General features: G+C 33.8%; 3 protein-coding genes and 2 long non-coding RNA genes across 13 annotated transcripts; 1 reads left to right on the top strand and 4 right to left on the bottom strand.

Moving 5' to 3' along the window:
* Positions 1-4,131: 4,131 nt before the first annotated feature.
* Positions 4,132-6,307, bottom strand: LOC146908976 (uncharacterized). 2 transcript variants are annotated; one of them, XR_015020058.1, is made up of 2 exons: positions 6,077-6,307; positions 4,132-5,883 (listed from the first exon to the last, which is right to left on the bottom strand). It is a non-coding gene; the product is annotated as an uncharacterized LOC146908976 (long non-coding RNA). The 2 variants fall into 2 exon arrangements; XR_015020057.1 differs by having other exon boundaries at positions 6,081-6,307.
* A 16,418-nt stretch (positions 6,308-22,725) lies between these two features.
* Positions 22,726-23,910, bottom strand: LOC146908975 (uncharacterized). The gene is made up of 2 exons (XR_015018588.1): positions 23,716-23,910; positions 22,726-23,374 (listed from the first exon to the last, which is right to left on the bottom strand). It is a non-coding gene; the product is annotated as an uncharacterized LOC146908975 (long non-coding RNA).
* A 4,841-nt stretch (positions 23,911-28,751) lies between these two features.
* LOC146908974 (transmembrane protein, putative (DUF1279)) lies at positions 28,752-29,490 on the top strand. The gene has a single exon (XM_085724682.1). It carries the CDS (start codon positions 28,918-28,920, stop codon positions 29,299-29,301), a length of 384 nt encoding a protein of 127 aa, XP_085580808.1. The 5' UTR covers positions 28,752-28,917; the 3' UTR covers positions 29,302-29,490.
* A 3,757-nt stretch (positions 29,491-33,247) lies between these two features.
* On the bottom strand, positions 33,248-38,174 carry LOC146908973 (triacylglycerol lipase 2-like). Of its 4 annotated transcripts, none has more exons than XM_085724679.1 (9): positions 37,924-38,174; positions 37,580-37,687; positions 36,756-36,893; positions 36,363-36,473; positions 34,693-34,836; positions 34,568-34,608; positions 34,384-34,463; positions 34,102-34,197; positions 33,248-33,780 (listed from the first exon to the last, which is right to left on the bottom strand). In XM_085724679.1, the coding sequence occupies exons 1-9, from the start codon at positions 38,101-38,103 to the stop codon at positions 33,461-33,463; spliced, it is 1,218 nt and encodes a 405-aa protein (XP_085580805.1). In that variant the 5' UTR covers positions 38,104-38,174; the 3' UTR covers positions 33,248-33,460. The 4 variants fall into 4 exon arrangements, with proteins under 4 accessions (XP_085580805.1, XP_085580804.1, XP_085580807.1 ...); XM_085724678.1 differs by having other exon boundaries at positions 33,248-33,768; positions 37,924-38,150; XM_085724681.1 differs by lacking the exon at positions 36,756-36,893 and having other exon boundaries at positions 37,924-38,151.
* An 11,775-nt stretch (positions 38,175-49,949) lies between these two features.
* On the bottom strand, positions 49,950-53,976 carry LOC146908972 (triacylglycerol lipase 2-like). Of its 5 annotated transcripts, none has more exons than XM_085727127.1 (9): positions 53,727-53,976; positions 53,335-53,442; positions 52,652-52,789; positions 52,265-52,375; positions 52,022-52,165; positions 51,897-51,937; positions 51,722-51,801; positions 51,413-51,508; positions 49,950-50,467 (listed from the first exon to the last, which is right to left on the bottom strand). In XM_085727127.1, exons 1-9 carry the CDS (start codon positions 53,904-53,906, stop codon positions 50,148-50,150), a joined length of 1,218 nt encoding a protein of 405 aa, XP_085583253.1. In that variant the 5' UTR covers positions 53,907-53,976; the 3' UTR covers positions 49,950-50,147. The 5 variants fall into 5 exon arrangements, with proteins under 5 accessions (XP_085583253.1, XP_085583254.1, XP_085583251.1 ...); XM_085727128.1 differs by having other exon boundaries at positions 49,950-50,455; positions 51,722-51,804; positions 53,727-53,948; XM_085727125.1 differs by having other exon boundaries at positions 51,722-51,804; positions 53,727-53,946.
* Positions 53,977-60,162: the final 6,186 nt, after the last annotated feature.

Raw genomic sequence — 60,162 nt, 5'->3', positions numbered from 1 at the left:
AAGAATGGTATTTGGTATTTAATTAAGGGCAAATAATCAATTTCGGTCATATGTAACGAATAGTTAAGATAATATTCAATGTAGGAAAAATACAAACATGATTATGTAGAAAAAACCATGATTATGCACTTTGATCAAATAGTCCATGACGAGAACAAGTGCTCGTATTTATTTTATCAAGAAACACGTACATCTTTTATGTCTACTCCTCATTTTCCCCCTCCGCGTGTTAACCCATCACGCCTCAAACCTTCAAGAGCTCCAAGGTCATGGCATTAAAGGAAACTTTTAACATCATGAACTATTTTGACCAACGGAGAGACAATTGTGACTACTCGTCACACAATCACATAAGAAAATGACTATCTATCCTTTAATTAAACTAACAACATACGTGATAAGCACAGGCCGGGGGTCGAAACGTTGGTTGTGTGTCAAAGCATATTTTCAATGTTATTACTATTGAGAAAAAAAATTAATGGTAAATAAGACATTAATGATTTTTTTTTTGGAAAAATATGACGTTATTGATAAAAATTATTGAAATGGTTGCTATCAAATATTATAAAGTGGTATTGTCAAACATTCACTTAGTTTTGGTGTTTTTTAGTTTTTTTTTTTTTTTATGGTTAAAATTTTCTTATCCCAATTCCCAACAAACCACTAAAAATGTTAAATTTACCTTTGTTATTATTTAACTTTTTACACCTGCATTCTTCACTCTACCTTCGGCTTCAGTGAAGAAAACTGACATGATGGTAATTTGGTAAATATAATTATTAAACATGGAAAAATTCACCCAGTACCCCTGCACCTTTATCTCCATCCCAATTCCCAACAAACCACTAAAAATGTTAAATTTACCTTTGTTTTTTTTTGAGCAAAGTTAAATTTACCTTTGTTATTATTTAACTTTTTACACCTGCATTCTTCACTCTACCTTCGGCTTCAGTGTTTAAAAAACATTATCTGCAAGGTAGAAGGTGAACGATAGACTCAACAAACAAATTCAAGATTGAGATAAAATCATTGAGTGATAGTAAGCTACTATTAAGAATTAATGCAAATATATAAATAATGGTTCAATACTTTATTGTGAAGAGTCGAGGACAAGAAGATACTGATATAAAAAAATAAAAAAAAAAAACTCAAAGCAATTAGCGATAAGACTCAAAGCAATTAGTGATAAGACTCAAATCAAGAACATTTGTATACTCGTCAAATGAATGATAACATTTGAGCTGAAATGATTACCAAAACAACTTCATCTCATTTTAGTAGCGCACTATAACGAGACTAAGTTGTTTTGGTAATTATTGAAGTTTTTCGGAATTAACTTTATACTTAAAATCTTAAACGCAGGTTCCTAATTTTTTTTTTTTAAAGAAGCGGTTTTCCAGAAATATTATATAACAGCAGAAAGGTATAAAGGAGTTTTTTTGGAAAAAATTGTGTAACGGCATTTGTATTTCAAAAATACTCTCTCCGTCTCTCTCTAGGGCAAAAGTTATGGTGCATAAGTCCTTTCTTTATGCACCATGCATAAACATATCACAACCGTCAAATCAGGGACACGTGTTATAATCTTGTGCTTCAGCTCTTTCCCATTGTTTTGCATCACAATCAGTTCTCTTTCTCTTCACCACCACTATTCTTCTCCGATTCTGTTTCTTCTCTTCTCTGATTTCTGTTTCTTCTCCGATTCTGTTTCTTCTCCGATTCTGTTTCTTCTCTTCTCTGATTTCTGTTTCATAAGATACCACTATTCTTCTCTTCACCGGAGAAAATTAACGTTGTCGTCACCGGAGATAACTTCTGCGATGAGTTCGGAGGGGAGATTTCCCGGAGATGCATTAGGACACCACCGCCTCCGCCGCCGAGATGAATGGAGGTGATCCACGTTCGGAAGGGAGGATTTCGCTCCTTGTTTCAACGCCATTCACAATTCTCGACAAACCTACAAAAAATTGAAGGAAAAAGAAAAAATCAAAATAATTGAATGCGATTTCACCGAATTCAACGATTATCGCATGCGTTACAGAAATTGACCTGAAAATGAAGATGAAGAATCAGAGAAGCATTGTAGAAGATCGCGTTGAAATGGAAGAAAGAAACAGATCCGGATGTGGAAAGTGTGAGAGAGTTGAAGTTGAAGTTAGTTAGAGTTGAGTGAGAAAAGAAGAAACCAGAGCTTAGTATAGTATCAATTTAGTGATTCAGTTGTAGCAATAAGCTTCATTTTTCGATTTGTATAAGAATCAATTTTGCTTCAGTTGTATTTTCAAATCAACACTCTGAAACCATTTCCCGTGCAAAATGGTTTCAGAGTAAAACTTGAAAAAACCATTTACACAGTATATTGGTTTTGGCATATTAGCTTCAATTTTGCTTCAGTTGTAGTTTCAATTTATGATATCTAATGGTTGTTTGTTCTTAATAGTGTTCGTTGCTGTTTTCAATGGATTTGATATCAACTTCATCTGAGAGTGGACAACTGAGTGTTCAGAGTAAAACTTGCTAAAACCATTTACACAGCATATTGGTTTCAGAGTAAAACTTGCTAAAACCATTTACACAGCATATTGGTTTCAGAGTAAAACTTGCTAAAACCATTTTAGTGGTTTGAACTTTGAAGTAGCTGAACCATGATAGGAGTTTTGTCGATTTGATGTCTGGTTTGATTTTCAAAATGCTGATGTGAAGATATAACGTTTTATAATATTTATGCACAACTTTGATTTTCAATGAAAATTGTGTCAATGTGTTGCTTCTTGTCGGTGATATCATTTCAAGACAGGTCATAAAGATTCTGAAACTTGGTTGCAACAAGTGCTTGTGGGCTCTTTCTTTCTGTAAAAAATGGCCTAACTAGTAGTGCTCAATTTGCTGTGAAACTTTAACTGAAATGGATGCTTGGTTTCTCGACATATTTCAAAAAATAAAAGGATACTGTGAAGAAAGTATTCTCAAACTTTCAGTAAGTTTTGATATTCTCTTTGATGTCTATTTCAAGGATAGTAACTTTGGAATAGTTTTGTGGACTTGAATAGTTTCCTTCGAGCTCAATGTTCGTTGCATTGAAACCAAATTGCTCATTCTCACACTTCTGTTTACTTCCTGGAGGTGGATAAGTACGGTACGGTGAGTTCAGTTGAGTTCTGTGTGTTTTGGGAGAATGGATAAAGAGTTGAATGTGAGGATGAAGAAAGCAAATTTGGTTTTTTCTGAGGTGTAGAAAGCAATTTTGTTGGGCTAGGTGTTAATGGGCTGGACTTATGCATGGTGCATAAGTTTTGGCTTATGCATGATAACCACACCCTCTCTCTAGTTCTCTTGTGTATCATAATGCTTTGTAAAATTCTTAAGAAAAAAAATATGAAAGGTTTTATACTTTATATATGTGGGTAAAATGGGAAGTTCATACAAAATATAGGAGTGACGTATAACTCTTACGGTACGGTAAATTTTCCGGTAGTTTAGTGACTTAGAATTGATCCTCCAATGAATTAAAATAATGGAGGAAAGAGGATACTTCTTTACTTTTAACTAACTTCTTTACTCTCTTAAATCAATCAAGTGAGCAACTATTATACTTCTTTACGCAAAATGAAGGAAAGATATCCTTTTGTGTATCTCACTAAGCTTAATGCATATGAGTGTTATTTTTTTTTTGAGAGAAATGCATATGAGTGTTGTTATGCTTTATTATTTCATTTGGCTTTCATTCATACATAGTTTTTGTCTAAAAATAACAAAAATGAATGCTTCATTGATATGCTTGATTATCATAACATGATTTATATCAATCAACCAGAGATAAGTTCAATTGTACATCACACGAGTAGAAAACAAGTAATTATAAGATAAGATGTCGGAAAATTGAGTAATAGCTCTTTTTAACAACATGAATTGGTACTTTTACAAAACAAACAAAGAAACATGATTTGGTGCTTAACGATTAGTAAACAACACTACTTAGAGCAAACCATAAACAAAATAACTCAAAACAATGAGAAACTACATAATTGATAAAGCATAAGGGAAAGGAGATGTGATTTTTAGAAGGCAAGGAAGATAAAGCAAGGGAAAGAGAGAGGGGGAATGGTCTTACTTGTTTAGGTCAATTAATTGGGTCTGGTCTTTGTTTATGCATACTAAACTAATGTTGTCATAATTTTATTATTTTCAGTTTGGACTTCTTAAGTTCATATTGTAATTAAAAGGGAAAACAAAGTTGTAAGGGAATGGAACCGTGTGTTCACGATTCAATCAAAGGATCCTAGACAAAGCATCCTAATGACGTAACACCCGATCCTAGATGAAAATCGACAATTGTTACACTTAAGCCAAACTAGACTAGGCCGTTAGGAGCAGTTCTGGCATGTTTCAATCTATAGTTATACACCTCATGCCAATCCCTCCATCAGCAACTCACCCATTGACTAAAACTGAGGAAGCAGTGTTTGCACAACGATTCAGGCCTGCCACGCACGATCCAACACTATCTTCTCACACTCAATGAACCTGCATCTCATCCTCGACACACGAATCACACAACGAGTACCTAGAAGAACATTGCACATGTTTCTGTATCAATTTCTGCCTAGTCAGAATGCAGCCCCTGAACACCCTCAAAAGCAGGTGTCTCGCTCTTGGTGGTGCGCCACGACTCTCCACATTTCATTCCAGTGACCATCTACATGGAATCTATCACTATGCATTGCTTCCTTCATTATGAGATTATAACCGGATTTAACCGAATAACAACTGTCATGGTCCTCCACCCAAAAATCAGCTAGAAGCGACACAGAGAATGCGTAGAAACAGAACAGAAGTATAAGGCTCTTTTAAAGAATTCATATTAATTAAAATAGTGATACCATAACCGATAGAGTTTATATATTATTGGGATTTGTTGCGGTCATCAACAAAATGCATTCACGCTTCAGTTCGTAGATGATGGTTAAATTCGGGATCAGATGATCTAAATTTTAAGTGCCTTGTAAATAAATTTCAGAAAAACCAAATATAATTTTTGGGGAATCAATCACTATATTCTCTGTGTCACCTCTTTTGCAAATTCTATTTGTTCTGTTTTTAATGTCTATCACCATGCATTATTAGATTTATAAATTTAATAAGTCCTTAAAATGCACTTTTTGAACATTTTTTAATGGCAAAAAGATATATAAATCATGAGTAAAACCACTCTAATCCATTACAAGAAATCCACAAGATATAATAAAGGAACGAAAGGAGGGCACACCAGCCAACAAACTCGAAACAGAAAATACTACTACCAAAGAACAACAAATGGAACAACAAAATCTAAGCAGCAGCAACACCACACCTAAGATAACTAAAAATGACAGAAAATAACAATAAAGGTTCAAGAGAAATAAGCAACCATCAACGGAAAATCCTGGCCTTTTTCAACAGTAATCGCCAGATGAATGCGTAGATGCAAACCGGCTCAACAGAAACCAAGATTGCGATAAGCAATGCTACACTCACTTGAAATTGACCGATTGAAACTTGGGCTTTCATAGCTGGAACAATAAGTGCCAATGATCCAAATATGTAAGCAGAACATAAAATAGTCATGAAAGAACGCCTAACATCGGTCGTCTCCAACCATACTATCCATAGGGAGAAAAATGCACCAATGGTGAACAGGTACGTCCAACAAACTATGGGTAAAGCCACTAAAAGCACTTCCCAAAAGTTAAGTTCTATAGCTTTTGAATTCAGCACCTTACCATACATCAAAGTTGGATTTCCCAGCGGTAGTAATAGTAACGAACAAATTAGTGTTGTCATGATAAAAGCATCCGTAACACTCATCAACCGAGCCATGTTTTGAGTTCCTTCTTGTCTTTCTTCCTTGTTAACCATAAAAACAATAAAAATTTGTTAGTATTAGTGCAACAATATACAAGTAATAACAATACAATGTTAGAAAATCCCAAAACCTACAGCTTTCTAAATCACACATCATGTGACATATGACACAAAATACATTAATTTCAGTTAAAGGGAAGAATAGAAAGACATGAGAAGAAAAAAAAATACTCACTCACTCTGTTATCAAGAAGGAAATTTTTTCTCTTCAAATGTGTTGTTGTGTTATGTGTACTGTGTACCTATTTATAGAGTGTTAGGGAAATAGGGTTGTATACTGATGCAAAAATTGTAATGCTATATGGCCAATGTGAGAAGAGGGTAGTACCTAAAATGGTAAGTGTGAAAAGCAAATGAGAGAGTTTTGATTTGGATGAAGCTTAAGATAGAAACGGCCGTTGAGTATTGTACTTGATGAACACTATTTTGTGAACATTGTTCATATTTGACTTTTAGCTATAAATTGATAAAAGTTGCTTGCTGAAAGATTAAATATAGACAAAGAAACACAAGAAATAGACTGAAAATATTGTGAATGAAAAGATGTGCAAAAGGAATACGAAAATTATGTAATTGGGGTTAATTTTGACAAGTGTTTGAATTGAAAACGTGAATTTTGGGTTTCAATTGGTGTTTAGGCAGATTTGTGGATTCAAACAAGAAATGGAATGGAGAGTTTAGGGACGCCACACTTTCTAATCCTAGAAAATGATAAGTCTATGGAAATGATAATCACCACAAGAAAGGATTCTTGATATGATCAATACAAGGTCCAATCCAGAACCTAAAGAGCAATTACTCACTTTTTTTAACAAAATTCAACTTGTTTTTTTATTCAATTTTCGTGTCCTATATATAGGTAGGAGGGACACTTGCTGAATTACAAAGGAAAAGGCAAATAACTCTTAAGATTCCTTCAGCCAAATTAATCTATCATTATTTCCTATGGCTGAAGTAAATTAACATGAATACAGGAAAGGTTACAAGACAAATCAATGAATGATGGTGGCTGGTCTTGATGATCATGATGATGGAGATGTTAGGACGTGATTTTGATGATGGTGGTGGTTTCATATGCTGAAATGAAGTGCATTCATTGTCTCATTGAAGTCTTGTCTCTTTCTTTTTCAATTCTGCCTTCTTTCCTCCATCAGTTAAATGCTCTTCAATGCTTTGTTTTTCTTTTGTCTTCAGCACTCCTTTGCACAAAATAAACACACAAAACATTCCATTTAAAGCTTTGGAAGCTTTAAAATGGATTAAACACACAAAATAACCATACTTAGTGTTTTTGGGCCAAAATTGGTCCCTTACACTTTTATTACAACATAACAAAAACAACTAAATAAAATGGGCAGCAAGAGATGCGCCCCAGCCCTCCTCCAATGGTTTGATGCACATGACCATTTTACCCTCCATGCTTCCTAGTGTAGGTTTGAACTCCAAGACTTTTGCCACCAATTGATTCAGCGCCTCCTTAGCTTTCTTGGCCCTTGCCCTTGTCATAGGTCCTCCTAGCCCTTGAATTGAAGCGCTTGTGTCATGGACAATTATGCCCTCATCAGTACTCATTATCTGTATTTGAAAACGCAACATAGCATGCCTTCTCCCCTCTTTTTTTTTTTTTTAATTATATTTTGCATTTTTAGTTTTATCTATGGTTTTGCCTCGAAAAAATTGATTTCGAGTGAATCGATTATATAAGATTTATTCCGATGAAAATTGAGCTGAAAATAAAGTGATTTATGTTTGGATCGTAGAAATGAGTTGAACAGTAAATTTAAGTGTAAAAATCAATTTACAAGATGTAGCCAGTCAGGGTGGTGGTGCGACGAGTGACACCAGTCCTCCGCACCACCTCTAAACGCCAGATATGTCGGTGCCGGCGTTAAGGTTCCTGTTCTCCGATGGTCTTGTGTGTTTTGGTCGTTTTTGTTTCTTTTCAAAACGACGGTGTTTTGGTTGTTTTTGTTTCTTTTCGAAACGACGGTGTCTTTTTTCGTTTTGAATTGTTGCATGTTTTATTTTCTGTTGGTGTTGTGGTGGAGTAAGGCACGGTTTTGGCAGTGATATGAGGTGAAGGTGGTGATGACGTGGTGGTTTTGCAGTGGTGGCGACGATGCTGTTTTGGTGGATCGGTGGAGAGAAGAGTCTGCCTTGTGGTGTTGTTGTGGGGGGTCTAGGATTTGTGGTTACGGATCTGCGGTGTGGTGGTGGTGATGAAGTGGTGATAGAGAGCATCGAAAACGTCGCAAAAATTTTCGCTGTTGTTTTTGTGGTGGTTGTGTGGTGGCTAAGGGTGTGTGGTGGTGGCTGATGGGAGGGTCAGTGGGGTTTATTGTTTTTCGTGGTGGCTGGTGCTGGTTTTTGGTGAGCATTAATGGTGGTTTTTTGATGGTTAATGATAGTTTTGGTGGTGGTGGTGATGCTTGTGGTGGTTATGCTTTTTGTGGGTTTTCTTATGAGTTTGTTGTTGATGGGGTTTTCAAACACACACATGTTAGGTGGTGTGGCTTGTTTAAGGTGCGGTTACATGGGTTTTTTGGGAGGTTTGATGGTAGGTTTGGCGAGGTTTGATGGTTGTTTATGCTATTGCGCATGCGTTTAGACTTTAGTTTTTGGAGATGACTTCTTGGTTTGGTGTTTGGTTTTTATTGGTTTCGAGGACCTTTGTGGAGGGTGTTTTTGGTTTGCTTGTAGAAGTTTGTATTTGATACATGGTGTTTTTTTGGGTGTTCCGCATATATACGGACACTTTTCCTTTGTATGTTGCTTTTAAGTCTCATAGCTTAGCATTCCTTGTACTTGCTATGATTCTGTGTTTTAAATAAATTTCATTTTAGCTTCTTCAAAAAAAAAATTCTAGGTTCAAGTAGAATAAACTCTTGAGGCAAAATTTCCTCAAAAATAAAATAAAACTCTTGAGGTAAAATCAATTATAATCTAGATAAAACAAGGGTTAAATATGTTTTTAGTCCCTACATTTTATCCCCCTTTGAAAAATAGTCCCTAAATTTCATTAAATATTTTTAAAATCCTCACATTTTTTTATCAGTTACCATAATTAGTCCTCGCCGTCAATTTCTTAACGGAATACTGACGTGGCATCAAATGGGCCCCAATTAATGCTTGATTTTAATATTTATTTGATTTATTAAATAAAACAATTAAAAATTAATAAAATTCATCTTCTTTCTCCTTCCTTCAACATCAACCACCCCCTCCATCTTCATCTTCTCCCACCCACCGCCATCACTTCCACCTTCAAAATCTGAAGGAAAAGAAGCCCTGGTAATGTAGAGAGAGAAAACCATAACCCCCCTTTAACCCCTTCCTTTCTCTCACGTTCAACCATCGTATTTTCCCCTTTGTTCTTGCTATTTCATTAACCCATAAAACTCCCAATGCATGGGACTTAAACTCACTTCTCCTCCTTCTACCTCCTCTGTTTTTTTTTTAATTTATGTTTTCAACATTCACAATCAAAACCGACACTCTCACTAATTTAAAATTGGGAATTAGGTTTTGCTCATTTGACATTTTCCCTTCTTGTTTTTGCTGGGATTTTTTCAACTTCAACAATCAAATTCCATAACTGAAAATTGTAAAAGAACTATAACGGGGTGTTTAGGGGTGCGAGGAAAGAGTTGTGTGGTGGTGGCATTCGAATTAAACAAGAAGGAGGACTAGGTGGACGAATTGGCAGAGAGTTGAGGTGAAGGAGAGTGGTTGTGGGGTTGAGCCACCAAAGGAAAATCATGTGAGTTCGTTTATGGGTTTAAAGCTTATTTTTTCTTTCTTTCTGGGTTTGAATTGGGTGGCTGGAAAGGGATGAGGCTGGCTAGGATGAAGAGGTGTTTACGATTGCATCATCACCTGAGTTCATATTAATTTTTTGGAAAATGTTAACTAGTGCCCTCGGGGCACTGGTTAAGGACCTAAAGTAGTAACTTTTTATAAAAGTTTGTGTAATTAGTGCATTGGAAATTGAAATTTTTTAAATTTTTAAAGAATAATTACTTTATTTAACATGCTTAAAGAGTGCCTCGGGAGCACTCGTTAACAAGACACTGTTTTTTTTTTTTTTGCCACCAAAGATAGCATGTAATACACTAACTTATTGTTGGGGACCACTCTGTGTCACATATGCACACGTACAACCTTGTTATACTCCAAGTAAAAAAACGTGGGACGTACATTGTGCCACCGTTAGTTAAATTGACGGTACGGACTAAACATGGTAACGGAGAAATAATATAGGGAGTTTAAAAACATTTATTGAAAGGTAGGGACTATTCTTAAAAGTCCCTCTAAATGTAGGGACTAAAAACATATTTAACCCAATAAAACAAATATGTCAAAATCAATTTTTCAACTCCAGAATCAATTTGGTCTCCACAAAAGTGGAACCAAACATGCACTTTGTTTTGGTGGTTTTTAGTTTTTTTCTTTTATGTTTTTATTTTTTGTTATGAAAACTAAAATGATGGTAAATATTATACAATTAAACATGAAAAAAATTTCCTTCTTGTGATTTAACTTTTTACATTTTCATTCTTCACTCTCACTTTCAATCTTTTCGGATCTACCATAATTCACCCAGCTTTCTAGTTTGGTCATTTTTACCGGAAAACATTATTGAAGTTTTCAAGAAAGTTTATCTAATTTGGTCATGCATGTTTGCCATGAGCAGATCCAATGCATGGCATAGTGTGGTTATAGTCACACTAAATTTTTTGGACAAACATTAATTGGGGGTCTGGTCTTGGTTTATGCATACTAAACTATAACATGGTCATAACTTGATTATTTTTCAGTTTGGACTTCTCAATTCCATATTGTTACTAAAAGGGAAAACAAAGTTGTAAGGAAATAGAACCGTGTGTTCATGATTCAATCAAAGGAAGGGAGTTATATTTATATATGGTGATAGGTTGTTAAAGGTTGAGGAACATTTTTCCTCTTTGGGCTTGCTCTCTTTATTTTTCACTTCCTATAGTGAGTCCCATTTTATTGTTGTCTCCTTTGTTACATAATAGAGGAGCAGCTTAGGATGTCAAGAGGGAGAGACAAAACCACTCAGACTTGCTGAAATTCTGGCACGTTAGACTTAAGATGTTTTATGCAATGTTCCAACACCAGTCACAGATAACAGACGTCGTATGAAATGTTTAGAACATTAAGCTAATCAACATAAACATAATAAACCAAAATAACAGACAAGAAAGTAAATGGCACAGTGAGTTTGTTAACCCAGTTCGGTGCAACGTCACCTACTCTGGGGGGCTACCATGCCAGGAAGGAAATCCACTAGTGTGGTCCTTATTCTCTAGCTCTCAGCAAACTCCTCGTTTACACTAAAGACCTAGGACCTACCCGTATTGACTTCAACCTAGGAACTCCTAGATCTGAGATCCCATCTCACTTCCCTCAATCAATCACACCTGTAACACCCCGTTTTCCCAACATAAAAATTTCATTTAAAATCAGAGTATTTTGATCACAACGGAATGTCACATACTTCATTTAAATCATAAAACGGATAATAATAATTATCCTTCAAATTCAACATCATGAAAATCTTAAAATTGTTGCAGCGGAAAATAGTTCAACATCTAAAAGTCTTGGCACGCAGGCCTTATTGGAAAATCTCATAAATTAGTTCATAAAAGAGACACGTAAGGAATAGAAGTAAAAGCAAGCCCCCATCCCGTTACGTATCAGAGCACCTAGACACCAACAAAGAGTCCACTCATGAACGCCTCTAATCTTTATTACCTGCACATTACCCACGGTCGAGGCAACATATACGCAGAAGGGGTGAGATTTCATAATCAATACTTTAAGCATATAATCTAATAAAATGCATTTAACAACTTAAACATTAATAACATATCAACAATTAACAATTAGCATATTTTTCATTTCATAACAAATACAATCATCAAATACCATTACTAATTTTCATCGCAAATCATAATCAACTTAACACTCAATTTGACGACACAACTCATCTTTGACCATGCAACTCTATCAACTCAACAACAACTTGACAACACAACTCATCCTTGACCATGCAACTCTATCAACTCAACAACAACTTGACAACTTAAACAACATGAAACTTCTTGATATGCAAATGCATGTGGTACCATTCAACAACAAAATGAGCATATAGGCTCTTCAACGTGTGAGCACAAAGGCTGCCGGGCCTAAAGCCCCCAACTTTAATGAGCACAAAGGCTGCCGGGCCTAAAGCCCCCAACTTTAATGAGCACAAAGGCTGCCGGGCCTAAAGCCCCCAACTTTAATGAGTATGCAATGAACTCAACTTCCAACAACCTAGACAACGACGTGTACAACTCATACGACTCATAATCATGGACGACTTCTTAAATTCCAACAACATAGACCGACTCATGCAACCTCAAGACACTAACAGTCGACAACAGAAAACAGCAGCAACATGCAACAATTAACAACGCTTGAATGTGTTAACATTCACATAAAGAATTAATTACATCAATATAAATATCATAAAACATCATTATAGCATTCATGCAGCAACACTTCTAGTTTCAGTCACCATAACAGACTTCTGGAGCTTATGAAAGCATCCTAAACAGCTCTCTAACCTACTTCTAAGGTCATCTCAAGACTACACGTGCGAAAGGATCGCATCGGGACAATTTTGGGCAACTAACAGCCTAACTCGCAGTGGCGAGTAACTTCACTCGCAATGGCGAGCAAAGTGTGCATTCTGGGTTCCTACGTATTTACTCGCAGTGGCGAGTTATTCTGCTCGCGGTTGCGAGCTCACAGGTCACTCGCAGTTGCGAGTTGCATTGCTCGCAGTTGCGAGTTCTGGGTTCTAGCTCGCAGATGCGAGTGTTCTTGCTCGCAGGTGCGAGCGATGAATGTCAGTACGGCCAGAAACCTAAAAATCACAACTTTTCACCTATATTCACGATTCCTTCATCCAAATAGCATCTAATTATCATCTTAAGTCATATCTAAGGTCTGTACACTAATTTTGCATCAATCTAACATCTGTTCTTGATTCATTCATCAAAATTGATCCTAAACCTAATTCCCAATTCTCACCAAAACTTAACCTAATCATGCTAAATTCATCCTATAGAATTATACCCTTAATAATATTGAAAATTAGTCTCACCCTTACCTTGTAATTGCAGAATCGATAGCCTCTCCCTCTGGTTCTCCTCTTCTGACTCTTTCTCTCTTTTCTCCAAAAGCGTTTCACGTAAAAACGTTTCCCACTTATGTCTGTATTATTTATTTACTCTTATTACTCATCTCACCTATAAACTTACTCTTTCCACCTCACAGCCCAACTTCTAATATTTTTATTTTATTTCTAATATCTTATTTTATTTAATAATAAAATAAGTCACACCAACATAACAACTTCACAACATCAAATACTCCACATAATTCATTCATAAATCATATAACTTACTCAAATCATAAATCACATAAATTACACAAATTATAAATCATATAAGCATATATTTATAAATATATTCTAAACTTCATTGAATTAATTAAATAGTTAAGACGGGCGTTACAACTCTCCCCAACTTATAGAATTTTCGTCCTCGAAAATTTACCTCAAGAAAACAACTCTGGATAAGACTCCATCATCTTACTCTCTAGCTCCCATGTCAGGCTTTCACCAGTCGTTCCACTCCAAACAACTCTCACTAGAGGAGTCTCCTTGCCTCTCAACGTCTTCATCTTGCGATCATCAATCCTCAAGGGTAAGGTCTCTACCGTAAGGTTGTCTCTAACTTGCACATCATCACTCTGAATCACATGGGACGGGTCTGGAACATACTTCCTCAATTGCGACACATGGAATACATCATGCAAATTTGATAAATGCGGTGGTAAGCCAACTCTGTAAGCCACCGTGCCAATTCTCTCTGATATCTGATAAGGACCAATAAACTTTGGAGTCAACTTCTTTGACTTCAATGCACGGCCAACCCCGGCCGTTGGAGTAACCCTCAAGAACACATGGTCTCCCTCTTGAAACTCAAGGTCTTTCTTACGCTTATCATGGTAACTCTTCTGTCGACTCTGCGACGCTTTCATCTTCTCTTGAATCATTTTCACCTTCTCGGTAGTCTGTTGAACAATTTCTGGTCCTAGAACCACACCTTCACCTGTCTCAAACCAACACAACGGAGTCCTACACCTCCGACCATACAAAGCCTCGAAAGGTGCCATCCCAATACTGGAATGATAGCTATTGTTATAAGTGAACTCTATCAACGGAAGATGACTATCCCAAGTTCCACCTTGCTCAAGCACACATACTCTCAACAAATCCTCAAGTGACTGAATCGTTCTTTCCGACTGACCATCTGTCTGAGGATGATAAGCCGAACTCAATCTCAACTTAGAACCTAAAGCCTCTTGCAAACTCTTCCAAAATCTAGAAGTAAATCGTGGATCTCTATCTGACACGATGCTTGAAGGAACACCATGCAATTTCACTATGTCTCGAATATAAATCTCTGCCAACTGAGCCACAGGAAAACTAATATTAATCGGAAGGAAATGTGCCGACTTCGTCAATCTGTCAACAATCACCCAAATAGCGTCATTTCCCTTAGGAGTATTCGGCAAACTTGTCACAAAATCCATGGATATACTATCCCATTTCCATTCTGGTACATCTAACGGTGTCATCAACCCAGCAGGTTTCTGATGCTCTACCTTCGACTTCTGACAAATCAAACAAGAGTACACAAATTGTGCCACATCACGTTTCAATCCTGACCACCAAAACAGCTTCTTTAAATCATGATACATCTTTGTAGCTCCCGGATGAATGCTCAAGCTACTCCTATGACTCTCTTCCAGAATCATCCTTTTTATCTCATCATTGTCTGGAATACAAATCCTACCTCGGAACCTCAACACACCTTGATCATCGACTTTAAAGTCACCATCTTCAGTTTGATTACTAGCAACCAACAAGTCCACAAACTTAACATCAACCTTCTGTGCATCTCTAATACTTTTTAAGAAATCGTTATCAATTTTCAGCATTCCTAACTTAACGCTCCGAGACGACATTTCACAAACTAAGCTCATATCTCTAAATTGTTCAAGTAATTCAAATTCCTTCACCATCATAGCAGACATATGTAAACTCTTCCTACTTAAGGCATCCGCAACAACGTTAGCTTTACCCAGATGGTAATTCAAGCTAAAGTCATAATCTTTCAACAATTCGAGCCACCGCCGCTGTCGCATATTCAATTCTTTCTGATCAAACAAATACTTCAAGCTCTTGTGATCACTAAACACCTCAAATCTCGAACCATACAAGTAATGTCTCCAAATCTTAAGGACAAATACGACTGCAGCTAACTCAAGGTCATGAGTAGGATAGTTTCGTTCATGAGTTCTCAACTGTCTTGATGCATAAGCAACAACTTTACCATCTTGCATAAGTACACCGCCTAAGCCCAATTTGGACGCATCACAATACACTGCAAAAGGTTCATCAGGTTTTGGCAAAATCAAAACTGGAGCCGTCGTCAAACGCTTCTTCAATTCATTAAAACTGTTCTCACAATGAACATCCCACACAAAGGCTTTACCTTTACACGTCAACTGTGTTAACGGAAGTGCCAACTTAGAAAATCCTTCTATAAATCTCCGATAGTATCCTGCCAAACCCAAAAAGCTTCTAATCTCTGTAACTGACCTAGGAGTCTCCCATTGTGATACTGCTTCAACTTTAGATGGATCAACCGCAATACCACTACTAGAAATAACATGGCCCAGAAAACTTACCTCGTTCAACCAGAATTCACACTTAGACAATTTAGCATACAACTTCTTTTCCTTCAGCACTTGCAAAACGATTTTCAAATGTTCTGCATGTTCTTCTTCTGTCTTAGAGTAAATCAAAATATCATCGATGAACACAACCACAAAGCGATCCAAAAATGCATGGAAAATGCGATTCATATACTCCATAAACACGCCAGGCGCATTACTCACACCAAAAGGCATCACCTTATATTCATAATGACCATATCGCGTCCTAAAGGCCGTCTTCTGCATATCTTCATCTTTTACTTTAATCTGATGATAACCCGACCTTAAATCAATCTTGCTGAACACACGTGCACCCACCAGCTGGTCCATCAAATCATCAATTCTAGGAAGTGGATATCTATTCTTTATAGTTACTTTATTCAGTTGTCGATAATCAATGCACAACCTCATACTTCCATCTTTCTTCTTAACCAACAATACCGGCGCTCCCCAAGGTGAAACACTCGGTCTAATGAACTTCTTATCTAGCAAATCCTCCAACTGTCTCTTCAACTCAGCCAACTCAGAAGCTGACATACGGTAAGGTGTCATAGACACAGGCTTCGTTCCCGGAACAAGGTCAATAGAAAATTCAACTTCTCTTTCCGGTGGTACATCAGGGATTTCATCAGGGAAAACTTCAGGAAAATCACACACCACTTGCAACTTATCAATCACTGCTTGATTCTCCAATGATAAGGATGCCATCAAGGAAAACATCAAGATCCCATCGCGTTCTAATTGCTTCAGCTGCTTAGTAGACAAAAATTCTGCTCCACTTTCCTCTTCGGCAGAAGAGAACGTACCGTTTTACTAAAATAGTTAATGAGAACATGGTTGTACTCTAACCAGTTCATACCAAGAATTACATCCATTCCACTCAGAGGCAGACAAACTAAATCAATCTCAAAATCACGATCAAACATAGACAAAGGACATCGTAAGCAAACAAGAGAAGTAGTCACCGAACCCTTAGCTGGAGTTTCGACGACCATTTCTCCACTCATATCAGACACAGCAAGACCCAACTTAGAAGCACAATCAAAAGCAACAAAACAATGTGTAGCACCAGTATCAATAATAGCAACTAAAGGAGTATTGTTAATATAACAAGTACCTCTGATCAAACGATCCTCATTTTCAGTCTGAGTACCAGTCAAAGCAAACACTTTCCCTCTAGTCTGAGTCTTCTTCGGATTCGTACACTGAGACCCAATATGACCCTCTTCTTTGCAGTTAAAACACACAACGTCCGCATGCTTACACTCTGCAAGTGTATGTCCTTTACTGCCACAACGAAAGCACCGTTTAATATCCTTAGTACAAGCAGTACTCTTATGGCCTTTCTCGCCACAAGTGTAACAAACAACCTCAGCACCAGCATCCTTCTTATTAGACCTCCTCTCATCATTAGCTCTCCCTTTTCCTTTGTCAGCAGGAGCACTGTAAGGCTTTGGGCGACTTTGTTGGCCCTTACCCCTCTTCTCACTCATAATCTTATAATGAGCTTTGCTGTCATCTTCATAGATTCTGCATCTGCTCACCAAAGCAGAAAAGTCACGGATCTGTTGGTAACCAATGGCTCGCTTAATATCAGCACGCAAACCATTCTCAAACTTGATACACTTGGAGAACTCAGCATTGTCCCCCGTGTAGTGTGGATAGAACTGAGCCAGCTCCACAAACTTTGCTGCATACTCTGTCACCGACATGTTTCCTTGCTTTAGCTCAAGGAACTCGATCTCTTTTCTCCCGCGAACATCCTCAGGAAAATATCTGTTTAGGAATTCTCTCTTGAACACAACCCAAGTAATAACTGCATCATCCTGCTCTAGGGTAGGTTGGAGGCTCACCCACCAGTCATCAGCTTCCTCAGCCAGCATATGTGTTCCAAAACGCACCTTCTGATCATCAGTACATTGCATAACTCTGAAAATTCTCTCAACCTCCTTGAGCCACGTCTGTGCTCCATCAGGGTCGTACCTTCCTTTGAAGGTAGGAGGATGATTTCTCAGAAAGGTCTCCAACATTCTCACATCAGCATTCGCACCAGCACCAGCATTTGGATGTTGTCCCACAGCTTGGGCTACAGCTTCCAAAGCAGCAGCAATCACAGCATCATTTCTTCCAGCCATTCTAGTCCTCTTATAGCAAATAAGATTCGCAGCCTCCAGGTCTCTTCTCTGCACAACACACAACGTTTAGAATATCATAATAGTGGTATTCCAACTGCTAAGGACACAACTCGACTCACTACTTGGCCGGACGGACCGACCTGCTCTGATACCAATAGTAACACCCCGTTTTCCCAACATAAAAATTTCATTTAAAATCAGAGTATTTTGATCACAACGGAATGTCACATACTTCATTTAAATCATAAAACGGATAATAATAATTATCCTTCAAATTCAACATCATGAAAATCTTAAAATTGTTGCAGCGGAAAATAGTTCAACATCTAAAAGTCTTGGCACGCAGGCCTTATTGGAAAATCTCATAAATTAGTTCATAAAAGAGACACGTAAGGAATAGAAGTAAAAGCAAGCCCCCATCCCGTTACGTATCAGAGCACCTAGACACCAACAAAGAGTCCACTCATGAACGCCTCTAATCTTTATTACCTGCACATTACCCACGGTCGAGGCAACATATACGCAGAAGGGGTGAGATTTCATAATCAATACTTTAAGCATATAATCTAATAAAATGCATTTAACAACTTAAACATTAATAACATATCAACAATTAACAATTAGCATATTTTTCATTTCATAACAAATACAATCATCAAATACCATTACTAATTTTCATCGCAAATCATAATCAACTTAACACTCAATTTGACGACACAACTCATCTTTGACCATGCAACTCTATCAACTCAACAACAACTTGACAACACAACTCATCCTTGACCATGCAACTCTATCAACTCAACAACAACTTGACAACTTAAACAACATGAAACTTCTTGATATGCAAATGCATGTGGTACCATTCAACAACAAAATGAGCATATAGGCTCTTCAACGTGTGAGCACAAAGGCTGCCGGGCCTAAAGCCCCCAACTTTAATGAGCACAAAGGCTGCCGGGCCTAAAGCCCCCAACTTTAATGAGCACAAAGGCTGCCGGGCCTAAAGCCCCCAACTTTAATGAGTATGCAATGAACTCAACTTCCAACAACCTAGACAACGACGTGTACAACTCATACGACTCATAATCATGGACGACTTCTTAAATTCCAACAACATAGACCGACTCATGCAACCTCAAGACACTAACAGTCGACAACAGAAAACAGCAGCAACATGCAACAATTAACAACGCTTGAATGTGTTAACATTCACATAAAGAATTAATTACATCAATATAAATATCATAAAACATCATTATAGCATTCATGCAGCAACACTTCTAGTTTCAGTCACCATAACAGACTTCTGGAGCTTATGAAAGCATCCTAAACAACTCTCTAACCTACTTCTAAGGTCATCTCAAGACTACACGTGCGAAAGGATCGCATCGGGACAATTTTGGGCAACTAACAGCCTAACTCGCAGTGGCGAGTAACTTCACTCGCAATGGCGAGCAAAGTGTGCATTCTGGGTTCCTACGTATTTACTCGCAGTGGCGAGTTATTCTGCTCGCGGTTGCGAGCTCACAGGTCACTCGCAGTTGCGAGTTGCATTGCTCGCAGTTGCGAGTTCTGGGTTCTAGCTCGCAGATGCGAGTGTTCTTGCTCGCAGGTGCGAGCGATGAATGTCAGTACGGCCACAAACCTAAAAATCACAACTTTTCACCTATATTCACGATTCCTTCATCCAAATAGCATCTAATTATCATCTTAAGTCATATCTAAGGTCTGTACACTAATTTTGCATCAATCTAACATCTGTTCTTGATTCATTCATCAAAATTGATCCTAAACCTAATTCCCAATTCTCACCAAAACTTAACCTAATCATGCTAAATTCATCCCATAGAATTATACCCTTAATAATATTGAAAATTAGTCTCACCCTTACCTTGTAATTGCAGAATCGATAGCCTCTCCCTCTGGTTCTCCTCTTCTGACTCTTTCTCTCTTTTCTCCAAAAGCGTTTCACGTAAAAACGTTTCCCACTTATGTCTGTATTATTTATTTACTCTTATTACTCATCTCACCTATAAACTTACTCTTTCCACCTCACAGCCCAACTTCTAATATTTTTATTTTATTTCTAATATCTTATTTTATTTAATAATAAAATAAGTCACACCAACATAACAACTTCACAACATCAAATACTCCACATAATTCATTCATAAATCATATAACTTACTCAAATCATAAATCACATAAATTACACAAATTATAAATCATATAAGCATATATTTATAAATATATTCTAAACTTCATTGAATTAATTAAATAGTTAAGACGGGCGTTACAACACCCCCTGTGATTATAAGATTACAGACACAAACAAATCAAGTGAAGTTACCTACAAACAAACTACCTAACACCTTGCTTCACAGCTTTGGTGCAGGACACAATCTACCTAACTCCTTGCTTCACAGCTTTGAAGTAGCGAACAAATTACAACTCAAACACAGTCCTAAGCATGAATCAAGGTGATACACGAAAGGCTCACACAATAAACAGACTCAAAACCCTAAAAGATCTATTCTTCAAATGACGGCTTGAATGATGAATTAGGTCTTGTAGTCTTGTTTATATACTGAAGCAATACGGGTCATAGAGTCTTGTTGGGCTTCAGAACAACTCACAAACAAACGGTGATCCGTTTCACATCAATCAGAACCACATAAGGAAAGTCCTAATATGTAGGCATATCATTAGGAACATCTTCGTGCACATCCAAAGTTTCCTAAGTAGATAACCCTCCTTTAGGAAATAACAAATGTTTTGATTCTGTATACAACAACACGCAGCTTGACCAACATGAAATAACGCGTGAATTCCTTAAATATAAAGCGCGTGCGTAAATCAAGGCACAGGTCACACTGAACCTTGCCGGGATGTTGAAACATAGTGTCCAACATCTCATTTGAATATTTGTTTTAGGCAAAAGTGAAGCCAACATACAAATATCCAACAATTGCATGTGCCAATTCTAAGAATTCCATAAACAGGGAAAAGTGAAAATAATGAAAAATGATTATTCTTTGATTTAATGAATTTTGTTGCAGCTTAAGGTATACACCCTCCGGTCACTAATATAAGCAAAAATCCATTTTCTAGGTTCATTCAATAAATGATGTATTTAGCCTATAATAAAGACTACATACATCATTAATTGAATGAACCTAAAAATTAAATTTTTGCTTATATTAGTGATCGGAGGGTGTATATAGAAGCTAGAAATGACACTTCATCGTAACTAACTTCTAACAAACTAAATGTAATGTAAATGAAACTGAAATGCACAAGAAATTCATAATCAAATGAAGTAACTTGCGCCTTAACTTTAAGCTATCTCAAACTTATGTTGCAAACTTCAACTCTTCTTCAGTTTTGTTGTTTTGTTTTAATACCAATTATACAAAAGAAGCCAAAAACAATTGTAAGGACATCAGAACTGAACAATTGTTGTGAAAGCAAACCCTAGAGCAGCTGAAAGTCACCTTGGTTAGCACCATAAGAGCATCTCCAATGGGGGGTCCTTACTTAACAAGGACCACTCCCTGTTAAGGACCCTCCATTGGAGGAAGAAAAAATGAGTCCCCGTTAAGGAACGGGCAACTATATAAGGACCCTCTCTCTCCTGGGTAACTAACGGGTCCCACGTTTAAAAAAGTAATAAAATGTGTACTACTCGGTCCCACTTGCATAAAGAAGTAATAAAATGTGTACTACTTGGTCCCACTTGCATAAAGAAGTAATAAAATGTGTACTACTTGGTCCCACTTGTAAAAATGAGTAATAGATAAATTATTTTTGTTTAATATGTAAAGATAGTGGGACATATTTAAATATTTTTCATTGGAGTCCTTATTAGTGTATTGCCATTGGAGTCATTGAGTCCTTAATAGGTACTTTTATTAAAAAATTATAAATAAATGATGTGTCACGTGGGGTCTATTTAAGGAGTCCTTGTTAGGGAACTACCATTGTGGATGCTCTAATGGGCCAATATTATTGAATATGATTGCAAAATACTAGTGATGGAGTTAAAGAATCAACAACATCTATTGGTGCCAAGCCAAATTGCACGTGGTGCTGTAAAACTAGCTAGCTACTCCAACTATGCCAAGATGCAAAGCATGTTGCACGATTTTAGTGCAAGGAATCTGATCAAGAACAAAGGTGGTCTGGCTCAAACCCACAATAGGCAGATTACATTTATCGGAGAGTAGTCGATAACATGACAGTCTTGAGTCTTGACTGCTTCGCTGTCAATAAGACACATTTTTCTTCTTGTGAAAGTCTTGTATAGAGTAAAATAGAAGGATTAAATATATAGTTAAATCAAATTTCAAAAATTAAAATATGAATGTTCATTTCTCTCTTACTTATCTCACTCTCCTCCGCACAAGCTATTAGAGTAAAAAAAAATCACAATAGGTTATTAAAGTCGGCTAATCCAAATTATTAGACACATATTGGACAAGTCACAATGTAGGTTCAGGAAGTCGCTCTCAATGGTCTAACACTTAAAAAGTGCTATCAAAATTAATAACAATGATGATTAGTTACAAATAATCAATTCTTCCCCCGTTATTTATCTTCTAAGTCACTCTCCTCTCCAATGAGGCAAAAAAAAAAAAAGTAGTTGCAAATAACTAACACTCTTATTCTTCTTCTAACAATACCTTATTCACTTATTGGTCCCAAGGAGAGTTTGCCTTTATGGACTTTGGCATGTTATTTAAACATTTTTTTTTTCTTTTACTCTATTAAATTCAAATAAAAAGAAAAAGGGCGTTTTCAAAGAAAATAAAATACAATAATTCAATTTGAGTAAACAAATTCATTCATTAACTTGATCAAAGAAAATCACATCACAAACAGAATGACTAAATGACTTAGATGTGTAGGGACATTTCCCTTGCACACCATTTTTTTTCCCAACCTTACATATGCCTTAAAACTAACATAAATAACTAAGCCAACTAGAATCTAGAAAATATTACAGCATTACCAATCTAAAGTCTAAGATCCTTCAACAGTATTTAATCCAGAGGAATATGGAAATGCAGGGCAGCCCAAGATAAGCCAATATAGCATGAAACAAAGCAACATTCATCTGAACTGATCCAAATGTGAATTGAAACTGCATCACCGTAACCATGAACGATAATGTTCCAAAAACATAAGTTGCATATAAAAGCAATGCAGCAAGCAGCCGAACGGTTGCTCTCTCATACCGGATAGTCCATAGTGCAAATAATGCACAGATCATGAACAATGTGCTCCACAGAATTAAAGGTAAGGTTAACACTAACAATTCCCACAAGCTAATTTCACTTATGGGATTTTTCATCACATCGGCATACATCACAGCAGGGTTGCCTAAAGGGCGAAGTAAAAGGACACAAAGTAAAGAAGCCATCATGAATGCATTCATCCCAGCAATGCTTAGTGTTCCTTCTCTTCTTATTTTCCTGTGACAAATTAAGAGTTGAATCCACTTGATTAAAATTAAAAACTAAATAATAAAAACACAAAATTATTTTGATATTATGAGAAGTCAAATAAGTTTGAATTTTAAGGCCGGAACATATTTCAAAACTGTCACTTAAAATAAAAGTAGCAATTGTTATGAGGAAAAGTTGATAATAAATTGCTACTATTTATCTCAAAGAAAGAAAGTTCAAAGAAAAGTTTTTTCATCGAATAATTGATTGATTAAGTTAGATGATAATGCAAGATTGTAATAACAGAAGAAGAAAAAACAAAGAAAAGAATTGTACCAAAAAAAAAAACAAAGAAAAGAAATACTCACTTTCTTATCAAGAACAAATATCTTGCTCTTTAAATGTGTAATGGAGGAATAGTGGTTAACCTATTTATAGAGTATTGTAAGGTTGGTTGGATATGGTCAATTTGAGAGGAGACCCAAATTGAAGAATTGGAAATTGTGAAAAGCAAACGATAAAATGTAAATTGGATGAAGCTTAAGATAGAATCAGCCGTTGGGTGGTATGGTACCATTTGTTATTTTTTGAAGGAAGTACGATTTGTTATTATTATTTGTATTTATTTTAAGGTAGTTTTTATGGTACCGGTACACCTATATTTAAATGAATAGTTTAATGAGTTTTTTTTTTAAAAAAAACATATATTTTTTATCAGTAACAAGTATAATAATTATATTTTATTTCAAAAGTGTCTGCAAATCAAAATTCAATTTTTTTTAAATTTTTATTACTCATAATAGTGAATATTGATTATTTGTTTCGATAAAATGTTAAAAATTTATTATGATTCTTATAAAGAATGAAATGATGTTTTTTCTTATGAAATAATATTTTCTAAAATATAAAAGTCAACAAATATCCCTTTATTACATATAAATGATCATTAACTTATTGATTTTTGATATAGGTGTACTGGTACACCTTATTTTAAGGGTGTACCGTAGAAACTCCCTTATTTTAAAGGTTTTGTTGTTTGTATTTTAAAACAGAAAATGCATATGCATTCTCTCCCTTTTTGTATTATTGTATTTTGTATTGAGAATGGATCCATTGATTCCAATAGTAACTCAAAAGAGTTATTCCAAATTTTAACCATTAATTTTAATAATAATTAATGGTTGTGATTTAATTAGAAATAATTGCATGGTATGTTTCTACTCCTTTCTAATAACCCATGAGATAGTGATGCGAATATCTTGGTGACAGTTCGCCGGAGCTTTGGATCTCAAAGAATCATCAATTACACCTATGAGCTATTTATGCCTTCAACGTCAAGGAATTATGGTAATTCGGCACACATATTTTAAAAGAAGAAAAAATATCTAGAGAAAATTGGTTCTATAGTAAAAATTGATTTTGAGTGAATCGTAAAATTGATTTTGATTAAAATTGAGTTGAGGATAAAACGATTTATGTTTAGATATATTTATTTAAATGTAAAATGGACAATAAATTCGAGTGCAAGAAACAATTACATAATGAGATACTGTAATTTCTAGCTTTAAAGTAGAATCAGTTCCGTAGACAAAATCAATTATAATCTAGAGAAACCAAACATATCAAAATCAATTCTAACTATGGAATCAATTTTTCCTCCATCAGAAGCTTGTTGGCAAATCAAGTATGAGTGATTATGTCTCACATCGACTAGGAATGGAGGAAACGTTGGATATATAAGAGACGGGATCCATATACCTGATAATGTCTCATTGCTGCTCCCAGCGCTCTCCAGATTCCCCAACAAAGCGGAACCAAACATTCACTTAGTTGCGGTGTTTTGCGGTGTTTTTAGTTTTTTTTTCTCTTATGTTTTGAATTTTTGTTATGAAAACTAACATGATGGTAACTGCAATTGAACATGTTATAAAAATCATTTGAATTGAGTTGGGACTAAATTGGGTTATATGACAATGGGATCCTGAAAGAAAAAAAATCAAACTATACCAGAAAGATGTTAGGAAAAGTAATATGAAGTAACCTTCAGTTTATACATGTTTTTTCCATTTGAATTTGGTGAAGGAATTGATAGATTGAGTCTTGAGCACACACCAATCACATATAAACTTGGATTATTTGGACAACGTGAGTAGAGTGTAGAAATACTAATGGTTTAAATACTAGTATTTGATATTCATATACTATTATTTGGAACATGTTTTTTGTACCCCCTTTTTTTTCAAGTTTTTGTACCTCTATTTTAAAATTCAACTTTTTGGTCCCTATTTTTTTTTTCTTTCTAACTTTTGATTCACCGCTCCATTTTTAGGTCAACTTTGATAACGTGTCCAAGTCCATGACGCTGTGGCAAAGTATGTGTGGACATTTTGAATTTAGTTACTTGTCTACAATATTCTTTCCACGTCATTCATGACTTGGAAATATCATTAAAGTTGACCTCAAAATGATTTGGGGATCAAAAGTCATAAAAAATTGGGACCAAAAGGCTGAATTTTAAAATAAAGCTATAAAAACTTCAGAAAAATAAAAATAAGATACCAAAAGTGTGTTTAAGTCAATAATTTTCATTTATGAAAAATATCATGACGAGTAGTTCACTCTTATGAACATACTCATAGTCTATAGATTAATGGAAAGAGAAATGAAGTTAGAAGTTGACTTGAACAATAATTATTTAATTATATGGTTCACATAACATACAAAAATTATTTAATTACAATGTTGCAAGCCCTAAAGCTCTTTAATCATTTTGCGAAAGCAGGGAACTATGAAGACAACATGGGCAGTTTCTAGCCTTACATTCTCTAACACATCCGAAACTGAAACATCCATCAAGGCAATTCTGCTCACAAAGACGACAATTATCTTTACAAGCATCTATTGATTGAGTTGCGTCGGATACTTGATTCACAACAAAGATCATTAACATCATCATTATTACGGTGATACCTTTCTTCATCTCAGTGATTGCCATAGCTCTTCTCAACGTTTATATATCTTCGATCTTTATGAAATTTATGAAGATTTCTATGTTTCAAGTTTTACACCGAAAAAATATTTTCACATGACCTTATTTATAGTCATAAGCTAGTAAATCACATTTATTGTTAGAAATATTCTAATCATAAACAACATATTTTTTAATAATATATTGTGATTTGACTCAATAAATGTGTATACCTTGATTTGACTCAAAAAAAATGGATTCAATCTAATATAAACCATTAAATAAATGGTTTAAAAGTATAGTTTCACCATTTTTTGTAAAAATAAATTTTAAAATATTAGAAAATAGAAAATCATATAGAGTTTTTAACTCCTTTTTAGAATGATCACATGGAAACTATACTAAGTATATGATTACAAATAGAAAATCATATAGAATTTTAACTCCTTTGCGAGTTCTTAAGGAAATGGAAAGTGTTTGCTTTCATCGCAACTCGCGTCACAAGATGATTACACAAATCGCCTGCCATCTGTTGCTGAAATTGAGGAAAATGCTCGCCTAAATAAGGCATTCACCTAGTTAAGTGAAAAAAAATAACACCTTGTAACAAGCATACGAAGACAAAAACCTGATTTTGGAAGATTAGAAGCAACCAGAGCCATTCGAAAGCACAGAAATAATCAACAAACGATCCTTTATTTATGTTTTTCTTTTCATAATCAATTTTTTATGTTTCAAAAGCATGAATATCTAATTCTCTAGGTTGGATCATGAAGGATGAACTTATCTGGAATTGTTTGATCATGTATCTTTATTATCCTTTGAATACATTTTATTGCTTTGATTTTATTCGGTTAAAGTTATCCTTAATGTTTTTATTCATTTACAAATGTTCATAAATTGATGTATGTCTCATTGATTACTAGTCCTATCTTTGAGGTTTGACCTGATTTAACTAATCAACCTTTATTAGTTTTAGAAATATTCTTGTTTGGATTTAAGAGGAGTTTTCCGAAACTTCATTGATCATCTTAGGAACAAAGCTCAATGAATGGATCATGATTAAATCATTATTCACAACTCAAACACATATTAAAACACTTTTAACGATTCATGTGTTTACCTGTTGAAACGCAAAATCTTTGCAGTATAATCATTTCTGATCACGAGCAATGCAACATGATTATAACTTATTTGATGTCCGGTGCTAGTCAATTTGAACGGAGCTTCAGAGAGATATGGCTTAGATAACGGCTAGGGTTTATGCGCTTTGTGAATTAGGTTAAATGTCTCAAGTGTCAGATGTTTCAGCATAAGGGTTCTATTTATAGAATCATTTGCGTTGTCAACAAGTCAAACACTTAAGTATTCCGTATCTTTCGGTGCACTATTTTTCACTTAAACGCACCATACCCTACAGGGAACCGTGTTTCTCTATTTTAGTAAATTAAATAACAATTCATACTTAATTATTTAATTGCTAATAAGTTCCACTTATTATTTTATAAATAAATATTACTTATTTATTTCTCTCATCTATTTGTCATTTGTGTGACACTGTAGGTTATCGTAACGTTGTTAATAATATTAAATTATATATTTAATATTACAAACAATGATTTGCATCTAGCAATATGTCGCTGCCTCCCATGTGACGAGAATGACATGTGATCTGGAGAAACCTTTCCGTGATAACAATCATGTGTATAGTTACCCTTTTCCATTGTGTCTATACTGAGCACAAGGCATAGTTTGTGTCACCCTTGTCTAGTTCAATATTGGGCCCATAGACATTTCTCCTGTTATATAGGAGAGTCAAGTTCCATTCAGGTCACTCATGTCCCACATTATGATTCGTGGAATTCCCATCAACCGAATTTATAGTCATCCTGTTACATACAACGTTTGAGTGACAACAAAGTATTTTACTCCTACATCTAGGGTACATAGTTGTTTCAGGTCGAAGAGTGAAATACACCACTTAGAATTAAGGGAATAACTTATGACACTTACATAACTTTCAATGTAACATTCTCATGATGGGTTAATCCCATATAAATATTACTCCTCATATTTATATTTGTGTGAAGACTTGATAACTCTTTATCTATGATATGTGAGATGTGATCATCACTCTACCCACATAATAGTATCTATGCCTTACTACTTTCCTATTTCATAGTAAAGCTTTTGACTATGGATATTTTAAAAATAATGTCTTTTGTTTTAATGTGGTCTCACGATTAAGTCACACTTAATGTTCTATTAACGAACTAATTATCATACGAACTTTATTATTTTAAAATAATTGATTAGATGGTGAAAATCGCAAGATTTTTTTTTTTTTTTTTTTGAAAATCGCAAGATTGTAATAGCTAAAACTGCAAATAAACCAATATTTTTATGACTAATTTGATATCGTGCCACAAAAAGTCATAATTTTGGTGGTTTTACAACTGTGCACAATTAATACATCGAATGGAACTTCTTGTTCAAAACGTTACCCAATTGGAGAAACCCTAATTCAATTCAGAACTAGTCACAAATAAACATAAACCTCCGCTTCCCGCACCACCGTCTCCGCCGCCGCACCTCAAAAACTATGTCCGGTGGTCGATTCCGCGAGCTCCTGAAAAAGTACGGAAAAGTAGCAATCGGTGTTCACTGCTCCGTTTCCGCCGCTTCCGTCGCCGGCATCTACGTCGCCATTAGAAACAACGTCGACGTTGAAGCAATCCTCGAGAAATTTCACTTGGGTGCCGCTTCTCCCGAAGAAAACCCTAACCTTAATTCTGATACTGATTCTTCCACCGTGCCAGTGAAGAATCGCACGGCGCAGATGGCGGCTTCTGCTGGTGGTGCTTTTACCCTAGCTGTGCTTTGCAACAAGGCTCTGATTCCTGTTCGGGTTCCCATCACTATAGCACTCACGCCCCCAATTGCGAGGTTCTTGGCGAGGAGGAAGATTGTGAAGACTGGTGTATGAACATGCGGTTTGGTTGGTATGTGTTGTATTGTTGAATTCTATAAGGTTTACCATAACGATGAGTTAGATTGTATAACATTTTTTCGTCGTTGGTTTTTGCGATTAGTGATGAGACTTGAAAGTTGAATAATAGCACGGGGTTTTGAAATTAGCAAAGCTCTTGGTATATGTTATATGCTTGGTGATTAATTTCCTTTGTTGATTGTGATAATTTGGTGGTGAAAATTTAAATTTTTTTGGTTCTCCCATTTTATGGGATTGGTTGCAATTTTATGGTTTATGTATGCGTTAAGTAGCAAAAGTTGAAGATTTGAAGCTTATAGCATTGTATTTGATAATGGTCCAATAACAAGAGAATTATAATTTAGTCAAGACTGCAAGAAGTGGCTTTTTGATTTTGTAGGGTATAAGTTGTTAGCTGTGGTTGTGGGAAGAGTTGGATGTTTAGTATATTGACATGCTAAGTTCTGATCTCATTAGCGTGATATGATATAATTTTCTTCTACTTAATTGATTGCTGATAGAATTGGAAATGACATTATTAGCTAGTTGTGGTAGTACCTATCGTAGAAAAAATGGTAGAAACTCGGCTTAGGTGGTTTGGGCATGTAACAAGAAGACTTGTAGTAAGGAGAGTAGTCAAATCACTAGAAGCAGTGGGAGACATAGAAAACTGTAAGAGAAACTATCATGAAGGATCTAGAGATTAATGAGTTGGATAGGGATATGATATATGATAGAACTGTATGTCAGCGTTTGATCCATATAGCCAACCCCCACTTAGTGGGATAAGGCTTGGTCATGTTGATACTTGGAGTTTAATTTGTTACTGTTTTGTTGATTCTTGCTCTTAATTAGTAATTTGTTTCATATCGTGAAAGAGCTGATCCATAGTCTTCTGTTGGATGATGCAATAAAATTAAAAATGAGTGATTCCTGCTCTCGGTATAAGCGAGTTGGATGGATTAAGGGATGCCTAACTTAACTCACATATGCCTTTTATGTTGAAATGCCATAATCAGGTTGCATAATTGTAATGTAGAAGACCAACTTAACCCAACGCTCGAGACGTGAGTGGGAAAGTTATTAGTATATCTGCAAAAAATTTCAAGTGAGGCACCATTATAATTTATAGCCTTCTAATAAATTTAAATCATGTTGGTCAGCTGGTGTACAGTAAGAATCTTCTTGACCTGAATAGTTGCAAGAGTCTATCGCTAAATAACCTACTTTACTTTTAGCCAATAAAGAATCTATTTCCATACTCTAGAAGTCTAGATGATCCTCGAGTTTATTTTGAAGGTATGAATGGTACTGTTTTTGAGAAAGCTTAGACATGATGTTTTCATTAGAGATGATCACATTCATTAGGTTATTGACTTCATTCAATATCTGGGTCAAGTAAAAGGTATATTGACACAGCTTTGAATTACTTTTAAAGTGTTAAAAATAAGCTATATTTCCCACTAATCTTAATATCGAATCCAAAGTTTATAATTCTCCTTGAAAACACTCTAAAAACCCTGATCAAATATGTTCCAGGTGATCCCTACCCTTAGAATTTTTTTTTTTGGATAGTTAAAGCTTTTGGGATAAGTTGGAGTTGTTTTTCTTTGATTGGTGAATAACTTTATTTGATCAATGGTATGAGTAATGTAAGAAATTCTAGCACCCATTTTAACAAGAACTTCAAATGACCCTAGCAAACACTGCTATACCGTATGTTTTGCTGAGTTCGTTCCCTTTTGACTGTAAAAAGAGAATCCAAAATGCATGTCATTGTTATTTCTTTCAACATCTGGTTATTGAAACAGTTGATTCCTTATCTGATGGTTGGGAAAGTTTATCAAAAGTAATTCGCTTATAAGTTAGTTGGACAGTTTGCAATTACATTTCCTTCCCTGTCAGCACAATACAATAGGATAAAATCAAGAATATGAAGTAACATAAGTTTTAGCATTGGCTTCATCCATAGTTTTACAACTTCCAAGTAGGTATATTCTATGGTTAGTCTTATGACATTTTTCATTATTGGTTTACTTTGTTGATTGTGACAATTTGGTGGTGAAAATTTGAATTTTATTGGTCTTCCAATTTGAACGGGATTGATTGCAATGTTAGGGATGTTTTATTTGTGAAAGTTACAAAAGTTGAAGACTTGAAGCATGTGCATTGTTTTTGTGGTAGGCTGGTAGCGGATTAGACATGATAATAATGGTATATAATAACAAGAGATTTTTGATTCAATGAAGATTGCAAGAGTTGGCTTTTTAACTTTGAAGGGTATAATCTTTTAGATTTAGGTACAGTTGTATAGAGTTGAATGCTTAGTAGATTAGCATGCTCTGTTCTGATCTCCACAGTGTGAAGGATATGATGCATTTTTTGTCTACTTTGTTGATACCTGAGAGTTTGACATAATGGGAGACGGGGAGAAAGAGAGAGATAAAATAAGTGATTTGTTTCCTACTCGGGTAACCTCAAAGTATGTACTTGGAGTTTAATATGTTACAGTTTTGTTGATTCTTGTTCCTAATTAGCAATTTGTTTCTTATCATGAAAGAGCTGATACACAGTCTTCTGTTAGATGATGCAATAGAATTAGATTCCTACTCTCAATATAAGCGAGTTGGAAAGATCAAGGGATGCCTAACTTCATTCATGTATGTATGCCCTTTGTGTTGAAATGCTGAAAATCAGGTTGAATAATTATACTGCTCAACAAACCAACCCATCCCTGTGGGGAATTTATTAGCAGTATATGGCTTATATGCAAAAGGAATTTCCAGTGATACATCATTATAGGCTTCTATAAACATGAATCATGCTGGTCAGTTCAGTTGGTCTACCTTATGTTCTTTTTGACCTGAACTTCCACAATCTAGATGATTCTCATTTTTCGGAAATCTTTTCGAGTTTGTTTGGAAGGTATTCATGGTCCTATTATTCAGAAAGCAAATGGATAGTGTTTTCATTAGAGATTATCATGGTTAATGGGTCATTGCTCCATGAATTATATGGGTCACACAAGTAAAAGGTATATTGACATATCTTTGAATTATTTTGAAAGGGCTAAACATAAGCTATGTTTCCGCCACCTTATGGTTCAATCAGATTCAAAGTTGGAAACTCTCCTTGAAAACACTCTTGAAACTCCTTATCTCATCAGTATGTATCTAGGTGGTCCCTACCCTAAGAAAAAAATGTTTTTTTTTTTAATTAATTCAGGAACCACCACCAGTTAATTCTGCCAGGACTAGTTTGAATTGATTTTTTTTTTGTTTGATGAATGGCTTTATTTGATCAACGGTGTGAGTAATGTAAGAAATTCAATATAGTGTTTGTTTTGTTGATACATATTCAAATGACCCTTGCCGAGTCCATTCTCTTCTAACCTCGAAAAAACACAATTAAGAAACTACGATGCCTGTTAGTGTTTTTTCTTTCAAATTTGTGGTATGCTTCTATGTCAAATAAATTTATAACCATATTTGATACATTGATGTTTGTCTTTCCGTTAGTATATAAATAACGAACGTGTGAAGTAAGAGTTAAAAATGGAGGATTTGAGCTACCTAAATTGAGAAATTTGCAGACTTTGGCTCTTTTTGATAAAAATAGCAAATAGTAGGGATTGATATTTAGCGACTATAAGGCCAAAAAGTCAATAACTTTCATGTAATTTTGTGTGATTCATGAGGGAGAAAAATGAAAGACAAATGATAATTAGGATGAGAGAGAGAGAGAGAGAGAGAGAGAGAGAGAGAGAGAGAGAGAGAGAGTCACTATGACTTTTCCGCCGTAAAGTCACTAAATCTCAGTCCGAATAAATAATAGTGGGTAATTTTGCAAAATTACATTCATAAGTAAAAGAAAGATGAATAGACACATCTTAGGTCTTGGGACTTTGTTATTTATAACCAAAGAAAAAAAATGATAGAGAACATTAGACAAATTTTATGATTAAATAATATAGAGAAGAATCTAACATACTTTTTTTTTTTTTGACAAAAGAATCTAACATACTCTATATTTTATTTTACTTTATTTTTTATTGTTTACATAATCATAACTATATACTCCTGTTCTCTATATAGAGGAGTATATTTATTTATTTATTTGAAGCACAATAAAATCAGCACAATAATGCATGTAAATATCACTGTTTGTTGAAAAAATCTATCATGGGATCATAAACGTCTTGTTTAGCATTGACACCCATAATAAAATCAGCATGTGCATAATTTTCCTTGACCACTTGCACGAGCTTGTTAGGATCATGATTTTTGAGTTCGTCACTGAGCAAATACTGCACATCTTCAACATCAGCTAGCATATCTGACCTTCCCATTCCGAGAAAAAGAGGGAAGTCATTCGGAATTGCAACCAAGTCATAACTTGGAGGATGTACTAGACCATAGTGACGAAGATTTCCTATAAGACCATAATCATACCTTGCTATTCTGTCTGTTCTAATCACTACACATATTCCATAATGTAAAAAAATAATACTGTTAGTCCTAATCCAAAATGTATAAAAATATAATTATATTGAGATTTATTTCTATGCACTAAAACAATTTAAAACGCTTTTCCTTTACTAGTTTCTAAAATAATTTTACAAAATATATACATAGTTAGAGATATGAGAAATAGTTGTAAGTGCATACAAAGTAAATTCATTTTTTTTTTTTTGTGATTAAAAGTAAATTCAATTTTATTTATAGCCACAACAAGCAAAATATAAAATTGTTGATTGTTTTTTTCAATTTTTTGTTTGTTGATTTTTAATAGACTTACTCTGAGAAAAATGGATCAAGTTCTTTGTTGATGTTGGTTGTGGTTCATGTTTGAGGTAGTAATCTATCTTGGAAGAGTTTATACAGCAATTCGAACCTATAAGATTTAAAGGTAATTAAGGAATATCAAAATAAGGGGGAAAAAAAGGAATCCCAAATTAAAATCAATAATTGTCATAATCAAGTTTGTTGATACATAAAAAAATCAAGGAAACTTCACTTAATGAAAAATGCATAAAAATTAAGTGAAATTTCATCTAGTAATAAGATCTAGTTAAAGTACCTGTGAAAGGTGACATTAGGTCTACACAGTCAAGCCCTAGTATATCGCAGATGAGTTTCAAAAGCTTTAATCCATCAGCCCTGCTCAATAATTAGAAAACTATATGATATATTTTTTCGACTTTTTTTTTTTGGCTTATTTAGATTTTAGAAAATATAGAAAAAAGGGTTTTTTAGTCTCTTACGCTCTAGGAAGGAATTGTCGAATGCCCAACCAGCATGCATCCTATAATATTAAAAAGGAAAATATTTTCATAATATTATTCAATTAATATATAGTTAAATATAGTTTTATGTGTCTGTCACATGCATTAGCTAAAAAAAGTTTAGCAGCAAGTCTTGTTGCCTCTGAAGTAATCCAACCCATATGAGCAATTGGACTAAGAAATGCAGCTGATCTTGTCATATTAAGAAGATTCCCTTGAGAAAAAGCAACAAAAGCTACTAAAGATCCCTGAAAAATTTAGATCATTGATTGTTAAACATACATACATACATATATACACTTGGGTTGTAAACATACATAAATAAATAATAGGCTAAAATGCACTTTTGGCCCCCTATGTTTTGCCCGGTAGCAATTTTGGTCCCCTATTAAAAAAAACAACTTTCCAGCCCCCCAACTTTTCCCCCTTTTGCAACTCATAGGCCCCCTCTGATTTTGACTTGGTCAAAGCAGATGTGGCCAATAGATGGACGCCACGTGGCATTTAATTAATTAAAAAAATAAAAAACAAAAAAGAATTTAAAAAGAATTAAAAAGGAATTTTGGTAAAAAAAAAATCACTACATATTTTTTAATGAAATTAAATAATTAAAATAAATTAAAAAAAACCCAAAAATTAAAAGAAAAAAGCAAAAAAGTGGCTGCAACATTCTTCTTCTTCTTCTTCAGACTTGCTTCAATGGCGGGTTCTTCAACTTCTTCAGTCATGGACAATCTCTTCCAAGATCTAATAAAATCCATGCGTCTCCAACTTCTCACAGAATCATCTTTCATCTCTTCAATTTCCCGATATGAGTTTGCCATCTCCGAAATTGTTGATGATGATGATGATTATGAAGAATTTCACAGATTTGATTTGAATTTTGCAGAACGATGATGATAATGATGCAAAGGTTATACACAGACACAGAAACATGCAATTAAACTTGAATCAAAGAATTAAACTATCTGGGCCAAGTTTATTTCTCAAAAAGTTAATATTTTGATCAAATTCAGATGAATATTTGTTGGGGTTTATAATTTCTATGGTTTGTGAAATTTGTTGAGTACTGGTTGAAGAAAGATAAACCCATTTGAGGAATCGAGTGTGGTGTGCCAAAGATGGGAACTTTATTGCCATAGGACGAAACATTGATTCTACGGGATAATGGAAGGTGCAGAATCATAGAGAATGAATGAAGAAAGAAGAGAAAGAGAGATGGAAATTGAAATCTGATCTGGGAACCATGTCTTCGTGCTTTTTTTAATTTTTGAGTTATTTTCTTTTTTCTTTTAATTTTTGGGTGTTTCTTTTCATTTATTTTAATTATTTAATTTCATTAAAAATTATGTGGCATTTTTTTATTTTTAATTTAAAAATTAGCCATGTGGCGTCCATCTATTGGCCACCTCTGCTTTGATGAAGTCAAAATTAGAGGGGGCGTATGAGTTGCAAAAGGGGGAAAAGTTGGGGGGCTGAAAAGTGGTTTTTTTTAAGGGTCATGTTAACTTGTGCCCTTAAGGCACAAGATAAGAAACTTAAAATATAATTAAATAATAAATTTTATATTGAGAAGATAACTTTTGAAACTTTTAAGGTATTGAATGCACAATTTCCAAGAAAAAATTTCCACATTTGGTTTCTTAACTTATGTCTCAAGGGCACAAGTTAACATTACTCTTTTTTTAATAGGGGGTCAAAATTGCTACCGGCAAAACATAGGGGGCCAAAAGTGCATTTTAGCCTAAATAATAATCGATTATGACTAACTCACCTGTGAATGACCCACCAAGTGCATTTTTTTACCAGTATGGTCATAAACATATTGCACTGTAGCAGGAAGATCATTATTAGCTAATTCTTCCCACGACCACTCCCAGTAACCCTTTAACAAATGATTAATAAATCAATAATCATTTACAAGTGCTATTAACTTGTGAAACTCTAAAAGCTGAAATCCACAGTTAAGATTATGTGTATTTGGAACATCGATGGATGATCAAAATTCAAATTCGATTTTTTACATTATAAAATTAAAAACTACTTCTCTCTCTTCTTTTTTTTTTATCGTCTAATCTTGATTAATAGTCCTCCAATCGTTTGAATTTATCAATGCAGAGAATCCTAAACGGTAGGGAATTCCAAATTCATCATTAAGTATAAGAACCTTGTCATTAGGAGTTAGTGATATGTGTGAGCTATATCTTGTGCCGCGACCACTAACAATCCACACATCGAATCCACTATCTGCTAAAATAAATGCCAATGATTTATCCGGAGAATTCCACAACCATATTACAGCATCCTGAAGACACACATCACAAACAATTAATTTTGATCGATGAATCATAGGATTCAAACATGTTGACCTTGTTTATGCATAATGAATGTAGCCATGTACTACCCCACCTTTTGTCGTATAGTAATAACGGTTACATTTTAAAAAAAATTATTCCAAAAAGATCATCACTTTTAATTAGTTTCTGATATTGTTTTACTCCATCCGTTTCAAAATACATGTCCATTTTAGAGAAATTACACATACCAAGGAATCAAATAAATGTTGCTATTTTTGATGCAATTCTTTGTGTTTTTTCTATAATACCCTTACTCATTTATTATTTCATTCTATTATTTCTCTCTCTACAATAAATATATAAGGGTATTATTGATAAACCAATAATTAATGTTGCATTGAAACTTGAAAGGGACAAGTAAAGTGAAACAAAATTATTCTCCAAAATGGACAAGTATTGTGAAACGGAGGGAGTACTGTTTTTCGGTTTTAACATTTAATTGAGATTACGTGCACGTTCTCAAATTATTATATCAAACATTATATATAAAATAAAATAATGAAAATACATTAATGACTAAAAGAGTAAATTAGTAAAACAACCGTCCTCTTTCTTTTACTTAACATGTCGTTACAATTATTGTGGGATGAATGAATAATTCATATTAATTAGTATTTGCAGCAACAAAACTTACACAAAAGAGACCATGTTGTATTAACACTGGTGGCTTGTTTGCTTTCTCACTGGATCGTCCAGCCGGCAATCTCTGAATGCTCAAGATGAAGCCATCCGATGTTGTAACCTGAGTCAGCAAAAATAATATTCGTGTTAACTAAATCTTTGATTTATTAACCATTTATATATGTGTACTTTTGTCAAAAATTATATATGTGTATTTGTTTGGTTCATCACATTAACTAGTCTCATGTTTAAGATTTTAGCATAATTATAGTTAGTACATCAAATAAGGAAAACATTTCTTCATAATCAAATGGCATGTGGGAATATGCTGCAACATGTCTGCTATGATTTATTTACCTTATGTTCTTCACATGTGTAACCTTGTGTCTCTACCATACTCTTGCAGATACCATCATCGTTGTTAACTAGAGACGATGCTAAAAATTCGTTGCTAGTGTTAAGTGTTTTTCTTCCTTGTGCCATTGTAATGCAAAGCAAGACTATTGAGAAAAGACTGACTACTCTGCTGCTGACCATATTGACAAAGTGGTTAGTTATGTTTATGCTTATGCCCCCTCCATAGAAACAGAGGTTTTATAGGCTAAAACAAAGTTGAAGTCAACATCGCACTTAATTAATGGTTGTAAGAAACTTTGGTGGAATAGTAGTAATTATTTATGGTTGTGTTGATCAATAAGAAAATAGCCCACATTAATGTTTTTAATCCAATACACATTACTTGAGCGTTCGAAACATTGGCATTCATAGGTAAATTACTATGTTAATGTGATTATAATTATCGCAAGTATATAGTATTTGTTTATTTTGGCAATTTGGGTTGACGTAACTCCTAGGTTATCTTACTAGTTGGGGTTTTGTTCTTGAAGTGTTGATTTGTGATTTATAAATGAATGTGTCAACATTAATTTATTTCTTGAGTTTGACACATACATTATGTTAACCGACGAGTCAGTGCAGACTAATAACCAGGATAAATTTATTTTTATTTTTTGATAAAAAAAAGTTTAGATGAGTTGGAATCTGGGGTTTATGAGTATTAGACATCAAAGTTCATCAAACGGTAATAAAGATACTTAAAGATCACTCACTGAAGATGTCGTCACATAGGCAGTGGGAGTTGAACCCCAACCTTGCAAGTGGGTTATAGTTTCTTATCAACTAAATTATCTTTCATTAACAACTAGGATAAATTTTGTATAGTCACATACAAATTTAAATTATTTAGGTGCATAAAAAATAGACTTAATTTATTATAGAAAAAATTGTTTAAGTGTATAATTAAAATAATGAAAAGGTAAGGGTATATATATATATATATATATATATATATATATATATATATATATATTCATCCAGTTTGTTACACTTTTTAAATGATAAAGGAAAAAAAATTGAACATATATATACTCATATCGTGTTTGTTACGCTTTTATTTTAATATTTGAATTTGCTCTTATCTATTTGTTTTATTTATTTATTTTAACATTAGTTTCAATGAGTTTTACGGCTTCCATCTAGGTATATTCTTTAGAAATCCAGGTCTTATGCTAGGTTTAATCTATTCTTCCAAACTAACATGCTTGTGTTGGTTTGGAACCTTGGAGTATGTTCATTCTCGAAGTCTCTAGTTCGATTATCTCAAGTGTCAATTTGGGTGGATTAGTTTAACTTCTTCAAAAAAAAAAATCAAGGTTATATATATTTTTAAACATTTCAAGTTTATGTTTTAGTACCACCTAAAATTTTCTTTCGACTTTTAGTTCCCCAGAAATTTTCTGTACACGCTTTTGATCCCTGCTTTTTAGTCAGGTCATGTGTACCCTTTAATTTTTTGAATGAATTTTTCCAAGAATATTTAAAATATTATCAGAATTTCTTCCAAAAAAATTAGAATTTTTTAACCAAACATGTATATATGGAGTTTTAAGCACCAAAAACATGAAAATTCATATTTAATTCATGTTATGTTAAAAAATTCTAATTTTTTTGGGAGAGATTTTTATAATATTATTAACATTACTGAAAACACTCATTCAAAATTTCGAATTATACACACAAGCTGATAAAAAATAGTGATGAAACCTTTTGAGAGACTAAGTTGAAGCAAATTTTTAGAGGGACTAAAACGAAAAGTTAGAATATCCTTATTTATTAATTTTGTTAAGTCTGCAGCAACTTAACCTAATTTTTTCCCACCATTAATCCCTTATTAGGTTTGCAACAACTCAATCCTAAAATTTTGGCTCTAAATTTGCATCATTAAATGCTAATCCTCAACCCTAAAATCTTGGCTCTAAAATTTGCTATTTTTTTTAAAACTGTTTTTTTTTTCTTCGAATTTTTATCATATCCACTAAAAAACTCATACTACCAAACACTATTTTTGAAAGTTAATAACCAGTATGATTTTTGAATGTCAAACATGCTCTGATTATTTTTTAATGTTAATTAATAGTAAAAAAAAAATCTCTAAATTATTGAATGTCAAAATCATTTTTATTTAAATTTGTTACAAACAAGGTCTATGGTGTTGTTCGTTATAACTTTTAAAAAAGATCACTTTTTTTTTGAAGAAAAAAAAAAGATCACTTTTAAGAGCATTATTTCTCTTTGTTATTGTTTTTTTTAAAACCAAGATCTAAAAAAAAATATCTAAAAACAATTTCAAATTAAAAGATATTAAGATTATGTTTTTTATGGGAGGGGGGAGAAAATAAGTATCAAAAGATGAAAATAATTTTGTAACAAAAAGTTCGGATATCATACATAGCGAATTTCACTCATCCTTAATTATATGTCTAACCCAGACAACGCCGGTAAAAAAACTAATTTATAGGAATAAAAAAACATATTTAACCATACTTTATATATGAAGGAAATACTTGGTTTTAGTGTAGTATATTTTCTTTCGAGTATACCCTTCATTTAAACTATTGCATTTATAGTTTTATCGTTTTTGTAACATTATTTAAATCTTTAATGAGAACAACCAGTTAAATCTCATTGTAATAAACAATTCATTGCAAGAAAAATAATATCATATCACTAAGTATACGGAGGAATGCATTGGAACAACTCAAAAGGTATGCATTGGATGTCCTGGGAGCGCCTCTCTGTTCCTAAAGTATACGGAGGAATGGGGTTCAAGAGTCTTCGAGCCTTCAACTTGGCTATGATTGGAAAGCAGGCATGGAAACTGGTTACTCACCCTAATTCACTTATCACTAAGTTACTCAAAGCTAGATATTATCCACATAGTGATTACTTTAGCGCTTCTATAGGACATAATCCAAGCTATGTCTGGAGAAGTCTATGGAATGCTAGAGAAGTGATTAATCGAGGGTTAAGATGGAGTATAGGGACGGGGGAAACTATCTCCGTATGGAATCAACCTTGGTTACAAGACACTGTTCGCCTTCAGCCTGTCACGGAAGTGCAAGTCATGTGGGATGTGTTGTTGGTTACTCATCTGTTTAAGCCCAATATGAAAGAATGGAATGAGAATTTTATTCGGTATGTTTTCGACACAAGAACAGCAAACCAGATTTTAAATGCACCGCTTTTTCCTTCTGTTCGAGTGGACAAAGCTACCTGGCGACTTGAGAAGAATGGGTGTTATTCAGTGCGTAGTGCCTATAGGGACATCACTAATAACGACACTACCATGCTACAACATAGAGTACCTGGTGATTGGGGTTCTATTTGGAAGCTTAAACTTCCTCCAAAGGTTAAGAATTTCATCTGGCGATTATGCCGCAATTGTCTTCCAACCCGTGTGCGTTTACAAACGAAAGGAGTAGATTGTCCTACAAACTGTGCAATCTGTGATGTCTACGACGAGGATACTAAGCACCTGTTCTTCGAATGCAGCAAGAGTGTGGTATGTTGGGAACGGGTTGGCCTTTGGAATTCGATACAACACGTGAGGCTACCTACATATTCATGCTCCGATATGATTTTTGCTCTGATTCAACAACTCAATATTTCTCAACAACAACAATTTGCGGTCACTCTATGGAGTTTATGGAAACACAGAAATAACAAGATTTGGAATAACATTGCAGAAACATCTCAACAAATCAGTGACCGTGCCGCAAGTTTTTTAAGTAGTTGGAAGAATGCACAAGAAGTGAGGAACCAAAGCACCAACTGCAGTTCGCGTGTTGTGAAAGAAAAATGGAATAAACCGAGTCCCGGGAGGTTCAAGTGTAATGTTGACGCATCCTTTTCCAATTCCCTTAATAGAGTTGGATTCGGAGCTTGTATTCGCGATGCAGAAGGAAATTTTGTGATAGCACGAACTGCTTGGGCTACCCCTTTACTTGATGTTGACATGGGGGAGGCCATGGGTCTGCTAGATGCAATGCAATGGGTAAAAGAGCTGAATATGGTGCACATGGACTTCGAAACAGACTCCAAAATAGTGGCAGATAGCATATATGGAAAGGACGGTGTCTCTGATTTCATGGCGATAATTAATGATTGTAGACATTTGTTAGGTACCGATTTAGTACACTCTAATGTGAGTTTCATAAGGAGACAAGCCAATGGTGCTGCTCATAGTTTAGCTAAGGAAGCACTATACAATGCTAGTCTCCATGTTCATCTTAACATCCCACATTGTATTTCTACTTTGATTAATAATGAAAAGCTATAAGCTTCTTTCTGTCAAAAAAAAAAAAGAAAGAAAAATAATATCATATATTATAGGGTTAATTATGTTTCTAGTCCCTATAAAATAGCGACCTTGTAAGTTTAATCCTTACTAATTAATTTTAATAGCATTTTTAGTCCCTAATTTTGTTTTTCTGCACTGAGTATTAGTCCCTACTCAATTCAAATTTGTTTAATTTATGCTTAAACTCTTAAATTTTTGAACAATTTTTTGCAGACATGTTTAGAACATTACTAAAAGTTCCTCCGCAAAAAATTATTGCAAATTTGATTTCTACATCCAGATTTTATTACTTTTTATCTTTAACTTTTGTCGTTTTAAAAAATTCATATTTAATTCATTTCATGTCAGAAAATTCTAAATTTTAGTAAACGAACCTTTCATAGTGTTCTAATCTTGTCTCAAAAAAATCGTTCAAAAATTTAAGAGTTTAAGGATAATTAATCAAACTTTGTTTTAGCAGGGACGAAAATTATAAGTAATTTTTTTTTATAAGGACTAAAAATGCTATTAAAATTAAGTAAGGACTAAACTTATAAGGTCGCTATTTTATAGGGACTAAAAACATAATTAACCCTATATTATAAAGGGGGCTTATATGATAACTTAATCTTTATTGCCGCAATTATTTGATTGTGATATGCTTTCTATGTCAAATAAATTTATAACCATATTCGATACATTAATGTTTGTCTTTCCGTTAGCATATAAATAATTGCAATTTTCTATAAAATAAAAAAAAACTCAACGAATGTGTGAAATTAAGAGTTAAAAATAGAGGATTTTGTTGAGATAATTAGAGTTAGTTGAGGTAATTAGAGTTGGTTAAATGTTAGTTAGAGAGAACTATAGTTAGTTACAAGTAGTTAGGGTAATTGAGGTCTATAAAAGGATCAACCATGTGCTCATTCATTAATCTTTTTCAATACAATTCATAATGAATTCTAAGGCTTTGTTTGCGAGTTTTGAGGGGAGGGGAAGGGAAGGAAGGGAAGGGAGAAAGGAGGGAAAGCCTTCCCTTTGTTTGGGAGTTAAAGAAACCAACAAGGAAAGGAGATGGAGGGTTTATGTGATAATTTTATTATTTTACCATTTTTTTCCTCTTAAAATCAATACATTATGTTATACTTTATAATTTATCTTGTAAATTATAATTGGAATTTTGGATTATTATGAGGACAAAATTGTCAATTTGTATGTTTAACCCCCCAAAACCCTCCAATTTGGGGGAACTTTAAAATTTGACAAATGAAACCCTTCAAAACCCCCCAAAACCTTTCCATGTTTTTTTAAAACTCCCAAACAAGGGTTTAACTCTCCATAAGCCTTTCCTTCCCCTCCCCTCCCCTCCAAAACCAAACTCGCAAACAAAGCCTAAGGGTTTTCCCTATGTTTCTTCCTATCAATCATACTGTTATACCCTAATTTTGGACCTAAAAAATACTAACTCAATTCCTTTTTTTCTTGCATTTCAAGTCATTTGATATGTCTCTGATCAGTTACATCTTTCTCTGCATTTTATTTCAATGTTATTTGCAAAATTCACATGAAAGGGTATTTTAGTCATTTCTTGCATTCAACTCATTTTTGAAAATTGTTTGAGTCTTTCAAATTGGTTTGTATAAGTCCTTGTTTCAATCTCATGTCAAAATTCATTTCAAAAATATCAGTTGAGTCATTTTTTAGTCAGTTTAGCCCCTAGGGGCATTTTAGTCATTTCCTACGTTAAAATGTCTTTCAGTCCTTTAAAAATTTGTTTGAGTCCTTTCAAGTAGGTTGAATAAGTCTTCATTTCAATTCTATGTCAGAATCCATTTCAAAAATTGCATTTAAAGTCATTTCGAGTCAATTTTGCCCCTAGGGGCATTTTAGTCTTTTCACGTGTTAAAACCCTGTTTAAATTTTAAAAATTGTCTCTGAGTCTTTTAATTCGCTTGTATAAACTCTTGCTTTAATCCCTTGTTAAAAAATCATTTTTAAATTGCATTTGAGTCGTTTTTAGTCATTTTAGTCCCTAGGGGCGTTTTGGTCATTTCACATAATATTTCTGATTCGTTTTAATCTGATTTGTTGTTTTTAATCGTCTCGTTTTATGTTAATTTTCAATTTACTTTTTCAATTCAATTTCAGTTTTAATTTTCGTTTTAGTCCACGCACTTTTGTCATTTGCATTTTAATCCCTTTTTAAGTTTGTTAGAGTCCAAGTGCCATGTGTCCAAATACTATTGGTCTTTAAGAGTTTGTTACTGCTTAGTCCATGTGGCATTTCCTCATTGGTCCAAGCATTCCTTTCATCCCCTATATAAGTCAAAGTCTTGGTCAATTTTTGAGAATCAATCATTTTTACATTTTTTCCACAAAAATCACAAAATAATAAAAAGAGCAATTTCTTTCTCCTTTCTCTTCTCTCACGTAACCTCCATCACCACCACCATAACTAACCTTTTTTCTCTTCTTCCACCACCCTAACAAACTCCATCACCACCCTAACCAACTCCCTAACCACCTTTAACCACCTCCATTCTTCATTCCACCACCATAACCAATTCATCATCACCACTCAACCACCACTTCAACCACCACAAACCACCACCTCATACCTCCATAACCACCACGTTCTTCATCCTTAATCCATCTTTTCTTCCTCTTTTTTCCTTCAACAATTCTCCATTCAATCTTCAAACAACTCCGACGAATTCGTTCGAATCAAACACGCATTCAATTCATTCAAACATCATGAATTCGGATTAAACAATACATCGAAATTTTGAATCGAACCGAATCCGACGCAAAGAGCAAATCAAGAACAGCAACGTGAAGAGGGAGGAAGTAAATTCGAACTGGAATCGAAGCTGAAACAGATCCGAACTGAAAGAGAAAAGAATCGAGTCAAAGGAAGAAGAACTGGACCGGTCTTGTGAAGCTGGAGCTAAACCGAACTGCAGCAAGGAGGTTCAAATACTAAGGCGTTGAACAAGGTAAGCGACGCATCTTCGTTGTTTCATGCGTTCTTGATCTCGTTTTTTGCAATAAAAGTTCCGAATCAAAGAGTTTAAATCCACGTTTCTTGCTTCCTCATCCTCCAATTCGAATCCAGATTGTTTCAATAGGACGAAAGGGGTTTTGAAAATCGTTATCCTTCTCTAAAAAGAGGCTTTGGAGCTTTTTCCGGCCACCACGCCGGAGGCGCTGGTTGGCCGGAATTTTCATTGGATTTCGAAGGGAAGGAACGAGGAAGAAGATAAGAGGAAGAAAGGAGTATACGTATTTTGTTCTGAAATTGGTTTAAAAGCTTTTAATCCTATATGCCTTGCCCACGGATCTATCCATAACCCGCTCCATGCCTGATCCAAGACCCGTGGGCTTGGGCTTGGGCCTCTTTTGTTTGCAGTTCTGGTTTCAGTTGCATTTTCTTACTATTTTGACACTATCTAATGCTGTTTACGCCTTTGTTCTTACTAAAACCCTTTCAAAAATTCCCGAAAAATATACTCAATATTTTCTTGATGTTTTCAATGGATTTTAATGTGTTTTGCATGTTAATCTTGATGGAAAACACAGGGAAATATTTGTCTCCTTGTTAATTCATTTTTTCCCACTTTTTATTAAAAATCTTGTTAAAGAATTTCTAAAAAATTGTGAACTCTCTTGCAATTACTTTTGATGCTTGAAATTGGTTTCTCATGATAGTTTGGTATGTTGAAAATTGGTAAAAATATATAGGGAGATTTCTTGTGGCTTTGTGTTACTTTTTGATAATTTCTTGTGAAAATTTCGCATGTTCTTGATCCCAAAAGTCTTGCTATAGTATATTGATCCTTAGTGTGAGAGTTTACAACGTGTATGCCTCTGATTTGGTGCTATTCCTTACTGTTTTGGAGTTTGATTTGTTGATTTCTTGTTTTACAAGTCATGTAAATAATTGTTTGTGGAAATAAAGTGGAAAATATGCCTAAAAATATGCTAGGAGGCTTGGCTTGATAGGTCCTTTTAATTCTTGTGTTGGGACTGAAATAAAACTCTTTGGGAACTTGTTAAAATATGAGGATTATAGGTCTTGTTCAAGCCTTGCATTATTGATGAATCTTTAGGCTTATTTTGCATTGTTTTTGCTTGTTTTTTTATGTTAATTTTCTTACTTTGGTTATGATAGCTTTGACTTGTTTTATATCTTGTGCTACTAACTTTTTTGTTTCATGTTTCATACATCATAAGCATCCCATATCACATCCCTTTCTCCACTTTAATTTCTTGCACTTTAAGTTTCAATTTCATGCAAAAATTAGAATGTAAAGATTTAGGAATTCTTGTACAATTTTACTTTCATGCTTTTAATTTCTTGGCAAAGAGGCCATAGAATGTATCTAGGGTATGATGTAATAAGGACAATGGACTCTAATGATGTACACCGACACAAGCACCGACACATGCACACACATCACTATATAGTTAGAATATGCATGTTTAGATGTATGTTTAGGATTGTATGTTTAGATGTATGTTTAGGCTTTATACTTAGAAAAATCATTTTCCCAAAAAACTTGAACAAACTTCACTCAAACATTTTTCGTAATAAACCTTGGGGTCAAAACCCCATTGAATTTTCCTTTTATTTTCTTAATCAAACTTCAATGAAAAATAATCAAACTTTGACTTCTTTTGCAAAATGACTAATCCAACCTCACAATTTCCCAATCTCATGCCCTTGAGGCCTCTTTCTATTCTTCAAAACTCCATTTTCAAACTTAAAATCAACCAACAAAAACAAAAACATTTTTGGAAGAGAACTACGGTGGATTTGATCCCTTAATCGGGTACGTAGGCAAGGAACAAAATTCCTTCAATTCAAATAAAATAAAAATCCAAAAACATTCTTCTCCCTCCAATTCTTCACTTAGCAAACTTTAGGTGTAAATAACATTTCAAAATAGCATTTAAAAATAGAGCGCGCGCGTAGAAATTAAAGACGGTTCCTATAGGATACTATAGTCGTTATGGGTGCCTAACACCTTCCCGTAGCGAAAACAACTCCCGGACCTCGATTCTCAAGGGTTTTGCTTACTTTTTCCCTTCCCAAGAAAAAATAAGATATCACCGGTTAAAAAGGTTCAAACGTAATCAATGTTTGACACCCGAAAACCAAGATAAAACACATACTTCTCCTATGAAGCTAATCTACATCTATTTGATCCTATTATTTCTGATATGGTATCAGAGCGATACCGTTGCGCATCAAGCTATAGCGATCATGAAGATGAAGATTTTGCTTACGAAGAAGGCAAAGAATCTGTTTCTGACTGTGATGATGAAGTTCTTAGCGAAGATGAAGATTGCTCCTCTAAATCTCTACATCAAGCATCACCATTCCAAGTTATGGAGGATGGTTGTGTTTCGCAGATGATGAAGAAGACAACTTATCTCTTCCCTGGATTCTCAAAGCAGCAAGATTCACTTCTTGAATCTGAAATCATGGAGTGCAAGAATTGGTTCAATCTTCCTCAGCTGTTTTCCGGTGCCACTGTGAACAGTTCGATCATGATTGGCGAAATCATCGATTCAAGAACCATTGCGTTCTTGTTCCCAGCTCCAAGTTTGATTCGGTTTTCACTCTTCGAGTTTGAGAAGTTGGTTTCGGCAACAACCACAATGCTGCCGGAATGCGTCAATTTGTTCTACAATCTCAGCAGCGTCCACATCAAAGTATTCGATCCTGGTGGTAATTTTTGCGATTCATCGCCCTCACTTCTGTCAAGTTTAGTTTGCATTTCATCTGTTTCTGTTAGTATTTTCGTTTTCAATTCCAACGACAATCGATTGTGTTCGTTGTTGCATTTGTTTGAAGATGGAGGCTCTGCATTTGTATTCGATCCCGGCGGAACAAATTTGTTCCGATCTTCTCTATTTCTATCGATTGTGTTTGTGACGACGTTTCATCTCTTTTTCCCTACGATGATACTACCACTGAGTTATCATTCTTTCAAATCATCGCATTTCGTCTTTGATCCTGGAGGCATACGTATTTCGTCTTCATGGATCGTAAAACCAGAATCAAACAGCAAAATCAATGAAAGTGAATGGATTAATTACAACTCAGAATCAGATGAGAATCGACAGGAAAAGTGCGTTTTGGGAAAGCTATTCTGGATGTGTTTATGAAATCTATTGTGTTTTGTACGTTCTGGATTTGATTGTGTTTGGAATCTCCTTTTCAGAATTGCTTTTGCAGTATCGTGTTTCAAAATCGTGCTTGTCGGATCGTGTTGCAGAATCACTTTACATAGCCACATTTGTAAATAGTGCATTGCAGAAGCGCGTTTGGGAAAGCACTTTCCAATATGCGTGTTTGCAGCGCGTTTAGAATAAGCTAATTTGGTTCAGAGGAATTTTATCTTGTTCACAGAATCGCGTTTCAATCCTCTTTGCAAAAGCGTGTTATGAAGAAATTCGTTTGATTCAAATTTTAGAAAAGTTGTTTTTTTAAGGCATGTTTTGTACAAGTTGCTCTTGGTTCAGAAGTGTGTTTGCATCAAGTTGGAAGAATGATATGCATAAGCTGCTTTAGATGCGGTTTTGCATAAGTTAGTTTCAGGAAGGTGCTGGGTTCTGTACTTCTGTATAAGGCAGTTCAGATGCGGTGTTGCATAAGCTGGTACAAATGCTCAAGTGAAGAACCTGGATTTTGCATTGGACTTGGGTTGCTCCTCTTTCATTTAGCTCTTTCTGTTTGTGTTTACTAAGTGTACCCCTTGGTTTTAGTTACAACATTATTACTTTTGGGATTTGTATTTCAAACTCAAGTAAGAATTATCTTACCTTGAGTTTGAGGGGGGATGTTGAGATAATTAGAGTTAGTTAAGGTAGTTAGAGTTGGTTAAATGTTAGTTAGAGAGAACTATAGTTAGTTACAAGTAGTTAGGGTAATTGAGGTCTATAAAAGGACCAACCATGTACTCATTCATTAATCTTTTTCAATACAATTCATAATGAATTCTAAGGGTTTTCCCTATGTTTCTTCCTATCAATCATACTTCTCCTATGAAGCTAATATACATCTATTCGATCCTATTATTTCTGATAGATTTGAGCAACCTAAATTGAGAAATTTGCAGACTTTGGCTTTTTTTGATAAAAAATAGCAAATAGTAGGGGTTGAGATTTAGTGACTATAAGGCCACAAAGTCAAAATAACTTTCGTGTAATTTTGTATGATTCATGAGAGAGAAATGAAAAGCAAATGATAAATAGGATGAGAGAGAGAGAGAGAGAGAGATAAATAGGATGAGAGAGAGAGAGAGAGAGAGAGAGACTCAACGTGACTTTTCCAGAAGGGATTTGCTGCTATAAGGAAATAACACAGTTTTACAATGTTGCTAATTTTAGTCATTGGATATCAATGGGATGGTAGAGATCATAACTTGTCAAATCAATATCTTATTGTATAAGTTGATCCAATGGTATACATAAAAAATTGTGGTATTATTTACGGCACCAAATCTACTTCCGACTTTTTCACCTTAAAGTCACTAAATCCCAATCCGAATAAATAATAGCAGGTAATTTTGCAAAATTACACTCATAAGTAAGAGAAAGATGAATAGACACATCTTAGGTCTTGGGACTTATAACCAAAGAAAAAAAAAAAATAAGCATATTGGTTTCATAATAACAATTGCCAAGATGAATACTATTTGACCAAATGTGTCAACTCTATTGTTATTAATTATAGAGAACATTTAGACAAATTTTATGATTAAGCATAGAAAAGAAATCTAACATATATATTTTATTTTACTTTATTTTTATTATTGACATAATCATAACTATATACTCCTGTTTTCTATATAGAGGAGTATATTTATTTGAAGCACAATAATGCCTGTAAATATCACTGTTTGTTGAAAAAATCTATCATGGGATCATAAATGTCTTGTTTAGCATTGACACTCATAATAAAATCAGCATGTGCATAATTTTCCTTGAGCACTTGCACGAGCTTGTTAGGATCATGATTTTTGAACTCGTGACTGAGCAAATACTGCACATCTTCAACATCAGCTAGCATATCTACCCTTCCCATTCCGAGAAAAAGAGGGAAGTCATTCGGAATTGCGACCAAGTTATAACTTGGAGGATGTGCTAGACCATAGCGACGAAGATTTTCCTGAAGACCATAATCATACCTTGCTATTGTGTCTGTTCTAATCACTACACCGATTCCATAATGTAAAAAAAATAATACTATTAGTCTTAATCCAAAATGTATAAAATTATAATTATATTGAGATTTATTTCTATGCACTAAAACTAGGGGTGAACATGGGTTGGGTTGGACCTACTTTGGCCTAACCCTTTACCCAACCCGTTGATCATACTATGGGTTGGGTTCAACATAGAACCCGTATTTATATAGACAGAACCAAACCAAACCAATCCATTTTGAATGGGTTGGTTCAGGTTGGGTTCATGGGTACCCAATTTTAATTATGAAAAAAACAGTTAATTTTTTTTAAAAGCATATAGCCACCGGTTACATCAATATATATATAGTACCAAATTTCATTTCCCTGCATCATACATTAAATATTTCATTCAAAATAGTAGTAAATTCACTAAAATTCACAATACCAGAATAGTACAAGATATCATTTATCTGCATGCATTATTAATACTTAATTTCACAAGATATTATTTTTGGAAATAAAATAGGCCGCTTGAGAAAAGTAATAGCAAAATAGTTATGGTATCATACAATCTCATGGGTACATGGGTTGGGTATATGGATACATGGGTACATAAACTTAAACCCGATGTCCAAACCAAATCTCATGGGTTTCACGGATTGGGTTGGGTTGGACCCATAACTGTTTGGGTTCGGGTAAGTTTCGGTTTGGTTCAGTTTGGGTGATTAGGTTTGTGGGTTTACCCGTACCCATGTTCACCCCTAACTAAAACAGTTTAAAACTTTTTTCCTTTACTAGTTTCTAAATTAATTTTACAAAAATATATACATAGTTAGAGATATGAGAAATAGTTGTAAGTGCATGCAAAGTAAATTCAATTTTTTTTTTTTTATAGCCACAACAAGCAAAATATAAAATTGTTGATTCTTTTTGTCAATTTTTTTTTTTTGTTGATTCTTAGTAGACTTACTCTGAGAAAAATGGATCAAGTTCTTTGTTGATGTTGGTTGTGGTTCATGTTGGAGGTAGTAATCTATCCTGGAAGAGTTTATACAACAATTCGGACCTATAAAATTTAAAGGTAATTAAGGAAGATCAAAATAAGGGCAAAAAAAGAAATCCCAAATTAAAATCAATAATTGTCGATTTCTTCAAAAAAAAAATCAATAATTGTCGTAATCAAGTTTGTTGATACATAAAAAAGGAAATTTCACTTAATGAAAAATGCATAAAAATTAAATGAAATTTCATCGTCAGTAACAAGATCTAGTTAAAGTACCTGTGAAAGGTGTCAATAGGTTTACGCAGTCAAGCCCTATTATATCGCAGATGTGTTTCAAAAACTGTAATCCCTCAGCCCTGCTCAATAATTAGAAAAACATATTGATATTTTTTTTCAAATTGTTTCTGGCTTATTTAGGAAATAGAGAAGAAAGGGTTTTTTAGTCTCTTACGCGTTAGGAAGGAATTGTCGAATGTCCAACCAGTATGCATACTGTAATATTAAAAAGGAAAATATTTTCATAATATTATTCAATTAATATTTAGTTAAATATAGTTTTGCGTGTCTGTCACATACATTAGCTAAAAAAAGATTAGCAGCAAGTCTTGTTGCGTCCGAAGTAATTCGACCCATATGAGCAATTGGACTAAGCATTGCAGCTGATCTTGTCATATTAAGAAGATTCCCTTGAGAAAAAGCAACAAAAGCTATTAAAGATCCCTGAAAAATTTAGATCATTGATCGTTAAACATACATACATACATACACTTGGGTTGTAGACATACATAAATAAATAATAATCGATTATGACCAATTCACCTGTGAATCACCTACAAAGTGCATTTTTTGACCAGTATGGTCGTAAACATATTGCACTGTAGCAGGAAGATCATTATTAGCTAATTCTTCCCATGACCACTCCCAGTAAGCCTGTAACAATTGATTAATAAAGCAATAATCAATTACAAGTGATATTAACTTGTGAAACTCTGAAAGCTGAAATCCACAGTTAAGATTCTATGTATTTGAAACATCGGCAGATGATCAAAATTCAAACTTGGTTTTTTACATTATAAAATTAAAAAATGCTTCCCTCTGTTTTTTTATCATCCAGTCTTAATTGAAAGTCCACCAATAGTTTGAATTTATAAATATGGGGAATTCCAGACCGTAGGGAATTCCAATTTCATCATTGAGTATAAGAACCTGGTCATTAGGAGTTAATGATGTGTGTGAGCAATATCTTGACCCGCGACCGCTGACAATCCACACATCGAATCCACTATCTGCTAAAATAAATGCCAATGATTCATCCGGAGAATTCCACATCCATACTACAGCATCCTGAAGACACACATCACAAACAATTAATTTTGGTTGATATGCAGTTATGGGGGCAATATTTTATATGATAAATTTTTAACAATGCAAAAGTGATAAAATAATAACGGCTATATGCCCCTGTAAATAAAACAACGACTATTTTTTTTCATATATACCATTGAGCAAAATGCTCGAGCTTTTAAACATTAATGCTATTATATATTAGAAAAATGAAAGTCTTTTTTACATCTACATATTAAAATTGTTCTTTACGTGTATTTATATTTAAAAAGCATGGTAGAATTTTTCTTTTTATTTTCAACACTATAAAAGATATATCTTTATGTATGTGAAAAAAACATTCAATATTTAATCCCAAATACATTTGCACATTTGATTTTATAAAATTCATGAGAGAAATTCTTTTTATGGTATAAATCCTTATGTAGTTGGGGCAATCAATTATTTTAAGAGGGGGCAATACTTAAAATATCAAATAATTAGCAAATATAACGAGAATAGTAGTGGGGGTAGTTGCCCGCAATCCACAAAGAGTGGATCCTTGCCTGAAAGATACCATGTTGTACCAACACTGGTGGTTTGTTTGCTTTCTCACCGGACCGCCTTGTCGGCAATCTCTGAATACTTAAGATGAAGCCATCTGATGTTGTAACCTGAGTCAGCAAAAATAATATTCGTGTTAACTAAATCTTTTGATTTATTAACCATATATATATATATATATATATATATATATATATATATATATATATATATATATGCGCATTTGGCCAGAACAAAAAAATATGTGTACTTGTTTGGTTCATCACATTAACTTGTCTCATATTTAAGATTTTAGCATAATTATAGTTAGTACATCAAATATGGAAAATATTTCCCTTCATAATCAAATGGCATGTGGGAATATGCTGCAATATGCCTGCTATGATTTATTTACCTTATGTTCTTCACATGTGTAACCTTGTGTCTCTACCATACTTTTGCAGATACCATCATCGTTGTTAACTAGAGACGATGCTGAATATTCATTGCTAGTGTTATGTTTTTTTCTTCCTTGTGCTATTGTAATGCAAAGCAAGACTATTGAGAAAAAACCAACTACTCTGCTTCTGACCATATTGACAAAGTGATTAACTATGCTTATGCTTATGCTTTTGCCCCCTCCATAGACACAGGTTTTATAGGCTAAAACAAAGTTGAAGTCAACATTGCACTTAATTAATGGTTGTAAGAAACTTTGGTTGAATAGTAGTAATTATTTATGGTTGTGTTCTTCTAACAAATTTTTGATCAATAAGAAAATGGTCCACATTAACGTTTTTAATCCAATTTACATTACCTGAGCGTTCGAAACATTGACATTCATAGGTAAATTACTATGTTAATGTGATTATAATGATCGCAAGTATATAGTATTTGTTTATTTTGGCAATTTGGGTTGACGTAACTCCTAGGTTATCTTACTAGTTGGGTTTTGTTCTTGAAGTGTTGATTTGTGATTTATAAATGAATGTGTCAACATTAATTTATTTCTTGAGTTTGACACATACATTCACTACTAAAAAACAAAAATTAGTGAGAGAAATTTAGTGAGGGAAAAATATGAAATCTCTCTAATTCCGTCATTAAATTTTGCGACCAAGAAATTTATGAGATTTTATTTTTTCCGTCACTAATTTTCCTTCCTAATTTTGCTTTTTCTAGTAGTGATTATGTTAATCGACGAGTCACTGCAGATTAATAAGCAGGATAAAGTTATTTTTTATTTTTTGATAAAAAAAAAAGTTTAGATGAATTGGAATACAGAGCTTATGAGTATAGACATCAAAGTTCAACAAACGGTAACAAAGATACTCACATATCACCCACCGAAGATATCGTCACACATGCAGCGGGAGTTGAACCCCGACCTTGCAAGTGGGTTAGCTTCTTATCAACTAAATTAACTTTCATTAACAACTAGGATAAATTTTGTATAGTCACGTACAAATTCATATTATTTAGGTGCACAAAAAAAATACACATTATTTATTGTAGAAAAAGTTGTTTAAAAGTATAATTGAAATAATGAAAAAACAAGTATAGATATATTCATCTAGTTTGTTACACTTTTTAAATGATAAAGGGAAAAAAAACTGGACATATATATACTTATATCGTGATTGTTACGCTTTTATTTTAATATTTGAATTTATTTTTATCTATTTGTTATATGTGTTATTTGTATTAAAAGTTATGGATAATTTTGAAAAGAGAAAAAGTAGGTATAATAAACCATATACATCTTTAATAAATGAACCTAAAAAATAGGCTTTTGTTTATAATAGTGACCGAAGGGTATATAGATATAGTGTCTTTTCCCAATTATTTATCATTGTCCTGTTGCTGCACCTACTCCCTCCGGTCACTATTATAAGCAAATTTTGACTTTTTAGATTCATTCAATAAATGATGTATGTGGTCTATATTATAGACCACATACATCATTTATTGAATGAATCTAAAAAGTAAAAATTTGCTTATAATAGTGACCAGATGGAGTATTTGCTTGAATTCATACCATGATTTCATACTATTGTGTGGCCATTTAATTGAATTACTATTGCTAAGAATTTACCACTGTGCTGTGCCTATTTGCCGAGCTTTTGCAGAGCATATAGATTGTTGCAGTTTCCTATTATTCTTTTTTCAATTTAGTTGTATTTTCGTAAATTATTATATGGGTAGTGTTAACTTGTGCCCTTAGAGCACATGTTAAGAAAGCCAAAAAAAGAAATATTCTCTTAAACTTTGTGCATTCAATTCATTAAAACATTAAAGATTAAATTTAATGCACGTATTCCAATACATAATTTCTACATTTGGTTTCTAAACTTGTGCCTTAAGAGCACAAGTTAACATTTCCCTTATTATATATGTCTTGTTACTGCGCCGGTTCACTATTTCAATCATCTCTTATTCTTAAAGCTTATTAGGTTAAGCAACCACTAAACCTAGAAATTTCCCTCTAATTGTGCTGCATTAAATACTTAGTACCCTAATATATTTCCCTCCCAAATACATGCCAATTTGAATTTCAATTTTTTTTTGTTTGGAAGCATAAGTTATTAATTCAGATACAATAACCAATATGTGTGGTAAAACGTGATACATTAGCCCTTTTTTCAAACTTTCCCTGCTTGATATTTGAAGCTTTGGAAATCTACCCTACTTACTAGCCTAAGTCAAATTCAGTTGCAATATGCCCTATTTTCTAGCCTAATGAGTTGCATAGTAAATGAAAAACAATTAATTCCATCTATTTCCAAGAATTGCTCAACCGTGCTAAGTAGGCAACGCAACATATCATCTATAACTTTGTGATTTGAAAACTCATTTTTTTAATAAAAACATATATCTGTCCATACTTCCATACTTATTTCTAATCCTTATTTCTAATCTTTGAGTACAATGCAAACCTAATTTGCACACCCCTAACCCTAACTCAATTTGGCACCACCTAACCTGAATTAAATGTGGTTTACACATTTTGCTTAGCAGTAATTAATGGCATCAGTTCATTATCCTTTGCTATGTTAAACTTACACAACATGATTTACGCACACTTAATTGATCTTTATGCTGACAAATGTACTGCCGCCCCCCTATATTTTACACACATGTGGTTGTAAACAACAAGATAATTAATATTCTTTTTTGTTTACCAATGCCCCACCTCTTGCACCTCTTGGAATTTTAGCCTTGAAACTGTATCAGCATTTAATTTTAAATTTTGAAAACTATGAGTTAATGCATTGAAAACGGTTGAGGCAATGACTCATTGTTTCTTAGTGTGCTCAATTCATCTTCTTTCAACACATGAAGCAATTACTTTTCTCATGGTGCCATGGTGGTATCAGTTAATGATTTGTGATGTCATTATCATTTTGATTAGTGTCTGGCTGTCTGCATGTACCTATCTACCTCAAGAGATCATTTTAAATTTGAAGCTTGAAATGGAAAGATTTGGTTGAGAAACTAATGTTGTATCACTTGAATTTATGGTCAAATTTCTAGAAGTTTTTTTTTTCTCTCACTATATTTGCAAAGATGTTTGGAGTTTATGTATGATTATTGGGCAAGCTTAATGAAGCATTGTCCATGAATTCCTTACTACTTTCCTCTTTTTATTTAGTATATTTGTAGTTTTTGGAACTCAGTTAATAATAAAGATAGATTTTTTATATTAGTATGTCTATATTTTTTTGTGATAACACAGTTAATGGTAACAATAATGGCTCTTAGAGTCTTATTGTCTGTTACGTGTGTTTGTGGTTTTAATCCAATTATTTTTCGAAATTTGAAAATGATTATAGCAACTCTTATGAATTAGTGTCATGGTTAAGACAAAAGTTTACAATAGCTTTGCTTTGTATTTCTTCAAAAAAAAATAGTCTTGCTTTGTATTTCAACATGGTAAGACTCATTAAAATTGTTTTTGGTTTGAAGTCCAAAGTGATATTTTTTTAACCAATTTTCATTCAAGGTTTATATCTGAAACTTTTGAAAAATATGAAAGACATAAGTTATTTCCAAAATATTTCTAAATTAGCTCCTCAAAATACATTTTTTTTTTAAAAGAACAACGTTTATATGTTGGACTAGGTGAAGAGAAAACATATTTGAGTAACGATACTCCATATTGGTGCAACTTGGATAGTGATATAGTTGATGATGTTCATAAATTGTTGAACACAATTTCTTTTTCTTTTTTTTTTTGGTCAGTGTTGAACACAATTTCTACTTCAGGAATTCCAAACCGTAAGTTTAGATTAAAGTTTGAGTGCAAGTCATGCTATTAAGAAATGTAGATAAAAAATTAGGATTATCCAATGAAACAAGGTTCATAATAAGAAGGACGGGAAAAATATGTGCTTGAATGAAATGTGATATCTGAAAGCAAAATTTGTGACAAATTTTTTTTCCCATGCTATCTTTGACACCTTCTGATATAAGAAATTCTTTCAAGTTTCAACGAAGAAATTTCTTTCAGTTGTTTCATTTGCAATGACTATTAATAAGAGTCATGACGGTTGCTTAGACATGTTGGAATATATCTACCAACTTCTGTATTTTTTCTATGATCAATTATACGTTGCAATTTCAAGAGTTAGTGCAAGAGAATGATTGAAGATATTCATAACTGGTGAATACGGTAAAGAAACTAATGTAACTTTGAATGTGGTATATAAAGAAGTATTTCATAATTTATAATAAAATAGGTTAAATTCCTAAAAAAAAAATAGGTTAATGTTATACGACTTATTTAACATCAACATTTTAATATGGTATATTTTATTTTTATAAATTATAGTAAATTCGACCCATGCAACGAGTTTGAGGTATTGGTGAAGAGGAACAACATATGCATTTACTTGACAAAAGGATGACATGCTCTTCGAGATTTTTATAACATTTTTTGCATGAAGATGGTGTCAAAATATTGCTGGTAGATGGTGTATGCGTTAACAGTACTTCAAACGTAGTATTTAAAGAAGTATTCCGTAATTTGCAGGCATGTAAAAACAAAATGAATATTTGTACTAAAAAATGATGACATTAACATTGTAAGTCGTAATTGAGATATTAAACTTTTCTTTCGTCTACTACATTTAGTATGTATATGACCCGTGCGGCAGCACGGGTGGAAAGTCTAGTTAATTCAGATACAATAACCAATATGTGTGGTAAAACGTGATACATTAGCCCTTTTTTCAAACTTTCCCTGCTTGATATTTGAAGCTTTGGAAATCTACCCTACTTACTAGCCTAAGTCAAATTCAGTTGCAATATGCCCTATTTTCTAGCCTAATGAGTTGCATAGTAAATGAAAAACAATTAATTCCATCTATTTCCAAGAATTGCTCAACCGTGCTAAGTAGGCAACGCAACATATCATCTATAACTTTGTGATTTGAAAACTCATTTTTTTAATAAAAACATATATCTGTCCATACTTCCATACTTATTTCTAATCCTTATTTCTAATCTTTGAGTACAATGCAAACCTAATTTGCACACCCCTAACCCTAACTCAATTTGGCACCACCTAACCTGAATTAAATGTGGTTTACACATTTTGCTTAGCAGTAATTAATGGCATCAGTTCATTATCCTTTGCTATGTTAAACTTACACAACATGATTTACGCACACTTAATTGATCTTTATGCTGACAAATGTACTGCCGCCCCCCTATATTTTACACACATGTGGTTGTAAACAACAAGATAATTAATATTCTTTTTTGTTTACCAATGCCCCACCTCTTGCACCTCTTGGAATTTTAGCCTTGAAACTGTATCAGCATTTAATTTTAAATTTTGAAAACTATGAGTTAATGCATTGAAAACGGTTGAGGCAATGACTCATTGTTTCTTAGTGTGCTCAATTCATCTTCTTTCAACACATGAAGCAATTACTTTTCTCATGGTGCCATGGTGGTATCAGTTAATGATTTGTGATGTCATTATCATTTTGATTAGTGTCTGGCTGTCTGCATGTACCTATCTACCTCAAGAGATCATTTTAAATTTGAAGCTTGAAATGGAAAGATTTGGTTGAGAAACTAATGTTGTATCACTTGAATTTATGGTCAAATTTCTAGAAGTTTTTTTTTTCTCTCACTATATTTGCAAAGATGTTTGGAGTTTATGTATGATTATTGGGCAAGCTTAATGAAGCATTGTCCATGAATTCCTTACTACTTTCCTCTTTTTATTTAGTATATTTGTAGTTTTTGGAACTCAGTTAATAATAAAGATAGATTTTTTATATTAGTATGTCTATATTTTTTTGTGATAACACAGTTAATGGTAACAATAATGGCTCTTAGAGTCTTATTGTCTGTTACGTGTGTTTGTGGTTTTAATCCAATTATTTTTCGAAATTTGAAAATGATTATAGCAACTCTTATGAATTAGTGTCATGGTTAAGACAAAAGTTTACAATAGCTTTGCTTTGTATTTCTTCAAAAAAAAAATAGTCTTGCTTTGTATTTCAACATGGTAAGACTCATTAAAATTGTTTTTGGTTTGAAGTCCAAAGTGATATTTTTTTAACCAATTTTCATTCAAGGTTTATATCTGAAACTTTTGAAAAATATGAAAGACATAAGTTATTTCCAAAATATTTCTAAATTAGCTCCTCAAAATACATTTTTTTTTTAAAAGAACAACGTTTATATGTTGGACTAGGTGAAGAGAAAACATATTTGAGTAACGATACTCCATATTGGTGCAACTTGGATAGTGATATAGTTGATGATGTTCATAAATTGTTGAACACAATTTCTTTTTCTTTTTTTTTTTGGTCAGTGTTGAACACAATTTCTAC

The sequence above is a fragment of the Medicago sativa genome, chromosome 7 (assembly GCF_051527215.1).
Source record: "Medicago sativa cultivar Bolivia chromosome 7, Bolivia_mono, whole genome shotgun sequence".
NCBI classification, from domain to species: Eukaryota; Viridiplantae; Streptophyta; class Magnoliopsida; order Fabales; family Fabaceae; genus Medicago; species Medicago sativa.
This window is presented reverse-complemented; position numbering and strand designations above follow the sequence as displayed.

Bases quoted from the DNA above. Each gene is read 5' to 3' on its own strand.
- LOC146908973 (XM_085724679.1), bottom strand. From the start codon at position 38,103: ATGGTCAGCAGCAGAGTAGTCAGTCTTTTCTCAATAGTCTTGCTTTGC. The intron at 36,474-36,755 runs GTTCTTATACTT...CATTTGTTAAAG, and splicing joins CACTAACTCCTAATGACAAG to GGTTACTGGGAGTGGTCGTG. The intron at 34,837-36,362 runs GTGAGTTAGTCA...TAAATTTTTCAG, and splicing joins ACTTGGTGGGTCATTCACAG to GGATCTTTAGTAGCTTTTGT.
- LOC146908974 (XM_085724682.1), top strand. From the start codon at position 28,918: ATGTCCGGTGGTCGATTCCGCGAGCTCCTGAAAAAGTACGGAAAAGTA.
- LOC146908972 (XM_085727125.1), bottom strand. From the start codon at position 53,906: ATGGTCAGAAGCAGAGTAGTTGGTTTTTTCTCAATAGTCTTGCTTTGC. The intron at 52,376-52,651 runs GTTCTTATACTC...CAATTGTTACAG, and splicing joins CATTAACTCCTAATGACCAG to GCTTACTGGGAGTGGTCATG. The intron at 51,938-52,021 runs GTATGTGACAGA...TTAATATTACAG, and splicing joins CTAATCTTTTTTTAGCTAAT to TATGCATACTGGTTGGACAT.